The sequence below is a fragment of the Argopecten irradians genome, chromosome 14 (genome assembly GCF_041381155.1).
Source record: "Argopecten irradians isolate NY chromosome 14, Ai_NY, whole genome shotgun sequence".
NCBI classification, from domain to species: domain Eukaryota; kingdom Metazoa; phylum Mollusca; class Bivalvia; order Pectinida; family Pectinidae; genus Argopecten; species Argopecten irradians.
The window spans coordinates 26824572-26879314 of record NC_091147.1 but is presented as its reverse complement, the minus strand read 5'-3'; the positions used below and the strand labels follow the sequence as shown (position 1 = coordinate 26879314).

At 35.5% G+C, this 54743-nt stretch overlaps 2 protein-coding genes across 2 annotated transcripts; both read right to left on the bottom strand.

Moving 5' to 3' along the window:
- Nucleotides 1-2852: 2852 nt before the first annotated feature.
- LOC138306867 (von Willebrand factor A domain-containing protein 8-like) lies at nt 2853-23953 on the bottom strand. The gene is given in 7 exon segments (XM_069247376.1): nt 2853-4083; nt 4957-5015; nt 5018-5173; nt 5502-5831; nt 6136-10506; nt 19293-19542; nt 23798-23953. Coding segments are annotated over 7 exon segments (5628 nt in total). The 5' UTR covers nt 23849-23953; the 3' UTR covers nt 2853-3672.
- A 4877-nt stretch (nt 23954-28830) lies between these two features.
- Nucleotides 28831-43133, bottom strand: LOC138307924 (uncharacterized). The gene is made up of 9 exons (XM_069248849.1): nt 42980-43133; nt 42191-42303; nt 41078-41207; nt 40752-40863; nt 40377-40610; nt 39163-39275; nt 38828-38951; nt 38072-38603; nt 28831-32141 (listed from the first exon to the last, which is right to left on the bottom strand). The coding sequence occupies exons 1-9, from the start codon at nt 43072-43074 to the stop codon at nt 31981-31983; spliced, it is 1614 nt and encodes a 537-aa protein (XP_069104950.1). The 5' UTR covers nt 43075-43133; the 3' UTR covers nt 28831-31980.
- Between the last annotated feature and the right edge of the window lie 11610 nt (nt 43134-54743).

Here is a 54743-nt window from a genome sequence, read left to right as displayed (position 1 = left end):
ATTAACATTGTTTAAAGTGAAATATTGACGTCGTTGCCAACGGCGGAAAAGCAGCACATTAATCACACACTCCTAGAGTAGCGTCCAAGGTGAGACAAAAAAGACATTACAAGTTTTATCAAATAATTGTCAGTGTTTGTCTGTTGAATTTACGAACGTAAAACTGACTCAACATCGTCAAAATACTCCATAGGTGATTAATTAAGCCTTTTGATGATTTAACCGATGAACATCGTTCAATAACCTTCATGCTAAATTGACTATCAGATATTCCGAAGTGGGTCAAGTTTTTTTCCTCAAAACTAGAGACGATCAAAAACTTTTTTTAATGACGATTTTTTTCTGATTTACCTCCTCCGGTCATACAATGTTGCATATCCATTTTAAAGAGCATTTGGTTATTAGGTGGTTTAATTAGATGGTTCTTCATGCCTCAAGTAGCATATTAAGAACCTCATTGGGCAAAACATAGCAAAGTGCGATTTAAAATAAGGCTAATGAGTTTAATACACCTAGCGGCAAATCCCGTATAAGAGACGCTACGACACTTATGTCAAGCTGAGTTATCCAAAGCTAATAAATTTAAGTAAACCATCTGCTCTGTAAAAAGGTGTCTTAATTACGTAATGTTACCGTATCAAATATCCTTTGATTTCCGACGTGCACGAAAGATGAAAATACACGTTTATCTATCTGTGGACTCTTTTCTATTACCAGAAGTCTTTTTTGTACTCAATATTCAAAGCTTCATATGATAACCAACTTTGTTTTGAATCTTCTTTCAACTAAAAAGTTACTTGTTTTCTTTACTATGCCATTATGACCAGCGCTCTAAATCACTAACTACCAAGCACAGGTTTGACCTCTCAAATATACGATGAAGAGAAATCGGAAACTGTCCAAGACACTTCCACCCTTCACGCAACACCAATACTTAAAAAGGTCTGTTATTAATTACATCTTTGTCTATATTTCAATAACTTGCATGACTAGCTGTATAATCAAAAGTATTGCTTGATGCATAACTACGAAAATGGTACCTTGTTTGACCATATCCACGTAATCGAGAACCATTCATACAGTGTATATATATTAAAATAGTGTGTCGTTCGTCAATAAATAATGTTTCTATGTGAAGGAAGTTGTGTCATTGGTTCAATAAAGTTATAATGGAATCGTTTGGACTTAATTTGAACACTTTTGCCAATACCTTGGTACCTTTCTGCATAACAACAGTTGTCATTTTACTAAAAACGTTCAATGAACTATTTGCATTGCAAGTTTTAGACCCACATGGTACTGATCGAATCATAGTGTGAATGTACTGGAGACTCTAAGACCACCAAACCTTAATTCCTTATATGGCTTCAAATAACAGTGACATTTTAACTGATAGTGTGGGCATAGTTAATATTTTCAAAACTTTATATCTATATAAAGACGAAAATTAATCATTTCAAATGCATTTATTCGTTCTAGTAATCAATAAAAACAATTTCACTCTGACAATAATCCATCACACACAATCAAAAAAGGTGTTGTTTAATCATATATATATATATATATAACAAGCATTGCCACATGCAGGGCTTTATTTGATTACTTTCACCTACGCTTGACATTTGATATAAATTATATATCGTAAGAACTTGCATATGAAGCCAAATAATAAATATGTTTGAACCCTAAATCTTCAATAAAGATTTACATCTCCAAAGCAAATTTATTAGTATATACCCCTTACAAGACATGGCAAAAATAGTTACAATACAGTTCAACATAATACCTCGTATAAATATAGCATGTGAAAACATATTAATCTTTATTTCAAATGATTACGGTGCGACTCGAACTCGTCATTTAGGTATTTGTTACACCAGAACACTAATTTCCCCATAAGTGCATGTAATTTCATCTGTAGCAATAGGTTTTAAAAATTTACATTATACTATGTGGTTTAATTGCATCAGTGGATTATTACAATGCTTTACCACAAAAATCACTAAATTCATCATAATATTCTTTTTACAATCGTGTTTATGAAGTACAACATGCCACTGTTTAACTCAAAATGTTAAAATTAAATAATGTGTTTATGCTTAATGTCTTGAGTTTACATAATCATGCTAAAACTTTATCCTTAACTTTAGTTGGTTTAGATTTCAAAAGTAATCACAAAGCGATGAAATTGGTGGCGACGCCGACGCTGTCAACGTAAGAAAACCAATCACTCACCAAGTAATATATGTATAGGCGACATATAAACTAAACGATGTATCAATGGTATAGTGTATCAATACTACATACACCTTCTCGTATTCCAAATCGGATGAAAACATTAAGATGATTTTGTAAAATAGCAATAATACATGGTAGAACTGTACCAAGTAAACGTTGCATATTCATGAGATAATATTGGATACACCGGTACCAAAAATATACTGTAAACAAACCTATTTCCCTGGTGACTTTAATACCGTGCGTTCCATTAGCAGATTCGTACCAGTGGTACTGAAAGTGATACAGCACCTCCTAATGGAACGCGTTTGGATTTTTTCCATGATGGCGGCACCCATATGTAAGTTACGTTTCGAATATAAAAGCCAAGTATTGTCTGTGTGTACAATCATATGGATATAAAAGTAATACCTTAATAGTTTCGACGTACATTGAAATAAATAATACATGTAATTTGATATAAATACTCCATGTCTTGTTTTCAACAAAGAAAGCGTTTCGATGACAAATGAAAAATCTTGAGTCCGCCATCTTGGATCTAAGTGGTACGTTATGAAAACGAATAACTTGTTTCTGCTGTGAAAACGAATAACAGTTTCTTCTAAGGGTGTTCAGTTCTGCTGGTACGGCGCGTTCCAATTGAGATATAGCAAATCCGTATTGATACAACTCGTACGAATTTGTAAATGGAACGCACGGTACATTTTGCAGTTTCTTGCCTTAAGAATATTTTACGGTTTAACCTTATTAAGCTCTACTGCATTTATATTTACGACATTTATTGTTATTCCCGATTCCTTATAACGAAAAAAAGTGCACGTGAAAATAAGTTGGTTTGCAGTATACGAACATCTTGATTCTAGGTATTATAAATGAATGGATTTGGAGAATGCAATTCTTAGTAAACAGCATATTGATTTTGTATCCATCACATGTAATAAATTAGACATAATTTGTTATGATAAAATGAAATTATCTTCACAAAGCGTAAATGTTATCATTCTCAAACCGTTAATACCTTCGTATAATCACATTTTGTATTTCTCCCATTTTCTTACAAGATATCAGCTTTACATAAATTACATACAATTTACTTTCATCACATCGTAGTTCGATTGGACCTATACTGCACTAGATTATGATATGACACAACCGATTTATTAAGAAAAATAAAATCACGGTCGTCGGTAGCGTGGCACACACCAAAAAGGTTATGATCAGTGACTGAATAACAAGATTGTATTAAATAATAAATAGTCTATCAAAGCGTTCATTAAGTAGTATTATCACCCGTACAGCAGTTGCAGAACATGTAATATTTGGTTAATGTATATGCATGCATATAATATAAGTAAGTATATGCAAATCTGATCTCTAGCGGAACTTTCCTAATTTGATCACGTTCATAAATTGGTGCCTACAACTAAACACTAGTTAACTTGATGAGAGCATAGTCGATGTAAAGATCTGCTGTAAGATCTGAGGGAGATCTTTGGTGTCAAGACAGATGAATGCATGTCCCGACGGCAGGTGCTTGATCAGCTGCGCGGCTTGGTCTTCCAATGATCCAATGAATATCGTGTAGGCATTCACCTTATCGTGGGAGCGAAGTATTTCACCGAATCGTCTGGGCGAAATGTTATAACGGTCAAAATTTGCGTCACTTAGAACGATGACAAAATGTTCATCAGCCTCCGCCTCACTAAGATCGTTAATTGCGTGTCGCGTTGCCTCTAGTGTGTTGTCCCCACTTAAACAGAATTGGGAGTGAGCGTGCATGGTCTTCAGAACGACTAAGCGTTCCTTGTTGTTTGCTGGAGCTTTGTCGGCCTTCACTAATTGGACCTGTGAAGAAGAGAATTGATGTAAATAATTATAATGACCCTTTGGTGGATATCGTATAGACAGTAACATACATAAAGTATGAAATATCGGTAAACAAATCATACCTGATAGACAGTAACATACATATAAGAGCAAACCAGCCTAGCTGTTTCAAACTAGAATATAAAATTTGAGACAGATCGCTATAGTACATAAAAAGCAAACAAACATACAAATCCAAGATGACGAATAGCAAATCCTACATATGTAGAAAGATCCTTAAGAATTTGGAATAGCGAACAAACTGGAAAAATCGATGTTTGAAGAAAAATGCAAAATAGGTCTAGGGAACAAAAAATTGATTTCAGCACTTTTGAGAAATAGCGGTAACAACTAACATCAAAATCCAAGATGGCCGCCTGTCGCATCATAACGATCATCCAAATGCAATATGACAAAACAAGGACCCTAATCCTATATAAGAAATTTGAGAAGATCCCTTGTACACATTTGAGAAATACGGTAACAAATTTTAACTATCAAAATCCAGATGTGATCAGAAAAATGCAATATGCACAACAAGGGTCCTAGGGAACCTGTATAAATTGAGAAATCCCTTCTGCACTTTTTGAGAAATGTGTCGCCCCGATTAAAATGCAATATTCCTAGGGAACCTTTAAAAGATCATTAAATAGCGGTAACAAGAATAACGGACGGACGGACGGACGGACGGACGACGGACGGACGGACGACGGACCACGGACAAAAGGCGATTTGACCCACCATTGATGATCTTGATTTTAATGTCATCCACTAGATCATATCAATTTGTCCGAGAATGTGATCGTACATTTGCCCGAACAATTTTTTTAAACATCAAATAAATATATTTACCTTGTGATCTCTCGAATGTCCGAGAATTCGTATTAATTTCTCATCATAACCCTCAATGGGGTTGCCTCCATTTCGCGCTCCAGGCGTCCATCGTAGCCGTTAAACCGGTACATACTGCCGGACACGTCCACAACTAGACGCAAGTGCTTTGGCTTCTCCTGTGGTGTTCCCATCTCTGGATCTTTCTCTCCACGTCGCTTGTAGATTGACTTTTCACCTTCATAAATACAAGTAGAAACTGAATTAACATTGAATAGAAATCTAGGCTAATGGTTAAGAAATACCCCGCTATACCTTATCTAACACCATGACAATAGAAATACCCCGCTATATCTTAGCTAACACCATGAAAATCAATTGGCACGTTTTTGTATATTTTAAAGAAAGGCCAATCGCGATTTACTTTAGTGAAGTTTTGAGCTCAATAATGCTATGCAAATTATTCACTCCAGATTAATTATTTGAAGCACCGTTTCTTCATAACCATCGGCATGCTGTATATAGGATTTTTTTCAGTCATTACAACAAACAGCAAGTAAAGTTACCTGTGATGCCTTCGATAAGTTTGGCATCGTCTAAATCACCATATGCTTGGTTTTTAAGCCATTGTCGCTCCTTGCCCTTCGCCTGAAGACTGTCTAGGATGACTCTTAGAGACTGGATCTGGCCACGCACGTGATCTAGGAAGTTGTTGTAAGTCTCGGCATCGTATTCACTCATGTTGATTTCACGCAGTCTGTCTTTGAATGCTTTTTGAGCCATCTCGCGCGCTGCCTTCCGAACCTCCTCCGGGACTGCATCTTTCTCTGCTTGCGGTACCTGGTATACCTTGTGACCAGCGTCAAGTCTGTAGGGCCCACCAATGCCACCGAGTCCTGAAGAAATAGTTAGAAAAACCGGGATATTTCACTAATTCACCATTGACTCATAATGCTATTTTCTAGTCTTTGATTTAGATGCGTCTAAATGCGTCGTCTTCGGTAAATGAGTAAACTAACAACACAAACTGACTCGATAACATAAGCTTAATATGCATCATGCAGCGTTTTTGCTTTAAAGTGAGCATTCCTCATTAAAGTATGGATTTAACACAGATTGGGTACCAAAGTACATGGATGTTGTACAAAACACAAGATATCTAATTTCACGTTGCATATTAAATGACCATATCTCTCTTACCTGCAGTATTACTACCGCCAGTGCCACCAGCCCAGGTATTCCCACCTACGTGAGGGGCGTTAGCCTTATCAATCTTTCCATGTTTTGGACCATCAGCTTTGCGACCACTCTCCCGATCGTATGTGATCTGAAGTTCCTTTCCGTCTGAAAATCCGATCATATTTTTCCACTCTTGAAGTGATCGTTCTAGATGCAAAACAGATGGCTCCCAGAGACGAACGCATCCAGATACATCTACCGTAACTAAACCATCGTTGCTAGTTGGTGCTATGCGTAATTTGGAATTAGAAGAATGGTATATCCAGGAAGCGTAAGAGGATACTCGTCCCGGAGCAGGGATAGGAATGTACCTCAAAGTCTGATTACCAAGATCAGCTATCTCCAGGAAACCACTGTTGTCACCGGAACGTTTTCCGTCTGGAAACGCAGCCTCTGGAACTTTCGACGCAGGTAGGGCCTGTACAACCATTCCATTCTCCGGGAGATATATTGTTGGATTTCCGTTCGATGTATCTTTCAGTTCACCATAGGGAGCACGCAGACTATTCAGCACACTATCATCTTGAATAGCCTCTCTTGGAGTAGTGTAGACTTCAGAGCTATTCCCTTCTGGAAACCCTACTACCACTGATGCATAGGAATCTGGCGTTACTACGACACGGTTGGGTGCAGTTACGTCCTTCTTTATCACACGTTGAAGAAGCTGTTCGCTAAGCGGTACAGTCGACATCTTATTAACAACTGTTCCTGGACCTTCTTCCTGTACTGGATTCAGTATAAATTCAAAATCGTCCGTACATGTCACCAAATTCTTTTGATGTTTGTCGGTTGACGTAACCAGCCATTGATCATTTCCGACCTGATGGACAGATTCCACTGTAAATGGCAAGGATACAGAATGTGACTTTGAACCCGTAACAGTTACTAATGTGTCGCCTCCAACTTTATAAAACATCAGTGTCCCTTTACCGTCGACAAGTGATGTTCGGCACATACGGAACTCATTTGGGGTTTCTTTTTTCTGTTGAAATGAGGGAAAACGTCTCTTTTCTATCACAGTTTCGGGGAGATAAGGAGATCTTATCCGGCCTACTTCGCCCGACTCAAAATTCACGACGAACAATGCATTGCTAGCTTCCTCGTGAAGAATGACAGTGTTATCAAATGGTGCTGACTTTGGTGCAAGGTTGACCTTAGGCTGATATGCTCCAGATGTTGTCGGGAAAAGGTCGTACATGTCGATATGTCTGACAGTTGAGAACTTCGGATTAAGGGAATACAAGCTGACTGGGTTAGAAGTTGCTATATGTACGATATCGGAGTCTCTCTTTCCGTCGGACCGATTGTTTTTCTTAGTGACAGCAACGTCACTGATGATGTTATTTTCGTGCATCGGAATCGTCCAGTTGGCATCCTGTTCTGTGAAAATGCCGGCTCTAGCCTCTCGTTTCTCCAGCACCGATTCTTGGACATATACTTCTATTGGTCCGCGAAACTGCACTGGTCCAGATTCCACTGGTAGGCTCATCATTGCCGTTTTACGTCGACCTTCACCGCTCTGCATGTCCCATTTTCCAGTAACTCTGAAGGATGGCAGTGGTAACTGCTTTGCCAAACTCACTACGGCCTCAGTCGCTCCAAACGGAATTCCATGTTTATGCATTGTTTGTACGATTGTATCTTTGAGCTCGTTGCTGTATGAATCAAAGTCAAAGACGTTGCGAACTACCGTTGTAAGTCCCTCGTCTGGGAATTTCTGAATGTGTTTGACGATGTTGACCACTTCTCTGGTAGAGTAGGGGTATGATATCAATCCCTGGTCAGCCATATTGCGCAGCTCACTAAAAGCTTGTACCAACTTTTTCAGTGTCGTTTCTGGTACATTTGGACCATACTGCCTGAGCATAGCTAGTTCTGATTCCATATCTGGGTTATCGATGGCATGGCAACTGAAGATATCACCCATAGCTCCAAAGAAATCGTTTCCTAGAAAAGGAAATCCTGGTCGGTTTGCTAAAACAATCATCCTAAAATCGGGATGACATCTTATAATATTTTCTGAAAGAGGAATGTCCAAATCCGGTGCAACTATCCGTCTTCCGTCCGCTAGATGCATTTCTTTTGACTCGACGAGGGTTTTCAGTATACATGTCACATGTGTTGGAGCCTTGTCTGCTTCGTCCACTACAAGGACATTGCCTTGTTTCACTGCGGATACCAGAGGCGAGTCTTCGTACATGATCACACCATCCTTGACGGTTGGTTGCAATGTAAGAGTCTGGACTGTGGTATCTCTGTGAAGTTGTAGATATTCACGAGGACGATTAAGAAGGAATAAGAATCGATCCACAATTTTATTCTTACCTACTCCTTGGTTTCCAACCAACAGCAAATTTTCACCGAGTGTAAAATCTTTAAGCATGTCTTCCATCACACTCAGATGCTGAGGATTGTCGTAGAACAATACATCCGGTACTTTGGTCTTGTTTTCTGGGTTGAATACCGGAACTGTGGTTTGTCCAATTCTCAATTTCCCATTGCTTATCTCACTGGTGATTGACTGGTCGAGAGCGGTGGAATCGGTAGTTGAAGTCTTCGTTGAATGAATGCCAGCAGCTTCCATGGATTGATGAAGACCTGTTTTGGGTAGTTGAGGTAGAAACCTAGCAAGGCATGCCTTCTCGATGATCCCATAGATATCTTTCGATGGAAACTGTGCTATTCTTTTAGCAACGCGAATCAACTGTCTGGTGGACAATGATGAAGCAATTGAGACCATAGCTGGATCAGTTGATGATCGCAATTGGTGTACGAAACTTGTAAGGGCGTTCATATCAGGGCAATCCTTTACGACATTGTTGATGACATGTAACTCCTCTGCCTGAGACAGAGGTCGAAGGTTGTGAAACATAAACATTGTCAGTAGTTCTGGCGTCATCCATTGCTGTTTAGTACTGCCAGCAACAGGGGGCTCTGACAAAGCGATCATTCGGAACGATGGATGGATCGACAATATTCCTTTTTCACTCATTTGCTCATCAGTCAAATTCAAGTCCGTTTTTATCTGCTGATAGCGGTCATGCCTTAGAAGCCGCGATCCATCAAAGAGCTGAAGTTCACGGTCGTGTATAAGTCGATGAAGAACGGCAAATGATCCTTGGTTTATCCTGTGAACACCGTCTAAGACTGCAAGACTTCCTTCCATGGCAGCGTTAATGAGTGGTGACAAGCGCCAAGATGTGTCACCATTTGGAAGCGTGATTCGCTGCTGAAGAAGATCGCGTGACGTCATGTCCTGATAAAGCATAATGGGTTCAACTCGATAGCCTAGAAGTGAGGCCATTTCTCCAACAAGGGCACTTTTCCCACTGCCTTTCGGTCCTACGATACACAGGTCTTTGCACATGTGACTCAACATGAGTTCAGCAAGGAGGGCCTCGTGATATTTCGTTGCCACAAATTTATCATCTCCTACAGATTGAGTTTGCGGTGATGACCCCTTATTGACGGAAAGGGGGAATCGTTCATTGAGAACAACCTGAGAAGAGCCATCATCCTTTGGCTTGATTGATGTGATCCGTAGATGTTTTTGTTTTTTACCGTCCATTAATTCAAACTTTTCCAGGATTCTTTCGACAGCGAGTCTCCCATCTTTGCCAAGCATTGTGTTGTAGGGATACAATAACTGAAGCAATGCTTGCGAGGACATGATTGGTACCGAATCTAAAATCCGTATTACATTGATTAGATTAGAAATCGGAAAATCAGGTAAACCTACTGAAGACGACTCCTGTGTTAGGATTGCTGACGCGAATGACAATATCTGCGACAATCTTTTGGATGATACGTTTTTCATGTCTGCCTGTAAAGTTTCAAGCTGTTCTTTGAACGGTGGTGAGATAATGTCACGTGATTGGAATCTAGATCGAAGTGGTGGATCTAAAGGATTTCCTTTATACCTCGGGACGGGGTGACCTAAGGCGAGTACACGAAAGTTTTCACTAACGCGGACGAGTTTCAACTTATCCAATTCTTCTTGGGTGTGGTCGGTTAGAAGTTTATCATATCTGTCTGCCGCCATGAGGAAACGTCCATCGTCTAGTTGCATTTCACGATTCTCCAGTAAATTGTTGAGGATGGGCAAGACGTTTCTTTCTGCTTTTTCAATGCCTTCTAACACGAGAATACGCCCTTCCAACGCAGCTCGAACAGCACATTGGTCAAGATAGAATGCGGTACCGGACCTGATCTCACGCCTTTGTTTGAGATCACTCTCGGTTGTGTCCCTAGATAGCGATATGTATTCTCCCTCTCGTTTGGTTAATTCCAGGTACATCATTGCAATCTGTCGACGGAGAGGGCCAGGTGGACCTGCAGAAGAAAGATAAGATACAAAATATTATAAACAAATATACAGACATGTTTGCTTTGGCCGATTTCCTATCACTTTTATAGACTATGGCGTATCCCAACCGGAGGACAGAAACTACATGTACATGTAAAGACAGATAAAACATACTTATTACTTCCTGTCAATCAAAGTTATTAATTAGATTAGTTGTCATCTAATCTTTTTCCTTACAAGCCTTACCACTAAATGATTACTATATTCCTATTCTATTTTAATGAATGATTACTATATTCCTATTCTATTTTAATGAATATGAATTTGCACGCTATAAGATTCACCCGAGGGTCAGAGCCTTGAATATCACATGGTATATGTTCTAAATGGCTTTGTAACGGTCTCAGTTGGCGATGATATTTTATGTGGCATCAATCGTTTAATATATCACTGATTCGAATTATTGACGTCACGTCATTGAATAGTAAGTATTAGGTCAGTCTAATACTTGATTACACCACTAATCACCACGTAGTTAGAAAATTATCGAGTTTGACATTCTGAAACCTTTTTTTCGGTTATTCTGACCTGATATTCAAGTTAAAGAGTCACGCCTGATGTGAGAAAGAAATGGATGATAGTGTAAAAATATAAATATACAGCCTGTAAGAATGAATGAAAGAGAAGGGTGTGTAAGAATAGAAAGTCCTCTTTCGAGGACACAATATGTAACCTAATAAATATTATTGATTTAAAGAATAAAAAACCTGTTTGTTTGTTATTTTTTTATGTAAGACATGAGTTTCTACAAATGAAAGTTAAATAAACTTGTTGTTGTTTTAGGTTGTGGAACTTGTCACATACCGCAAGACAATATACAACCCTATGATTAAATTGACTGTTTGAGATCGAAATTCTAATATATAAGAAAATCTTTCAACGTTTATGACTTGGATATCTAAAATTATGTCTATTCTAAATCGGAAAAAAAATTGTCAAACAATATCAGTTCAGCCTAAGCCATAAACAAATAATCAACAACGAGTTTGAATATTTGATAGAGTATAGAGTGGTCGGCAATGTAAGAGACAGACAATAACATTTGTACCCATACATACCTAGAAAACCTATAGAAATGGTTAATTGGTCTGGAGTCGACATAACCAGATAACCACAATGTCAAGTTATCGCCTAGCCATTGATTTCCGCGAGATGGCTTACAACTGTTCTGTGTTAAGATGGGCCAGTAAAAAGGTACAGTGTGAGCCTGATTGATGTTTGGTTTCAGACATTTGTATAAACTATATATAATATATAAAAACAGTTTCGGAACAACAAGTGGAGGATTTGCGATTGCAACGGGAAAGTTGACTGAGTACGAAAAACAACAATAGAGAAATTATCAGATATAATTTTTGAGTCAAGCAACGGACCGATAGGTTGATGATACCGGAGACATTTACGTTAATTACGATTCTATTCAAAGCTAATTCCTATCAGAAAGACGGTTCATTTGTATGGTTTGTATTTCCTCCCAATAATTCCCTAGTCTGGTGTCGACACGAAACGGATCACATCAAGCCAAGATATCGCCGCCCTGAGCAAATTGCCTATACGTACTAGTGTGAGGAGCAGAGTATATTGCTCTATGCGTTAGACAGTATATTGCTCTATGCGTTAGACAGAATTGCTCCTGATGAATTAGAAATGTATATAATATTACAAGACAAATATTTCATATGTTGTATCAGACGAGTTCTGACAAATGATCGCGAAGAAAGATATTGCCCTAGCTGTAAAATGTTACCAGATTCAAACAGAAAATGGACAAGTCTCCCCTTTCCTCCTAAAAGAACTAAATAATTAAAACCTTAAGAATCACTTAGTGAGCTCAAATACGCCTATCATATTTGTTTACCAAGTATGGCAGATGTATCTGTCATACGTTGTTATAAATAATTTGCCAGAACAAGAGCTGAACTTATGTAAAGTTGGCATTAACCAATAACTATCAAAATAAAACGAACAATATCCACGTACAGACTGAAGGCTCATTCGTTGAATGTAGAAACTAGTAGATAATGCAGTATTCCTAAACCACAAAGATAGTGTACTGTTTTTGATAGTTGAGGATGCAGTCCATTTTACTTTATTATGTCAAAGATATTAAGATTTAAGGGTAAAATATTTAAAACCATATATTTTTATCGACAACAATCTGTTTTCAAAATGACTCAGTTGTTTTTTCGTACCAATGTAAATCATTCAAGAAAGTTTGGGACATATTCAATTCAGGCAACTTCTCTAAAACGCTACTATTAAAGATACTCCATCGCCGACAGAGCATAAACGATACTCATCATTTGAACAATAATTGGTGTTTAATCATGTGTATATATATATATAATTAACACAAAAATAATATAAAATAATCTATTTTGCTTTTGGTGCATGAGCTATCAGTACTTCATTCCATACAGGACATAGTGCCATGGATTTTTTTCCGGGATGCAATTAATTATTTTTAATGGTTTTGATTGTGAAGTAAAATTAGAAGCTCAAACTTTTCCATGGTTGTAATGGTGCAAAGTAGGTTACTTTTGCAACCCAAGAAAAATACTTATTCGTCTGCTCCTGTTTTCGATCAAGAAAAAATACCATTCGTCAGCGGTGGAGCATCTTTAAATAATCAAACAGTATTTATCTCATAACTATGCATGTTTCACAATGGAAAACCCATGTGATAAATTTCATAGCAGTTGGTTATCGTTTATGTTTAAAAACTCCACCTAACGGCGCCTCTGATTGGTCAACTCCAAGATCCCTTGATTCCGATTGGCTCTCAATTTCGGGCTCCTTTTCACAGCGCATTTTCTTTTAAATATCATTGTATTTACTGTTTAACATGTAGTTGCTTATTCAAAGTATTAAACAATATAATAATGGCTCTCTATTCGTGAACTATATTTTATGACTACACATTGTATGGTGATAAGTTTCCCTGAATGACAACAAGAAAATGGTCACCACGGTATAAATATAGAGTTAAAGTTATGGGATAAATAAATTCCCCTACGCGTGACTGTTGTTTATCATCTTTATCTAAACTCTCGTTAGTTAATAATTTCAAAATTTTTAAAAGACACTCGCTAAAGTTCGTGTCTTTTCAAAATTTGAAAATTAACTAACTCGAGTTTTCTCATTACATGTACAATTTGTCTACCATTAATTCTTGTGGTTGAAAAACTACGATTGCAACTGTTATTATATGATACATGTTTTTTCTCATTGCAAACTTTTAAATACATTGCTTATTGAAATACTAAGTAGTATTACTTTCACTGTGCTCTCCGCCATCTTGCACATATGTATTATGATAATTGTCATATGTCTCTTAAAAATAATCCTATATGCTATTTACATCATAAAATAAATTGAAAACAATGACACCGCCGCCGATACCTCTGTTGCGGGTGACATAATTCCGGTAAGCGTTTTAAGATTTTTACAATGATATACCGTGGAAAATAAAAACAAATATTTCTGTTTGACATCTTATACAAATATTAAGATCATATCAATTTCTGCTTGTAAAGAACTTAAATCAATCACTGTACTGATAATCCTACAAAGTACGATTAAATTACATGTACGTCAAGTGTTCTTATTTCTTAAGAGTGCATTACTTGCACCAGATAGACGGCAACGGAATCGACACTGGTATGTATCAGCCCGATACATTTCGCACTTTATTTCAGAGATACACATCAGTGAGTATATTTTCACTAGTGATAGTTTGTTTGCTATACGCTGTAGTTGTCCGGTTAATGACTTTCATTCGTTATTCGGGGATTCTGTGATTAAATCTGACTGACAGATCGTATCCAGGAGAAACAGAAATATATTCCTTCCTGGAATGGAAGTGACATTAGAATCAGCGTCAACGGTGTATCGGTGTCTACATAGCTTAGCCGCACCGCGCTAGCTGACGGGGAAGATCAGTGGAATTTCTTCCGTTCTCTTTATTGGTTCATTAACAAGGTTACGGAAGAGTAACTACCGCAGTGATAGAATAATTACCGGCATCTCTGTATTGAACACTTTATCAGCATCTGTAAATATTGCTACCACTGCATGATACATATGCATATATTGTCAATCAGAAAATGTCAGTGTACGTATATGTTGTTGTTCGATATTCAGCTGTTTTGTGGACTGTTTAGTGACTTCAGTTCGCGTTTTCCATATCCAATGACATGTCTATATGACAATTCAATTGATTTCAACCATCTAATTGTTGAGACGATTTTACTTAAAGACTTTTCATGTTGATTTAATGCGTTGTAACAAACTTAAATTTTTGATAACTTCATTTCATTATTTTAAATTAAAAAATCTCTTTATATAGACATTACAGAACTCATACAGGACTTATTTCGTGAACACTCCATTTCGAGTTTTCATGCCTAAAGTTGATTTGCAATATACAGCTGCAGAAATTCTATGTTAGAAAAAGTGTACTGATATCAAAACTAAGAACACCAAATCTATAATGCTGACGACATTTCGTCAAGTTTCAATTCCGAAACAGTCAAGTTTCTCGTCAGTAAACATGGTTCAGAAACAATAACAGAAATGGTATATCCTTATTTATAGCAATATTGGTTATGTTTCGAAACCTGAAGTGTAGTCTTTAATACTTAAGGATAACATTGCTTAAAACCGAAAGATTCAAATTAGCTGGCGAGCAAATTTGTTTGAAAACCAGAAAAGTCACATCCAAATCCTTGTACATGTATCTGCAATGAACTTCGTGAAAGTAAAATGTTTATATTGTTTCAAAAGCCAGAACAGTTTATTGTTTCAAACCTAACAAAAGTACAATGTCTTAAAACCGAGGACACTCATATCCTTAAACAATTACAATATTGTTCACGTTTGTTTCCAAGTCAAGCGCAAGTCATGTCCGCATTGCTAAGACGTTTATTCATGTTTCAAAACCAGAACAGTCCAAAACATTTAAAAAAAACAACAGTAACAACTCATCACAGATACGCCTGCCATTTTATAACACATTCCTCTGCCAACTACATCACAAAACAGACTTGCCAATACCACATTGCAAATAAACTTTGTCCTTTTCTACATTGACTGAGCGACCTCATCTGCATACCATATGTCCTCCGGAATGCAGATTGGAATTTTCCAATTCCAGCAGGTCAAATATTGATTTCAATTTCAGTCCTTTCAGCACTCTGCCTAGGGTATGTATAGAGAGCTGCATGCAAAACACCGAAATACGGTTTGCTAAGCAAAATAGGAGACAGCTAGAGCTTTAACTTTATGTTTTGCAGCAGTATATAGAACTTTCTTCCTTGTGTATATATTGCACATGTACACATCTGTATATATTATTTAGACAAAAAACAAAACGGAGTACTGATGAAAAACTTAGCTTGAAGCAATATTTTCTTATGCAAAGGCAATAAGCGTGGGAGTTAATTTTCTTGAAGAAAAAAAACAACAACATTTTTTATTCTCAAGGATATACAAATGTTTGGAAAGTCTACAAGATGCCTAAGATTCACCTGTTTCCAAAGTCTACTGATAAAACCCAAGTATATATCCTCTTTTTTGCTAACATTAATCTAAATATTTAAGGCTGTGGTAGCTCCTTGGGGAATTTCAAAATAGATTTTCTTATCTTTTATTTATGTCCGCAGGTTCCAAAATCCAGTCGGTAGGGGACAAGTTCATGAGGTAGAGCTGTTTTTGTATTCTTTTACAGCTTAAATCTTATTAGGTTTTTACACATAATGGCTGACGCCAATTTTCACGTTTGGTAAATAAGGTAGTTTGTCCACTCGCTATGTCACATACATCTTTACATTTTATACACCATTAATTGTATGTTTGCTTTTGTAAATAACTTATACCTCCTAAGTTTTATATCGTTTTTTTTTAAACTTGGTCAATTGTTGTAAAATACTTATGCTTCTAGACTATTTTACTTAGTTCACTTGTACAGTGGAAACAAAATAGAGACTTTCAATTTGGCAAAACAGATATTTCCCGATTCAGCTGGATATTGCTCTACAGGAGTTTCAAAGGAAGATTAATGTAATAATTTTTATTTCTAAAACATCAATTATTAGGTAACCAGATAACTTTACACATGTTATTAGTTTTTGAATCAATTTTGTTCAACATTTAAAAATTAATGATTAATGAATTTCTATAACTTGGCACATCATTTGTTTCAATAACGGTTACCATGAAAATATGACAAATGCTTATAAATTGTCAAATATATGCATATACTGTCACTCTACCAGGTTCCCATATCTATTACAAAGATGTTTGCCAAACAGTTTAGCCTATTTAACCCACAAAACTGTCAATGGAAGTTAATACCATTCATTTAAACAAAAATGGAAGCCACTCATCCAAGCATAATAGAGATCCCATAGCAAGACTCTTATAAAATTATAAATGTAATTCTTAAAATTCATCATTGCATAAATCTCTGTAAGATAGCTTAAATTGCATTTTAAAAGTTTTACTGATTTTACTGATTTTGAATGATCAGACACCTGGGGCTTTCTGTTAAAAAGAAGAAATTGTACCAATAGGAATAATAAACACAGTACAATTATCATAGGTTATCATGTAACCCTTCGGGGCAATTGGCCTAAAAAGGTCAAAGTCTTTTATTTGAATAAACTGAATTTTGTAGAATTCATTTTTGAAGTCTTAAAGATGCTCCACCACTGACAAATGGTATTTTTTCACTATCAAAAACAGAATCAGACGATTTGGTATTTTTCTTCAGTTACAAAAGTTACTTACTTTACACCATTACCACCATTGGAAAGTTTGAGCTTCTAATTTTATTTCAAGTTGAAAATATGAAAAATAATTAATTGCATCCCGAAAATATTTTGGCACTACGTTCTATATAGAATTAAGTTCTGACTGCGCATGCACCAAAAGCAAAAGAAATTATTTTATATTATTTGTTGTGTTAATTAGACATATATATACACGATTAAACACCAATTGTTGTTCAAATGATGAGTATCATTTATGGTATGTCGGTGGTGGAGCATCTTTAAGACATCAAGCCCAGCATAAGCATTATACAAAAGGAAAGATTAACGAGTGAAAACTGCCCCATATGGCTGAATTCCTAAACCATACAGTAAAGGACTTGTGGTAGAATATGAGACACACAGCTCTGACCCAATGCCTGAATGTGATATGCAACGTTGTGATAGCAGTGTAAGTAAAGAGAGGTAACTCTTGTTTTGAGGTTAACTTAATCTACAGGAAGATAAAAATAAATCTACAATTGTATCTGAACTGCTTGAACTACAATGCTTTCAGTATTGCGATGCATTAAATGTCCCACCCTTTTCATTAGAATCCATTACAAGAGGCCCACCAGCCTTAACAGTCACCTGAGTTGGTAAAGTGTCACTTTTCGGCCCCATACACCTACATGTAATAGACTATTGATCATATGTCATTAGCCAGGACTTATGTGGGCATGCATACATGTAATTATATTGCATAGCATCAAAAAATTCTGAATATCATAAGATATAAAACTGTTACTTTGTATAACAATTTGGTGCGTATTAATACATATGTACATATGTATGGAAAATAATTAGATATGGTGTCATGGTAGTCATCTTCAATCTGGGATCAACCAGAGATATAACAACACTTTGACAAGATCATATAAGCCGCATTTCATGTTTCAAGTTTCAGTTACATTGCACTGGTAGAACTTGAGAAGAAGTTCAAAATGTGTTTTCAAGATGGCATCTGTGGCAGCCATCTTGGATCATCTGTGGCAGCCATCTTGGATTTTGGATCGACATAAAATATAACAACACTTGGATGGGACCATGTCAGGATCATTTCATGCAGGTTTCAGCTTAATCACACTGGTAGAATTGGAGAAGAAGTTCAAAATTCAAGATTTTAGAATATTTGACTCTCGTGACCTTGAAAGTAGGTCAAGGTCATTCATTTCCACAACTTTTGTAGCCCTTTATCCCAGCATGCTACAGGCCAAATATGAGTACCCTGGACCTTTTGGTTAGTTAGAAGAAGTCGTTTAAAGATTTTAGCCTATTTGACTCCTGTGACCTTGAAAGTAGGTCAAGGTCATTTATTTTCACAACTTTGGTAGCCCTTCATAACCGCAGCATGCTACAGGCCACAATATGAGTATCCTGGACCTTTTGGTTTAGTTAGAAGAAGTCGTTCAAAGATTTTAGCCTATTTGACCCTTTGGGTCAGATGACTTAAAAACACGAGACATATTTATGTTTGGAATATATTATTGTAATTTGACATGAATAAAATAACTGAAATATGAGAACTATTTATGTGACGTCATGGAAAAAAGGGCGGGATCAAGCTGTCACTGTCAGTCAACAGCGCGCTTTTTTGAATGGCTGTTGTGCATGGATAAACATTACATTAGTACAATTTTGACAGTAAATGATTGTGTCTGACGTTTTGGTTGATTTTATTGTTTAAAGAAAATATTGTAAATATAAGGATTAACCTCTAACTTTGTTTAGATTACGCAATTTACCTCGTTCTTCAGTGGGTTTATCATCTAATAAACTAAACAAAGTAAGAGGTTAATCCTTAAATAAAACAAGTATTCAGACATTGCAAACAACAAGAATAGGTCTCAGACTTAAACACCCGCTTTCCTTTTTTCAATTTGACATTACTCATTATGGGGAATACCTGATTTCACAGACTAGTGATTTAGTAGTGAACATACCTATAAGGAAGACGTCTTGTCCGATGGCATCTTTCTGCATGATCCATCGGAGATGCTGCAGCACGGACTGAGGTGGTTTCTCGGACAGATACTTCACGGGGATAAGTTCTGGCGCTTTTCCAGCCCTAAGTGGTATACTGATGTTCCCAATGCTAACGACCCCATCACTAGCTCCCTTTCCTGTACACCAACGGATCGCCAGTACGCTGTCTTTGCTGAAGTTACCATCATGGAGAATGGTCTGAAGCACCTATAGAAAAAACAAAGATTAAACAAGATATTACTACTGGTGTGTTTTGTTTTCATCGAAGGACTAGATATGATAATGGCTCTTTTTGGCCCCTAAATCTACCAAATTTTAAATTAAGTATTTAGAAATTAAGTTGCCACGTTTGAAATATTGAATACACCCCTGATAAAAACTTAATGATGTTTTTGTTGACAGAAAGTATGTTTTTGCTATATAACCATGGTAACTTTGCATAAATTATGCAAATTTGAAAATTTTGTCAATTTTGGCATATATTTTGATAGTTTTTCTTTTAAAAGCAATAGAGCACATTCTAGAACAAACTTTATATTTTAAGAGAATTAGCAGACTCGAAAAATACATCATTTTGAGAAATATAAAGTTTGTTCTAGAATGCGCTCTATGTTAACTAGATGAAAAACTGCATAAAAATGCCAATTTTGATGAAATTTTCACATTTTGCATAATTTATGCATAATAAAATGGTTGCCATGGCAACTAGAACTGCTATATTACCTTATAGCACTATCAAATATGTCCGGTATGTAGTTAATATTTGAAATGCAAGAATAACATCTTAAAATAACAGACTTTGAAAAATAGCGGATTTGGGGGCCATAGATGACCCTTACCATATCTAGTCCTTTCACGTCTACGCTGTCAAGGCTTAAATATTATGTACATTTACCTAAGTTTGGCTTTTAGAATAAATAATTTGATGATTGAAACTATCAGATAAATATTATCACTATAATTGAACTCTTTCACCCCTGAAATTTCACAATGGACTGATCTAGTCTTTGATATGGAAGAGCCAAAATGTGTCTTCAGAGGTGAATGATAAGTTAACCTTGATCTTTGTCTTGGTGTTAAAATTCTCATGAAGATATAATTGACCACGCTGCTTAGATTTTATCATATGTTTTATGTTGAACACTGTCTTCAACAGTTTAAATTTAGCTATTTCCTTATTAATTATGAATTAAAAGATGGAAAAATTGATGAAAAAGATCAGTATTTGACATTTGACCTTTAACTTGTTTTCATGGCTATCAGAGTATCAATTGAACCATGTATATTTTAATAATCCCAAAAAGAAAAATAGAAAAAGAAATAGAAAAATTTGGGGAAAAGCACACAATGTAATTTGAATTAGAACATTTCTTATTTAGTTAGTAACTTAGTTTTAATGATAAATTTAGGTATTGATAACAACCATTTCACAATCACTATATATTCAATAAATTTATACAAACACTTTTCACATCATTTTCAAATAGTAAGCAGTGGAAGTATTAGATTTGACTTATATACTAAATAATAATATTTCACTTGAAATTGATGGAAATTGATTCATTTTCGACATATTATACAGTATATATATATGAAGGTTTACATTAACTGTACGTTGGACATCTGTTTCACTGAAATATTTTATATCACATTAAGGTCAATATCGAGGACATTAAAGTGTGTGCTATATTTTGACCCTAAACAACAGACTTACTGATGCAGGTTCACTGAAATATTTTATATCACACTAGGGTCAATATCGAGGACATTTAAGTGTGTGCTATATTTTGACCCTAAACAACAGCTTACTAATGCAATCTACATGTGTATATGTATAGCTATGTACATGTACATATGCATAATATTTGCATTTTTTTTCATTTTTTTTAAGGAATATATGAACATCACTTGGTTGGGTGTAATACATACTGGTAAGTGAGTTTTATACATACACAGATAATCAAATGATAATCATGTGTAGGTTTTCACTGAATGCAAATTATATATAATTCTGAGTAGGGCACGTAAGGTGTAGCCAAGTGGGATGTCCCAACATTACCACAAGCCCTCCACCTCTTGGTCACAAGTTTGAATTCCATGATGGGCAGTTGCCAGGTACATTAGTAGCCTATAGCTACTGACCGCTGGGTTTTTTCCAGGTACTCAGGGTTTCCCACACATGGTACATTAATGTGCATGTCCTTAAATAACCCTGGTTTTTAACAGGGCATTAAACTAACTAAACCAAAAGAGTTAATGTTACTTTCCTTTTTTTCACTGTGTGTATATAAATACTGACAGAGTGAAACAAAGGGAAGTTACTCTGATGTATCAGAGTGTATCATAACATGAGGTTGATTTAAGAACCAACTATACAGTAGCAGAATTGGACTGGGTCGATCATCACGGGCCTAAATCAAACTATAAAGCAAGCTACATGAAGATCAATTATAGAACATTGATTTGCTAGTGCTCAAAAGATCCCTGGTTCAAACCCTGGTCTGCACGGCCATTATATTTCATCCTCTTCAGTTTTAGAAAAGAGGTGAGCTAGTCTATTTTGCAAAGAGCTACATGCATATGTACATTAATTAGAAAAAGAAATATTACCCACCTGACCCACCCCTACTGGCCCTAGCGCAAAGCTAGAGGGCGACCAATATCACTGTATGTTACATCTGTATACTATGATTTACAACTATGTACAGCCAGCTCCATGAACTTGTTGGTATTGGCTTGTATATGTGCAGACATCGAAAACTTTGCCGGTCCGACTGACATGTCTGGCAAAATTTGACTTGAACTGTCTATTTTAAAATCGGGTTCGGACTGACCGTCCTGCAATTATTGAGTACCAGAAGTCTTAGTCAGTAGAAATGGCGTCTGAAGTTATATACAGGTGCTGAACCTAGCAAAAACATATCCTGCATAAGATAATCATGAAAACAGCTGCCTGGATATTAATAGAAAGAAGTTATGTTACTTCAAAAATTCATATTTATGTTTGGTCTGGCAAAATCTTGTTCCGTCTGCCTTACTTACACTCCTTGCCTGTCAGATTGTCCGGCCATTTTTTTTCAACTTTCACCATATCTGTATGTGTACATGTGCATGAGACATTAGCTGCAATATTGTAGCTCAAAAGACTTTCAGACGAAATGGGATCTTCCAGCTACAATTGGTGCCAATTAGTATTTATTACATGTACTAATGGAGCAAAGTAATGATATACAAATCATTATCTAAAGACTTGTATGCATTTCATAGTACTTGTTTTATATTGCTAATGCTTAACTAAAAGGCAATAAAACTAAACCGAATAAAGTATCAAATTAACAGTGAGACAGTAGATTTTTTAACATTATACACAATAAAGGTCTTTCCGGTAGGAATTTATACGGCAAGTCTACAAATTGTGGACCTAACATCTTATGAGCGGCATGGTAGATATTAACTAGGTTATGTTTGTTGTATAGGAATAAAATACTTGATAATAAAATTAAAATATAGAAAATTGTGCCTGATTGATTTTCGGAGGCCGTGCTCCACAGCACTAAGACATAAAAGTACTTGTAAGGTATTGTAGGCTGGGTACATATATTCGTTCTACATGAGATATTTGCATCAAGCAAAAATAAATAAAGCATAAATCATGACATTGATCGTTGAAACAATTTTTTAACCAATATGCATGGCATATATATATGATATAGACAAATCTGGTCGCATAGACACTAGACAGTATACGTACGTATAAGTGCTAAGTCTCAGGTAGGCCTACATGTATACAGGTTGGGCACAACCCTGCATACTCAAATGGGTAACTGTAACCCATATGGAGGGTTGTGCCCAACCTGGTATATGCAAGTGATTTCGCGATTTTGAGTACATGTAGCCGTCAGATCTGCTGGCAGTATACTTTGACTAACAGAGTGTTACTGCATACAGGTAACGTTAGATGTAGCTACTGTTGTAGCGGAAAAGATATCACCTTCTGACTGGAAAAGTCAGTCAGAAGGTGATATCTTTTCCGCTACAACAGTAGCTACGTTAGATGTTATGTAACAGGAGAGGAGAAAATGTAGCGGCCAGACCGGGATTCGAACCCGGGACCCTCAGAATACTAGCCGAGTGCTCTACCGACTGAGCTACCTGGTCACCGATGATCTACCCAGTCCAATCCCGCTACACTCCTCCCTCCTTTCTCGAAGTCTTCGCCCTCGAAGACACACGAGACCCTTCCAAACACCACCACCGTGGGTTATTTAGTTGGGCGCCAATTTTGTAACAGGAAAGGAGAAAATGTAGCGGCCAGACCGGGATTCGAACCCGGGACCCTCAGAATACTAGCCGAGTGCTCTACCGACTGAGCTACCTGGTCACCGATGATCCACCCAGTCCAATCCCGCTACATGTTATGTAAACAAAAATGCCGTTGCAATCAATTGTCTCCTAGGCCTACCTTCAGTCGGCGTACTGAGCGATCGACGCTCATCCTGACTAAACGGAACATCTGATGTTAATGACTGGATATATATACCACGGTCATTAAATAGCACGATTACAGGTAACTTTGATATCCGTGACCAAAGTCCAACGTGCCAAGGGCGCAGCCATATTGTTTTTCGGAATACCGTGATTACCGTTGGGAACAACTCTTGAGTGATCCATTACAATAATGCAGTGGGTGTAGTAGTATACGGAGCGAGCTAATTAACGCGTTCTGTAAGTAAAAAGATAGCCCTACCTCTTTTCATGGTACGCCTTCAGACAAAAAATATCTACCTAAATGAAACAAAGACTGTTTTCAAAACATCTGAATGTACAATATTGTACATAATTTTATGTAAAATGAAAAGTAGACAATTATCTAGTAGATCTATAATGTAGGAAACAGGTTATTGAGTAACGTTTTAGTTTGTATTCGTTTAGTACTTGTAAAATATACCAATGCGTATATAATTAGTCAAAATTCAATCATTTAAAACCAAAGTCCTGGCGCGCCAAAACATTTTCTGTCCACTGATCAGTTTGATAAAAAATAAATAAATAAATAAATAAATAAATTGCCCTAACTTGCAGTTACATATGATATCGGCATATTTTTTTTACAGTGATTATATGTGCATGTCATTCAAATGAGAAAAGCACTTTCCTTAAATGTCAAACACCGAAACACGCACGCACATCTACATATACATGTATGTATACATGTATATGTATAACTTAGTAACGCAAAGCACATGCATAAAATATTAAAATGTCCACACAGTTCGCTTTTGTGCCAGAATCAAAGTTATATACTCATGGGCGTAGTCAGGGTTGAAGCAATGTGGATGCAATGTTATTCCTTGTCGAATCTCCTCCAAAGCATTTTGTCCTGGAACACCAAAAAACAATCAGGGAACTGAATCAGCTTTTGATATATTTTACAATGAGACAGTGTAAAATTAGGCTGGTTTCCAATAAGTTGAATATTGAAAACACCTTATCAGTTTATTCCACACCCAAGGAAACAATCGTTGGTTGGTACTTCCGATCAACGCACCAACGAAGAAAACAGACAAACGAACATGTTTACACGTGTAGTAAAGTACACTGTACTGTAACACTCTACCTTTGCATCAGGGCAAACATACGGGAAGGCCAATCAGGGTTTAGGGGAGCTTTGATTTGATTACACCTTGGTACATTATGCACTTGCGTTTGAAAGAAGAAAGAAACATTTTAGCATGATTGATTGATTGTTGGGGCTTAACAGTTATAACTGAGCCTAGGACACTAACATTTTAACAGAAGTGAACTTCATTATTTATAGCAACTAAAATAGATCTTTATTTTTAAAACATTTATCTTTGCATCGCTGTCCAAAATTAACGTCTAATCTAACTATTTTACAGAACACATTAAAGTAGGTTTAGAACATTCATAAATTAACTTGGACTGATATCGTCACAAACAAAGAAGAGTTTGATTGGTTTTTAAAAAAAATATTTCTCTGTGAAGGCAATCCCGGTAACTCTGATTTCCTTCTATTGTACATGTACCTGTATACCATTATGATAGTGACTATAGTTATTTCTACTACGTACCCCTGTAATTATCGCCACTGACAGCAGCGATAGTGGATTAAACAGGTCCATGCTAGTTTGGTTTGTTACAATGATGACATTTGATAATAATTTCTTGTACTTATACATGATTTATGAAGAGTTAACTCAAACCTTGATTTTCGTTTATCATAAGTTGTTTCAAGAGGAAAAAGTATCGATGAGATACATACGTACGAATCATTAATCATAAATGTATACACAACAAGTAATGATTGTAATAGAGGACCATTACAGATGTCCCCCCAAACGAACTGTGCAGTAGGAAATAATCTCAAAGATCAGGTTGTGTGATATATGAACAATGTGTAATTGCAGTCACATTTTTGCAGTGGCAATTTTAATTTGGTAATTAAATTCTTGTATCCCAATCTTTATATTCAATAATGATATTGAGAAAATGAGAAAAAACAATCTAAAATTGGCAAAAACATATACTTTCTGTTGAATGTATTTAGGGATTATTCAATGGAGATTAAACTTCTGAATATGATATTAGACATAGGTAAAATGGTGCCATGGTATTAGGAAAAACATTATATTATCATTGTTCACTTACACATGTTTCCTGGGAACAGCCATCAAATCCCATACGGGGAAAAATTACGAAAATTACGCAAGATAATGTGTCGATTGCTGTCAGAGCAAATCTTTTCAAAGATGGCAGCTTGATCTTCCTGATATTCAGCTCAATCTGTAAGCTTTAAAGTTTTGAGCAATCCTACGCATCCATTTCGTTACGATGGTAAAAGAGCTTAGCAACACAGCTATTCAAAAATGATGCCATATTGTTCATCATACCTCATAACCATTGTGTCCAGCTTAATCTAACAAAATCTAAATATCAACCAATCAGATGCCTCCATTAGGTAACCATGACAGCACAGATTTTCAAAAACTGATTCCATGTTTATAAGCATACCTCAAAACCCCCATGCACCAATTTTCAGCTAATTCTGACAACATCTAAATTTCGACCAATCAGAGGCCTTTATTTCGTTACCATGGCAACTGAACTTTTCGAAAACGCTGCCAAGTTATTCGGCATACCCTTTAACACAAGTGTACTAATTTTCAGCTTAATCGGACAAAATGTAAATTTCAACCAATCAGAGGCCTCCATTAGGTAACCATGACAACACAGCTTTTCAAACCTGTTGCCATGTCGATAAGCATACCTCACAATCTCCGTGTATCAATTTTAAGCTGATTCTGAAAATATTTATAAATTTCTGACCAATCAGAGGCTTTTTTTTTCGTTACGATGGCAACTGAGCTTTTCGAAAATGCTGCCATGTTATTCGGTGTCCCAAATAACCCAAATGAACGTGGAGGTGATGGTTAAAGTAAGTGAGCTACACGATGTTTAAATGGAGTTTCTACAGGATATAACACCTCCAAAGGAGATTGTGGGTGAACACCGACCTAGTCTATTTTTCGTAAATTTCCCGATTCATCGATCAAGCCATAACTTGTTCATCAAGCACTCATTGGAAAGATAATTTTTTTTCTCTTCATGATTAGGTATGCGTCACTGGTGTATAGAGTCCGTTTATGCAAAAAAAAAAAAAAAAAAAAAAACGGTTAAAAAAAAAGGTCCATTTTTCTCAACCGAGTTCACACCCATCGCCACAATGTATATATCTATACTGTTGGTTAAAAAAGTTCGTGCCAGGTCCTTGTGTAATATGACATCTTTATTCCCTCATAGGGCTATTTTGAAACAAAATCTACCTTTTCATCTTGAAACAGATCAGAGACGAGACCTATATTTATCATATATTTAAAATACATATTTTGAATAAAAAAGTATCAAACTCGCTCTTTACTGAGGGCAATGGACGATTGCAAAATAGTTATTAATCTGATTGATTAACCATTTATTTATTGTTTATTCATTTATTTTAGTCTACTCTTATTTATCAAGATAAGCGTGAAATATTGTATTATCTTTAAATCAAATTTTGAAATCGATTGGAGGTTGTGATAAATGAGGTATATAGAAGTTTGATTCATGTTATCAACTCTACCCATGATGACAATCCAAATCACATGGATTACACTTACGAAGCTCTGTTTGACGATGTGGGTTAAAGCTGACGTTTTGCTTTGGTCCACTGAATATTTCCGTGAGTGTTTGCCCGCTGGCTGGACGACAATTTCCGTGGTGTATTGGATATATGAAAGGTCAGGCGTGGAAACGTAAAATGTACATTTCGTTACCCACATACATTTATATAATATTAATGTTGCTTAAACTATTGCCAAAAATAAATCTGATATGATAATCCAGACTTTGTGAAGTCAACTTGAAATTTTTAAAATTTCAGATAATTTTCAAAGTATAAACAAAATATTTCGATATGTCGGCATTATTATCCTTAACAGACTTGCCGCTATGTAAAGTCGGTTTAGATTCCTGACGCTACGACGCCATGTGATGACCGATACCTGCCACCATACACCCTTATGCACGTCTCTACTGAAAGTGAAGTACAAAATGTACATTTTCATTATCTATATAATAAATGTATATACACCTTGTTTGACAATCCGATAAGTGATGGATATCGTTCCTGCTAGTTTTTGCTTACATATATATCACGGTGGGGAATCACGGTGGGGAATCACGTGGTCTGTAGTTGGTGTGTTACACGAATTGAAATGGCGGCCACCAACAGTTTTGCCAGAAAAAGGAGGCAAGTCAATGAAAATACTCTTTGTATCGGCATTTTGTAGTGACGGGTAAATATTATGAACTAGAGCACAGTAACCCATGAAATATTTATTTTATTACATAATCATTTAATCACCATTTTTTTCAATTGATTTTTTATGAATACCAAAATCACATATAAAAATCTTCACCATCGTACTGGATGGAAAAGCTCCAAATCATATTAACTAAAGATTAATAGAATTTTACATGGGTCTGTGAAGTGGACAGGGATATCTCAACCCGAGTGAAAGATTTTAGCTGGTCAACCCGAGGCTTGCCGACGGTTGACGGTCAAATCTTTCACGAGGGTTGAGATATCCCTGTCCACTTCACAGACCCATGTTTGATTCTTTTTTCTCCCAGGAGAACGTCGTTATGCGTCAAAATTGATGACGTCATCTACAATGCGCGCCGCAGTTACGCCGCATATATTGATGACGTCACGTTATTGTCTAGCGCGTGTGAGCTGTCTTACACCCCCTGTGTAAGATAGAGATATCTTTTCCCTAGTAACCACGGGATATCCCTACGTATTCTCCCATACTTCACAGGGATATCCCGTGGTTGCTAGAGAAAAGATATATCTATCTTACACAGGGGGGTGTAAGACAGCTCACACGCGCTGGACAATAACGTGACGTCATCAATTTTCTACAAGCCATTCTGCTAATGGATTACTCCTCCGGAACGAAGAAAGGAGAACGAGAGGTCACAACAAAAAGCTTAAAAAACAGCAGTCAAGACTTCGATGCAGGAGTAATTCATTTGCTTTAAGAGTAGTGAACACATGGAATATTTTATCGGACAAAGTGGTTAACTCGGAAAGCATTCATTTATTCAAATCAAACTTAAACAATGAGTGGAAGAACCATCCTTTGAAATTTAACCAAGATTGCTACAGTGAGATCTAACTGCATATACAGTCCAAACCTCATAAATTGTGTACATGTGATTGAGCTGTGCCAGGTGAAGAGAACTTTATTTCACCGGTAGTATATTATTTTGATAAATGTAAAATGGATTGTACATGCTTTTATCAAGTGTTTGCACAATAGTTTTTTTTAGAAAACGGAAACAAGTGCTATTAATGGAAAGCACAGACTTTATATATATATAGGATCGGAAGATCTAAAATTGAGTGAAGGAAATGAACTTGATTACATCGGACATGCGCAACTCGATGAAATCTACATGACAGAAGTCGAAAGTAAAGGTGGTCTAGAAGCCAATGGCTTATCAATAGACCGACGATCAGGGTAAATCAGGTAAAGCTAAAAAACAACGGCGAGGTGTTCCAAAAGCCGTTCAATATAACATCTCGAACCGTGCAATATAATGTTTCCATGAAAGCGTGCAATAAAACTTCGAACAGTGCAATATAACAAGGTTTTATTGAACGGTTGGGATAATTGTTGGAAATATTTTATTTCCTCATGTATAGATTGGTATAAACAAATTACGTAATAAATCTAAATACTGTTGGTTAGAAATGAGTGCCAGGTCCATGTGAATTGAATATAACAGACCAGCACCTGTTATACGTCATGTATTAGTGGGATAAAGATAAGTTTAATAAACATGAACTATTCAACCAAATATTTTATTGTTCCAACAAATGCAAATAAAATTATCTCAAAAGATCAACGATAAAATAAAGTGTATATATAACTGTAGCTCTAAATCCATTTCTATGTTAATATGTAATCGTATTGCACTTAATATTTAAATGTGTCAGGGTTAAAAATCTGTAAATTATCAAGAACATACAATATGTTTATACTGTGCACTGTTACGCTTATATAAACTGTATAATAACCAATATGTAGATACATGAAAATCTATGTCTGTATTGCTTTGATGATTGAGAAATTCAGAAAATATAAAAAGGTAGCAACTGTATGACATATAAAACATGTCACAAGCAATAATACTACAAAAAAGTGTTTATCTGTAGGAAATACCAATTGTACTCTAGGTTTTTCTTAGATCATGTAATTTTGATAACATAAGGCTCCTTTGTAAGAAAATTTGCATAATATAATATGGGTTGTCCCATTGAACACTTTATCAGTTTTAAATAGTCAAATAAACAAAGGAAAAACTAATATTGGTATTCCCTGTGGTGGTACATTCAGGACATATGAAATCTTATCATATCTGCAAGTCAAAACATCTCTTTACTCAACCTGGAGAGGAGAGACATGGGTAACAGTCTGTGTGCATGTCACAGCTTGAAAATGCAGTGAAAACCCATTTATCAACACAGATAAACCTATCAAACAAAACCTTTACACATAATTGTACAACTCTGATAAATGGATATTATTAAATAAACCTATTCCACAAATTATTTTTCAAAAACTGTCTTACATACCAGTCCACAGGGTATAGCAGTGAAAAATCCCTTTATCAGCTCTGATAAAACTATATCAAATTTGATAAACCCACATTACTGAATTTGATAAACCTATTTAACAAATTCAATAGTGCTTGGATTTTTTCAAAAACTGTCTTACATACCAGTCAACAGAGTAAAGCAGTCAAACAAAAGCTTAACAAGTCTGATAAATGTATATTATTACCGTAAATAAACCTATTCCACTAATTAATTTTCAAAAACTGTCTTACATACCAGTCAACTTGGTATAGCAGTGAAAAACCCCTTTATCAACTTTGATAAAACTGTATCATCAAATTTGATAAACTCACATTACTGAATTTGATAAACCTATTTAACAAAGTCAATAATGCTAGGATTTTTTCAAAAACTGTCTTACATACCAGTAAACAAAGTATAGCAGTAAAAAAAAACCTTTATCAACTCTGATAAATAAATGTATATTATTGAATTTGATAAACTCACAATATCGATTTTGATAAATCCATTCGCTTTCACTTACATCCCAGCCTACTTGTTATGGCAGTGAAAAATCACTTTATAAACTCTGATCAATGCTTCTTACATTTCATGAATTCTCAGTACTGAATTGAATAAATCTACGTATTCTTTTCAAAACTATCTTACATACCAGTCAACTTGGTATAGCAGTGAAAAACCCCTTTATCAACTTTGATAAAACTGTATCACCAAATTTGATAAACTCACATTACTGAATTTGAAAAACAAATTTAACAAATTCAATAATGCTAGGATTTTTTCAAAAACTGCCTTACATACCAGTAAACAGGGTATAGCAGTCAAACAAAACCTTTATACCTCTGATAAATGTATATTATTAAATAAACCTATTCCAATCATTAATTTTCAAAAACTGTCTTACATACCAGTCAACTTGGTATAGCAGTGAAAAACCCCTTTATCAACTTTGATAAAACTGTATCACCAAATTTGACAAACTCGCATTACTGACTTTGATAAACCTATTTAACAAATTCAATAATGCTAGGATTTTTTCAAAAACTGTCTTACATACCAGTCAACAGGGTATAGCAGTAAGAACCCCTTTAACAACCCTTTGTGGTTTAGAAATTATGTAAATCACATACTGTAATTAATAATTCAATATAGAAAATACTACCTTCAAAATGGTATCTCTATGTCTTAAATGTACCACCATAATTTTCAAACTGTTCTAAAACAGAATTATTGCAGAAATTATATCCTTAATTTTTTAAATTGTTTATAGTAGAAAAAATATCAATAAAAAAAAACTCACAATGATTCTACATTTGTCAATTTGATTTTTTCCCAACTTCTACTGACCAAAACAAATTTTCTAAATCCCTAGATAACTTGTCATAATTTGCCAACTCCATTGTAGATAACTTCTAAATGTTTGCTCTTTTGTTGTCAATCTAGAATAGGTCCTTGAGAATGTTCTTTGCGGTAGGCTTCCATGTCCTCATCTGTCGGACGCTGAAGTATCCGTACTTGATACCGCCATAGCTATGTTTACGTGTGTGACCATATGTGATGCCTTCCTCATTCTCTTTGTGGGTCTGGACCAGTTTTTGTCCTGCAAGTGATAGTGGAAGAATACACAATGCATCTCAGATCTATATTAAAATGGGATTATTGATATGGAAACATTATTAGATAATTTCATATCAATGGAACATTGAGTTTTGTGACAACTACACTTCATTCCAGAATGTTTCTAAAAGATGTGTATGATAAAAACATAAATATCAACTACAAGAAAACAACATTAAATCTTGTTAAATCAATGTTGTTGTTTTTTTGGTTTTTTTTTCTCAACGATCAATTAATTCTGATTGCAGTTATCAGTTACTTCAACCAGGAAATATAAAATATACAAATGAAGTAACTTTAATATGCCTGTGACAGGAAGAGATATGAGCAGGACAGATATATGGGTAATGTTATATCCCAACCCGTTTCATAACAGGGCCATCATAAAACAAGAGGCCCATGGGCCTTAACGGTCATCCCTGTATGAAATTCAGAATCGGATTCTGATCGGAAAAACAGAAATTCCGATTGGAATCCAATCGGATTCTTAAAAATTTACCAAAAATCCGATCGGACACGGATTCTGTGTGCAATATCTGATCAGATTCTAAGAAGCAAAAATCCCAGTCTGTAATTGTTTGTTTGTTTGTGATTAATTAACGTCCTATTAACAGCTATGGTCATGTAAGGACGGCCTCCCATGTATGCGGTGTGTTGCGTGTAATGTTGTGCGAGGTGCGTGTTTTGGGAGACTGCGGTATATTCATGTTGTGTCTTCTTGTATAGTGGAACTGTTGCCCTTTTTATAGTGCTATATCACTGAAGTATGCCGCCGAAGACACCAAGCAACACACCCCACCCGGTCACATTATACTGACAACGGGCGAACCAGTCGTCCCACTCCCTGTATGCTGAAGGCTAAGCAGGAGCAGAAACTACCACTTTTATAGACTTTGGTGTGTCTCGGCCAGGGGACAGAACCCAGAGCCTTCCTCACAGGGGCGAACGCTCAACTCAAGGCCAAAAGTGAGGCGGTGCCAAGGGAGGCTTTAGGAAAGATAAAGTTATTTAGGAAGAAGAGAAAAGATAAGATCCTAAATTTAGTCGCCTTTTACGATCATGCAATAGGGGCAGCAGGTACAATTCTAACGCCCTACCTGCAGGGCCATCCCAGTCTGTAAAATCCTATTCTATATCCAGTTGGATTTTAGAGAATTGGAAAAATATTCCGACTGTGACACAGATTTCTGAACTTTGTAATATTGACAGAGTCAGATTTTCTGACTTAGAGTTTTCACTGACACAGATTTTCTGACTTAGAGTTTTCACTGACACAGATTTTCTGACTTAGAGTTTTCACTGAAATACAGATTCCAAACTTTAACTTTAAACAGACAAAGATTTTCAAGCTTTGAGTATATATAATCCCACAAATTCACTTAACACTTGAACATATTCATAAAAAACAATTAATTATCTTCTTTTAATTTTAGTTTCATTTTCTAATTCACTAATTTTTTTAAATAAATTGAATGGTTTTTTTTCTGTATTTCAGATAATGTAAAGTCAACAGTTACACCTTGCTACTTAACAAATTAAACTATCAATGAAAGGAAGGATGAGTTGTACCAGGAAAAACTCTTTAATGCGAAGAGGAGCAAGAATATCATGGACAAATAAAACATTGTCTTATTATCTAAAGGACTTATGTGTATATATATAAAGAGGCATTGAAATATTATAGATATATGAGCTAAAAGCCATAATATGGTTAAAGGACTAAATTGACTTTTTTAACCTCTATATTAGATAATTATTGCATAAAAAATCCTGCTTACAAACTTTCGTGTTAGTTTTTTTGTTTCATTTTGTTGACTTCCCTGGTGTACTAATAAATCCGATCAGATATGTGGCTACAGTAAACTATCATGGTTTGCAGAAAATCTGATCAGATTTTTTTTCCAAAATCCAATCGGAATAAAATTCAAAATACGATTGGGTTTTTTAGAAAAATCTGATCAGATTTTTTTTCTGAATTCTGGTCGGAATTTTGAGTCGGATTTTATCTGCTGAGATTTTAATACAACTGGATTTTTTTCTGCACGGATTTTCCATATATGGAAAATCTTACTCTATTCATTTAAATATTACGCCCCTGTTTTCCGATCAGAAAAAAGTTTTCCCGATCGGATTCAGGAAATTATGATCAGATTTTGATATACTGTAAAGAGGAGATATTAATCCGTGCAGATTTTTGAACATTGAAATCCGATCAGATTCCAATTCCAGTCCGACCAGATTATTTCGTACAGGTCTGACTCATGGCACAAAACAACAAAGTCAGGGTATTAAGTAGTGGTTAATAATTAATCAATATAAGCAATACAAGGAACTCCTTTGTTGAATATTTAAGTTTCTGAAATAGGTAAAGGTCATTTGTTGAACAAACTTGGTAGCCATTCATCCATTTATAGTTGTAACCCATTCAAGGATTAAGGCGGAGTAAGATTTTAAAGCCAAATTTCAGCAAAGCTCCCATTTTGGACCCCCATGTTTGCATGCTGTTTGCCATCCCTTGAAACCCCTATAGATCAATTTTCGTTGAGATCAGAGACCGAAACCTGAAAACAGGAAGTGGGCCAGCGGCCATTTTGGAATACCAAAATCTTTACGAATATTGTTTGCATGTTGTTCGCCATCCCTTAAAACCCCTATAGATCAACTTTCGTTGAGATCAGAGACCAAAATCTGAAAACATGAAGTGGGCCAGTGGCCATCTTGGATAACCAAAATCTTTATATAAAATATGATTGTCTTTCCCTAATGATGTTTTACACCAAATATGGAAAAAAAGCCACTCAAGAGTTAAGGAGGAGTAGGATTTGAAAGATAAATTTCATTGAAGTTCCCCCTTCTGAGCCCCACCCCTCTGTCCCCAGGGGTCAGACCTAACTCGTTCATATAAAATATGATTGTCCTTCCCAAATGATGTTTCACACCAAATATAGATGAAATCCATCCAAGGATGAAGGAGGAGTAAGATTTTAAAGCTTAAATTAAGAAAATTTGCCCTTTTGGGGCCCCGCACCTCTGCCCCTGGGGTTGGACCTATCTCATTTACATAACAAGAGGCCCATGGGCCTTAACGGTCATCTGACTCATGGCACTAAACAACAAAGTCACAGTATAAAGTATTGGTTAACGATTAATACAAACAATACAAGGAACTCCTTAGTTGAATATGTAAGTTTCTGAAAAAGGTAAATGTCATTTGTTGAACAAACTTGGTAGCCCTTCATCCAAATATGGTCGAAAACCCATTCAAGGATTAATATAAGGAGGAGTCAGATTTTAAAGCCAAATTTCAGCAAAGCTCCCATTTTGGACCTCGGTCATACTATCCCCATGGGTCTTACCTCGGTCCTTTATAAGATATGATTGTCCTTACCTAAAGTTCCCCTTTCTGAATCAATTAAAACCACTATAGACCAATTTTCATTAAGATCGGAGACTGAAACCTTAAAACAGGAAGTGGGCCAGCGGCCATCTTGGAATACCAAAATCTTTAAGAAATTTTTTGCATGTTGTTCGGCATCAATTAAAACCCCTATAGACCAATTTTCATTGAGATCGGAGACTGAAACCTTAAAACAGGAAGTGGGCCAGCGGCCATCTTGGAATACCAAAATCTTTACGAAAATGTTTGCATGTTGTTCGGCATCAATTAAAACCCCTAAAGACCAATTTTCATTGAGATCGGAGACTGAAACCTTAAAACAGGAAGTGGGACAGCGACCATCTTGGAATACCAAAATCTTTACGAAAATGTTTGCATGTTGTTCGGCATCAATTAAAACCCCTATAGACCAATTTTCATTGAGATCGGAGACTGAAACCTTAAAACAGGAAGTGGGCCAGCGGCCATCTTGGAATACCAAAATCTTTACGAAAATGTTTGCATGTTGTTCGGCATCAATTAAAACCCCTATAGACCAATTTTCATTGAGATCGGAGACTGAAACCTTAAAACAGGAAGTGAGCCAGCTAAAATTAAGAAAATTTGCCCTTTTGGGGCCCCACCCCTCAGTTCCTAGGGTTCAGACCAGACTCATTTATATAAAATATAATTGTGTTTCCCCAATGATGCTTCACACCAAATATGGATAAAATTCATCCAAGGATGGAGGAGGAGTAGGATTTTAAAGCTAAAATTAAGAAAATTTCCCCATTTGGGGCCCCACCCCTCAGCCCCTAGGGGTCGGACCAGGCTCATTTGTAATATGATTGTCCTTCCCCAATGATGTTTCACACCAAATATGGATAAAATTCATCCAAGGATGGAGGAGGAGTAGGATTTTAAAGCTAAAATTAAGAAAATTTCTCCATTTGGGGCCCCACCTCTCAGCCCCTAGTGGTCGGACCAGGCTCATTTATATCAAATATGATTGTCAGTCCCCAATGATGTTTCACATCAAATATGGATGAAATCCATCCAAGGATGAAGGAGGAGTAGGATTTTAAAGCTAAAATTAAGAAAATTTGCCCTTTTGGGGCCCCACCCCTCAGCCCCTAGGGGTTGGACCACGCTCATTTACATCAAATATGATTATCCTTCCCCAATAATGTTTTACACTAAATATAGATGAAATCCATCCAAGGATGAAGGAGGAGTAGGATTTTAAAGCTAAAATTAAGAAAATTTGCCCTTTTGGGGCCCCACCCCTCAGCCCCTAGGGGTCGGACCACGCTCATTTATATAAAATATGATTGTCCTTCCCCAATGATGTTTCACACCAAATATGGATGAAATCCATCCAAGGATGAAGGAGGAGTAGGATTTTAAAGCTAAAAATAAGAAAATTTGCCCTTTTGGGGCCCCACCCCTCAGCCCCTAGGGGTCGGACCACGCTCATTTATATAAAATATGATTATCCTTCCCCAATGATGTTTTACACCAAATATGGATGAAATCCATCCAAGATGAAGGAGGAGTAGGATTTTAAAGCTTAAATTAAGAAAATTTACCCTTTTGGGGGCCCCACCCCTCAGCCCCTAGGGGTCGGACCAGGCTCATTTATATAAAATATGATTGTCCTTCCCAAATGATGTTTCACACCAAATATGGATGAAATCCATCCAAGGATGAAGGAGGAGTAGGATTTTAAAGCTAAAATAAGAAAATTTGCCCTTTTGGGGCCCCACCCCTCAGCCCCTAGGGGTTGGACCAACTCTCATTTATATAAAAATGATTGTCCTTCCCCAATGATGTTTCACACCAAATATGGATGAAATCCATCCAAGGATGAAAGGAGGAGTAGGATTTTAAAGCTAAAAATAAGAAAATTTGCCCTTTTGGGGCCCCACCCCTCAGCCCCTAGGGGTTGGACCAGGCTCATTTCATATACATAAAAAATGATTGTCTTTCCCCAATGATGTTTCATACCAAATATGGATGAAATCCATCCAAGGATGAAGAGGAGTAAGATTTTAAAGCTTAAAATAAGGAAAATTTGCCCTTTTGGGGCCCCACCCTCAGCCCCTAGGGGTTGGACCAGGCTCATTTATATAAAATATGATTGTCCTTCCCCAATGATGTTTCATACCAAATATGGATGAAATCAATCCAAGGATGAAGGAGGAGTAGGATTTTAAAGCTTAAAATAAGAAAATTTGCCCTTTTGGGGCCCCACCCCTCAGCCCCTAGGGGTCGGACCAGGCTCATTTATAATATAAGATATGATTGTCCTTCCCCAATGATGTTTCACACCAAATATGGATGTAATCCACTAAAGAGTTTAGGAGGAGTAGGCTTTTGTATAAATAGTCTTACACAGAAATGCCCGGCGCACGCGACGGACAAAACATGATGACAATAGGTCATCCTGACCTTCGGTCAGATGACCTAAAAAGTAAATTAAACAATATGACAAAAAAAAACCATTCACATTCAGGTCAAATTCTGCTGAAAATTACCCTTCTTGTAGCTGAGGTAGGCATTGTCTTCAGAACTGTGAGCAACCAGAGCTTTGAGAGGCCGAGACTGTTCCAGGGGTTCACCATGTTTAGTGTATTGGGAAGGATCAATGTGCGAAATGTCCTGCTCCTTAACTTTAACTGAGACTTTCTCCTCTGTATTGTTAACCCATCCTTGCATGGTAACACGAGGCGGTGGTGCATCATCATCATCTGAATCCTGTGGAGGACATGGCAGTTTCCTCCTGGGCTTTTTCTCAGATTCAACAGGTTCTGGTGATGTTTTGCCATTAAGTTTCTGCACTGCAGTAAATTCCTCCTCTTGTAAAACAGGCTTCCTTACTTTTCTGGCCTGTTTAGGTTGATCCTGGCTTTCTACAACATCAGGTGTAGGGTACCTGTTTCTGACAACTCTTGAAGATTTCTTGTCGTCACCATCTTTATTTGTATTGTCCTCTGATTCCACAATGTCCCTGTAAACTGGTTCAGGTGCCAAAGTGCTCTGTGAAAATCCCATTTCTTTCAGCTGATACTGAAACCAGTAAATGTGCAGTGTTAAAAAATGACCATTGAAAGATATATTTCATCTTAAAACAAATTTCATTCATTCCCTTTTTCATAAAAAATATATTCATTTTTATATAAAATTTCAATTACAATGTACATGTAATACCTTGTTTCAAATTTCCCATTTCAGCTATATCAAATTGTACTAGATCAATAGAAGACAGCATTTAATATTTTGTTTGAACTTACAGCAATATCTGGAAACTTGTAGATGAAAACATCCTCTTTACTCTTCATTGAGACTTTCCTCGGTTCAATGAATGTTGGAGATAGCACAGACATGATGTCTAGTGTTGACTGCTCCTTGTCATTTCTGTAACCAAAACTCAAAACTTTAAAACACAGCAATATTAAATTATTTATATTTTATACTCATAATTTAAACCTAAACAAAATGTTATTTGCAAAACTTTGAAAATTTAAAGTTAATTTGTATGGTATCAATGTTTAAGGTTCAAGATGCAATCCAAACAAACAATTTTGTCTTAATAAGTAATATTGCAAATACATTGAATATATAGTACCTTAAAAGCTCCTGGTGGTTCAAGATTGATGCAAATTTGGACATAGCAGCATTGCAAACTTTTACTCTTTCTTCTTCAAAGCTTTCAATTTCAGCTGCAATCTTGGTCATACCCTGCCACCAGAACAGAAAAAAATGTATGAGTATGTATTGTATTTAACAAAGAACTTCACTATTAGACCGCAAGTTATATACATCACAAGATTTCTACCGAAGTGGATGTGTCGCCAGCATAGCCGTTTAAAACATTACGAAAAATAGTTAAAACAGTTGAAAATATTTTTAATAATTAAGTGAAGTTATCAAGTCCAGTAACTCTTGCAAATATTGGCAGATTTTGAACAGTATCAACCCATCTGAGATTTCATTGATATAAAGCAATATACATAATTTGGTTGAAATTGGATAATAAATACAAAAGTTATTGTCCAGAGTGGAAACCAAATAATTATCTGTTTTGATGATTTTAAAGTCTCGTAACTCTTGCAAATATTGAAGGATTTTGATCAGTATCAAACCCATTGTAGAATAATAAATATTAAAAGTATCGTAGAATAATAAATATTAAAAGTAATCGCAGGAAACCAAGAAATTGTCTGTTTTGACGATTTTAAAGTCCCGTAACTCTTGTAAATATTAACGGATTTTGACCAGTATCAAACTGAGATCCGAGATCTCATTGATATAAAGCAATATACTAAGTTTGGTTGAAATTGGACAATAAATACTAAAGTTATCAAGCGGACACCGTTTTCCGGATGCCGACAAAGTGATACCTTATATGTGTTGCACTTGTGTTGCAGGCGACACAAAAAATGGGTTTGAATATAGAGATCAAGGAGGTGATTACATTTTTCAATATCTGTGGGGCCAAAACAAGGATACAAGTTTTAATTTTCATAAAATATCCCATAATTTAATGAGAAAGGGCAAACAGAAAGGACAGTTTATATAAAATCCAAAGACGGAAGGTGGTATTTGAATGTCTTGAAGTTCAATGAAAATTGAAATAAGACCAGTATAAATTAATTTACAAGATGATAATTGAACTATAACGAAGTCTATAGAGGGATCAATAATACTGTTCATCATGAATGTATTTTATATATCAGTTCAAATTTAAATTAGATTTAGATATAGTGTCTTTAAGATGTGACATTGAGTACTAACTTTTATGATGAAAATTACATCAGAATCTATGCAAATCAATTTTACCTTTAGAAGGTTTTTTCTACTTTCAGCTTCTTCTCCGACCAATGTCTCGCACTGTTTAAGTGATTTGTTGAGCCGAGTAATCAGATCCTTTTCAACTCCTCGGAGAGTTCTCTGCTCCTTAATATCACGGGCTGATACTTCTACATCCATTCTATTGGTTAACTGTAGAGTAGCTTGGACAGTCTCAAGTTTCTTCTGGCAAGTTGTTAGTTGTTCACGTAACTTTGTCAGTGTCTATATAAGATTAAACATTATAAGATAATTGCATCATCATTTGCATTAATTACATGCAGAAAAATGTAAAATATAAGGTTATCATAAAAGTTTTTTTTTTTTTTAATATGGACATGAGTTTGGTGAAAGCGTTTGATTTACCTTTTTCTCCTTTTTTAGAAGTGTGAGTTTACTGGAATGGTCATCACATAAGAAGGAATATTGCTTTTTCAGGTCATCTGGTCTGGATTTGGTTGTAGGAGAGTCCAACCATCTATCGACAAAGAAAACAGTAGTAGTAGTATTATAGATATTAATTAGAAATTGTCTGTAACATGATCTGCTGTTATTTTTTGCATCATTTAAATGTGTATAGTTACAGTGTAAACATCATGACATACGGCATGCTTACACTGACCATGAGATCAACAAAATCATAGTAAAATAATTTTTATGCAAATGTTAGCTTCAATTTTTCTTGTCCTTACCTTTTAATCATCTCATATGGTCCATCAACTTCACGTAGTTTGGTAACAAAGTCCTGCTGGAGAGTGACAGAGCTTTTCATGTAAGCCTGGTATTTCTCAGTGAAGTCATCAAACATTGGGTAATTGGATGCTGCGAATAATACAAAGATACATTTATGTAGTGAATATGTATGTAGTGATCAAGTGTAAAACATTTTTTATATCAGCATCTTTTCCTCTTTAAACACCCAGTTCAAGAGTCCTGCACAAGTGTTTACTACAGTTGATACTAGATATATTGTATATCATAGGTAATTGGTACTGCTATTGGTACAATACATTGTAGTTTTTCACAGTCTGATAACAGTAAATATGTATGTATTATGACTAATCTTGCATTTCAAAGGGAATTTTTCATAAAACATGTCTTCAAACACTTTTTGAGCTATAATTATTTACCTGCATGTCTTATTTTTGCTTTTTTAGCAATTTTATAAAACACTAGATAAAAATGTAAAAGTAACATAAAAGGTACATGTAGGCAGTACTGTAGAGACTAAAGGGAAGTAACTCTGGATAAATTTGATGAATTCAATTGTGAGAGTTCATGCTCTGTCTGGTAAATTTTTTTTCAGAGTGACTAAATGAATATCAACAATTTAGGTCTATCAAGACTTAATAGAAGGAAACAAAAAAAGTTAGACATTTGGAAATATATAAATTATATATCATACAGTGATACCAGGTATAATCTACCTATCTATTCATAAACTATTTTTAAACACTTTTTAGTCAATCATAATCTAAAAACCAATGTTTCTTTTTTCATCTTTTATTTACATAACACTAAGCAGAATGTAAAAAATGATAAAAGAAGAAGACTGATAATAAAGGGAAGTTACTCTGTATGATTTGAAGAATTGCCAGATGCTTGGCCTGGTAACTATTTTTTTTCAGAAGGAAATACACAATTCACAACTGAGGTCTGAAAAGTAACACATTGCATGTGGACCCAGTAAAGGTCTTAGGAAGACAAAAAATCGATTTTTTTAGAAATACCTCATATAAATTAAGTTTGAAAACAGAATTCTTTTATGGAAACATACATGTTTTAAAGCACAGATGTACACTTACCACCATCATTCAGTGTTTTCAAAGTAGCATTGTTTTGCTTTTCCATAAGTTGCAGTTGGGATGATTCACATGCAAGGCTGTCTTTGATAATGTGCTTTATCTCCACTGCTATCCTGAAATAGTTAAGTGATTAATAAGTTTAACACTAGACCATTATGTTGTCCTTTTCTTACGATCTTTGCTAAAATGTGCATGTATAATGTAGACATGTAAAAGTGCATGTATCGCTACAGAGTATTAGCATCAGAATGATAAAATTAGATTAAAAGTCAACTCTATGTTTTGATTAAGTTTACATCTGTATCTACTAAGGTTACCTTATATGACCATTTTAATCATCTTATCTAACACTGCTTATTTATATTTAGCATTTTGGAATTTGTCGGCCAGTCAATGCCAATGGTCAGAGCATACGTGTATATTAGTCTATATATAGTGGGTCTTTGATTTAACAGCGTGCTAAACACCTATGGTCACAGGTTTGAAATTGGATCCTAAAACCAAAGTCGTCATCTTCAGACAAGATGGTGAATAAATATGATTCTCCTATTTTGTTGAATAAAATCTCGATTGAAACATACCGATTATCTTATGATGAATCCACATTCTTATTGAAAAGCCATGAATAGGCATATAGACTTTAGAACTTGTGACAAAGTCAATTTTATTTTTTTAATTCCTGCAAATCGACGCCGACGCCGGCGACTGGCGCTTAGCCTTTAATTAAAAATAAAATTGATTGTGCGGAAATACATTGAAATAAGTTATTTTGAATAAAGTATTACTTACTCTCGTCCTTTGGCGAGACTGTCAAATATTTCTTTCTTCAATAAACGCATTTTACAGATCATTTTCTTGGAAGGACTTTCAGTCATCGACTCCATGATTGATTCACAAACGGAATATGGCGCCTTAGCAACCCTCGAAAAGTCACGTGAAAACAGCCGCGCCGTCTGGTCCAAGTGACCTTAAGGGAAATAACTCTAAATAACGTCACGCTTTCAAGGCCCACTACCTTTCCGGAGCAAAATTTATAGGTTTCTTAAAAAACATTAGTAACAAAAGAAAATTTATATCGATGGCTTAAGATGAGGTTACAACACCAAACATATGCAAGATTTCCTGTCTAATGTACGATAACAGTGGAGATTCATTTCGCTGTTTTGCCGTCTGGCGCAGTGATAGTCAACTACCGCGCGGCATTTAGGACGACGACGGGAAACATAAAACGACCCGCGTTATGAAAATTAACATTTTATTTATTCTAATTAAACAGTTCTGAAGGTGATGATAAGTGTGCTAGTAATAACTTCTGCGACTCTACAAAATTATTGATCTCGTTTTACATTCCTATTTTAAAAATTAAAAGCCGTTTCGGAAAGGTAGTGGCCCTTTAAAACAATACCAGTACGTAATAGTGTTGCTGTTTTTTGTTAATATCGTTTTTGAATGTTAGTAATTGCAGTTTTTTGTTCCTGGGTCAGGCCATACCCCCATACAACAGCAGCATAGTAATTTATTGGGAGAATATATGCATTGTAATACACTTTTTTGGCATCGGCATTCAAATATCTAAGACATAGATACGCAGTACAATGTAGGCCTACTTAATTAAAACAAAGTATCTGCCGTGGCTAGTTTTGATAAAACTTGTTTTACCTGTTCTACCCAAGTGAGGTTTTATTGATATGTACACCCAAAAGCTTTTGAAATGATGAAGAATGTATTTCCTCATTATCTGCATACAATACCATGGGCATATGATCACCCGACTTTTGTTTACTGAAAATTAAAATAGATTTAGTCTTCCGTTGATAAGTTTTATGTTATTATTTGTACACCATTTTACAATTTGATTCAAGTTTTCTTCGAGTTGACATGTAACACTAGTATAGTCAATAGCCTTTACATGCATAGTACTGTCATCTGCATACATATCTATTTGACAATTTTTCACATATAGTGGCATATCATTTACATAAATAATAAACAATATAGGACCCAGTATTGATCCTTGTGGAACTCCCGCTTTTATAAATCCAGGTGATGAGGAGCTATTTCTATACTGAACGTTTGGTACTCTGCACATAAGTATGAAGCAAACCAACTAATACCTGACGTGTATAGTATTGTTTATTTTTTGTTAATTTCGTAGTTGCTTATCTGTATAGCAGCACTCGATCACTTGCTGTGGCAAATGAAAGAATATAGTGGATATATTGGATATCTTTTGCCAATTGTATTTATTCTATGGGTTTTGTTGTCATCTAAATCGAACCATACTTACGGAATATTGAGGCTGTTCGTCACCGAAGAAATGAGGAACTTGCCGGATATTTTCCTGATCAAGAAATTCGGTCTAGTTTTCAATGCTTTGAACAAGTATACCATCACAAGTTTTTTAACTAATCCAATAATATATAGGCCTAAAAATATAACATCAATATACAATATCGCGTTTTGAAGTTTTCGGATTAATAAGAAAAAACTATATAGTCACTTGCTTTGTTTTAAACGTTAATAGTTGCTTGCTAGGACCGTGTAAAGTCGCTTGATAATTTGAAGGCTGTGAAACTGTAACATAGAAAACAAGTACATGTACATGTAGATGCACATTAAAGTGAACAGTCGGGCAAGGATGGCTAAAGTCGGTAAAAATGGTGTGAATGTATCCAGTATAATTTCTTATGGAATAGAAAAATAAACTTTCTCGTCAAAATCTGTCTGCGTACGTAGAAATTAATTTAAAGTATAGGAATCCTAAAACATCCTCCCGGCTGACTTTGTCCGTGGTTACATTTCCACGCAGCCTCGCTTCAATGCTTCAACTTTTCTTTATTTCAATAGTCGGAACTGGGAAACGTAAGCAGGATTGACCGTCGTATTAATATGTGAGAACTTTTGGAAGGCCAATGACCGCATTTAGACTGGATTTCTTTGCCCGACTATTCACTTTAAACAAAATTATCAAACGTACTATGGACATTTAGATGTAAATTGAGTAAATGCAACACTTGAGCAACGTTGGTACTTAAGGTATAACTAGATATTTCCATTGGACAGTCATTACTTTTAAAAGGTTAGCAAGTACGGAGAAAGAATCCTCATTTCCATGTTTTCGTGTCTAACCTTATTTCACGGCGATTCAATTTGAATTCAATTTTGCGTTTTATTCAATAATCCGCGAAGTACGTGAAATCTACCCGCACATGAAAATAAGTTGGTTGAAAGAACCTTATGGGATAAAAAAGTATTTCCAACAGTATGGACAAACATGGATTGTGCTGAATTTTCAATACACAAAAAAGACAAATAAAATGACATATTAAGGAAGGTCAAACGCAGGCAAAAAGCACAAGTATACTTAGTTAGTAATACATAGCTATCTGCCCTTGTGCGTCTATACAGATTGGTATGTAATAGGTTCATGTTGTGGGCGTAACGCCATTTAAAAAAATGATTTATTTTTTTTTGCGTGCAGAGAGTTTTTTTAAGCATCTATTCTCAATACTATCTTGGGGTCATGAATAGTACAAGACGGAAAACTAGTTATTGCGGTTCGCATAATTATTGCGGTTCACACGCGCAATAATATTGCGTTCACACGCAATACTTTTGCGTTCGCATACTATTGCGTGCGAACGAAATAATTATTGCGTGCGAACGAAATGATTATAGCGTGTGAACGTAATAGTATTGCGTGCTAATACTATTGCGTTCGCACGCAATAATAATTGCGTTCACACGCAATATTATTGCGTTCACACGCATACACGCAATAGTATTGCGTTCGCACGCAATAATTATTGCGTTCACACGCAATAATATTGCGTTCACACGCAAATACTTTTTGCGTTCGCACGCAATACTATTGCGTTCGTACGTACGCAATAATTTCATTTATTTCATGTCCGCTCCCAGCCACCGTAAATAGGTCATGTTGTGGGCGTAACGCCATTTAATGATTTATTTTTTTTCAGAGAGTTTTTTAAGCATCTATTCTCAATATCTCTTGGGGTCATGAATAGTACAAGACGGAAAAACTTATAAAAAATGCGCGGGAATTTGTGGCGTCATCTTTGGTTTCAGGTTTCGTAACGTCAAGTTGCTGGCGGTACAAGAAGCATATCTTTTTAATCAGAACATTCATTGTGTCGTTCTTGTCTGTATATGTAGTTATAAAAAACTATGATAATTTCAAAGCGTATCTCGATGACATGTTTCGATTTTACAGAAAAATTTAAAGCTCGTCGTGCGAATAACGAGAATTAAAACATTGCTGCCTACATGGAGGCGCGAGACTTTTTCTTCAAAGTCCAGAAGCTACTGGGATGTATTGGAGTCTTGTTAAATATAAACATCTGGACTACTTCATAGTAAAACTGAAAGTAATCCAGGAAAAAACAAACTGACCAATTACAAGCCTATGGAGACTACATTTGAAGAATACAGAGACCGCTGCCCAACACTCGGGTCATACACAATGTACAGTATGTCGTAATTAGATTCTTTTATGTACCGAACTTAATTCCTGTCTCATCTGTTGTCGCATATACAGCCTTCAGTTTAAATATGCCATAGTCTAGGGGCGGATATACGACAGTGCTAGTAACTGCCCTGGAAATTTGAGGATGCCTTTTCCCTATAAATCCCTAATCATTGTGAATTGGCGCTAATGACAAATCGCTATACGATGATCAAGATACACATGTAGGTATGCGCAAAGTTTGTGATATAAGCATTGAATTTGTTTTTTTTATTTCAGTATTGTATGGTTATTGTCATCATTGCTCTTATCAAAATGTTATTGATATCTGAAAATACACATTTCTGCCATGCCTATGATATTGCAGGTCCCGTGTATCCACGTCATTTTCATGTTATTTTTCACAAATTATACGGATTACGTTACACAAAAAATCTATGAGAACTAATATTTTTTATCTGAATCGCAAATTTCAAATCAAAGGCAGCCATGAACAATTGTTATGTACCCGTTTATTTATTTTTGACTTAATATTAAGATATACCAAACAGCATAGACTAGATTATTTTAATTAAAGTTGTATGGTCTATAACTTTTTCTCATTTTATCAAAGATAAGCATTTAAAGTGTTCTACATATTTTTTTTAAGTTTTAAACTTTCCATATTTACAGAGTTTGGTAAAGTTCGTATTTGTAAAGTTATCAAATAATTAAATTTAAATATTGATTTTCCGCATACATACGCAATTTAAAATAGATAGGAAATCTCCGAACTGTTCCGGTCTTTTTCTATTTGTACGGGTATTTCCAATATTACCAGAAAATTTGAAACATGGTGTTGACTTTGGCGGTTCTTTCAAAACGTGTGATATTTCATGTGACGTTTACCATTATGTCAATAGTATATTGATGCTTTTCTGGATCTGAACCGTCATATATAAGCATCCATATTTACACATTGTATGTTTTATGACAGTTAATGATGGTGAAAATTACAAGAAATACAACTTTAAACATTAGCGTTACGATATGCTATTGTCTATCCAACCATGCTGAAATAGCTACTTGTAGTACTAATCTACTAGAATGTCAATTAAATTGCCAAGGAATGAAATAGGTTTTTACGTAAATGACACTTACAATACAAAAGTAAGAACATTGTAATATCGTTCTCAGAATACCAGGACATCCATGATATACCGGGGAGATGGTAATGGGGGTCAATACGACTTCATCCATATTGTTTAAACCTTGGTACCTACGCCGCTTATTGGCTGTCTCATGCAGTAGGTGAGTGATCTATTTTTTTTATCTCAATATGCGGACGGCACATTCTTTACCCTAGATGGATTCCAATTGATCTCATAAATAGTCATTAAAATAATTAAATGCCTTAAAATTTACGAATATTTCTGGACTCAAGGTAAACATTGATAAAACACAAGTCATATGGAAATACATGCCTGAACTAAATAGACAATGAAAAATTTAATCTTCTTGGGATGGACATTGATGTGAACTTGCATGCTATGCCTAAAGTTAACTTTGTCAGATTGTTAAGCCGAAAACTCTTATAAAGACATGGAACAGAAGAAATCTTATTCCAATTGAAAATTCATGTTATCAAGTCACTTTAAATCTTTCAGTTTAACCATCTATCTATTTTCAATTCTGCGTAACCTAGATGAAAAGACATTCAATACTATTAATTCCATTTTATTTGAATTGTAATACGTAACTATCAACAAAAATTCAAGTTAAATTCGACTCCGATATTTTTAGTATTTGTAGAAATAGTTGAAATCAAGATATATTAAAGAATATTTATAATGTTTTTTAATAACTTTGGCACAGCAGTTGTTTAAAGTCGATACATGTAAACATGCCTTCATTTTAAACTGGTCGCTATAGAAGTTACGATTATTGCCGAACGGAAGTCGGAAAGTTCATGACCCGTTTTCGGGAGAGTTCGGACAGACGTTACGTAGTTACGGTGGTCACATGACGTTCTCGGCAACGACGTTACAATGTCGGCTAACTTCGGCTTGTTTGACTAAGTGGGACCCACCTAGCGATGTTTAATATTTATTTGATTTTCATCAAAATATTCCGACTTCGGTTAAGTCCTGTCTCTGCATGATTTACAACAGGATTTTTTTTCAACATTCTTCTAAATCATGAAAAATAATAAGAAAGATACGGATATTGGGCCTTTAACAAAATTAAAAGGGTAATTATTGTTAAAGATTTAAGAGCTTTTGCTGACGCACTGAAACTAGGATGGGTCAGAAGACTGTACACCAGGTAAATAGTCTTCAATATTAAGTACAAGTGTTAGCACAGATATTTTACCTATGTTGTTGGGGAGCATATACACAATTGTCTTAACCATTGCAATAATAATTTTTGGAAGAATTTTTTTTGAGTGAGGTATTGTAAATAAATCTAATTGTAAATAAATCAACCATAAAAGAGAGAAGTGAATATTAGAAAGATCTATCGTATTTGGTTTAGCAGGAACATTACTATTGCAGGAAAACCCACAGGGACCTGGCTCGAAATTTTTTAACCAACAGTACATATATATATATATATTATACTTGATATATGTATACTGTTGGTTAAAAGTTTTCGTACCAGGTTCCTGTGGGAAAACCTAAACGGTACATGTTTACTCATCCTTTTACAAAACCAAAGAATTAACAATGAACATGATGTTTTCTGCCAGAAAGGTTAGATGTGCAATTACATTCAGACAATATCACATTTACAGCAAATGTTCCCGTCTAAACACAGAAAACATACGAAAAGTGTATGTTCGTGTATACTACCAATTCTAGTACAAGCCAAATGGCTCCGATTCAAAACTTTGGTCCGAATGTTACAGAAAAATACAGAGCGTTGCAACACAACTAAGGTATCGGTTTGTCTAGAATTATGTATGGCATATGCTCGTCACTATAAAATGCCGATACAAAGAGTATTTTCAGTGACTTACCTCCTTTTCTGGCAAAACTGCATTGGGGAAAAAAACCTTTATGCACAATCCCACACCCTAATGAGTATGTATGTGAAGTTTCGTGATAATCGGCGCAGTAGTTCTGAGAAAAGCTGCGGAAACCCGCGCGGCGGGAGAAAGTGGAAGAAGTAAGAATACAAATTATAATAATTAACTTACATTATATATGACAATAATAATAATAAAAAAAAAACTGTAAGAGGTATCTTCATAATTCTAATTGTTCTGAAATCAGAACGATTATTTAAGTGTTCCAACAAAATTAATGTAGCGTAACTTACTTACTTTTGGAGAAAATCGACTTTTTGTGTCCCTATTTCCCTGATACAAATATCCACTGTTGCCATACTTGGAAGGTCTTTATCATTACGGTGTTCCCGTTGAAAACAAGCGTTCTGACGCCCTTCGCGGGTTAAGTTCATTTTACAAATTTAAAGTCAACAAAAGAAGCGGAACAATATCATGAAACAATGCATTTTCAGCTCTAATATCGACATTATTCGGGCACAAAACTCAATACCGGATAACAAGAAATTCCTGTAATAGTTGCAATAGGAAAATGTTACGATGTCAGTAAATAAATGTTTTATTTCTTTCGTTTGATTCAATTTCTATATTTGATGACTTGATCACGAACATTCCAGTGACGTCACTTTTAGTAGGAGTGAATGAGTCAGTCCCGCCAAACAGTGACGTCACAATCACCGAGATGACGTCGCTTACATATTTCCCACGGTAGTAAAAAGGAGTACACACTCATTCGGTTTAGTGAATGCATATTTTCTTGATCATCAAAGAAGCGTTTCGCTTTGAGCGAAATCGTGTAAATAACAGGCAATTTGCTTCGTTTTGAATACCATCTTCTGTATGTATAATAAAAAAGTTGCAGGATAAACAGAATACATGGTCTCTATCTTACAATACAAGTTTTATTTTGGTGTCGACAGGGGAAACCGAGATGACTCGGCAAAACCTCCTTATCTCATCTCATCGCACAAACGATAGCAGCATCGATATGAATTACAGTAAAATAAGAATTCCAACGTTGGAAATATTGCAAGTACATTCATTATTTACATAAACCAGTAATTAGAATAATCATTTATTTCATCTAGACTAAATAATTTGCAAATTCCATACACCGCCAGCCAAAACACAGGGGCACGCAAATTATGACAGAAATGTTTACTAGAAATTAGATACGTATGTCATTTAAAAGTATTGGAGACCTTTTGATATGCACGTGTATATCGTGACGTTTCAAGTGGCTGCCCGTATTATTTTTTGTGAAAAATGAATTATACATATATGTTATAAAATTAGGTTAGCTTTTTATTGTCATTATTGTTATATACACTGTATGTGATATTTAAACGAGAACACATATTTTACCTAGGCCAATGATATATTTAAAGTAAGTATCGATTAGCTTGTAAGAATAATAATAAGAAGAAACGGAGCAAAAACAATATGTCCCCCAACTTCGTTTGGGGGACATGATAACGCATTATATCTATAAGGTAGGCGGTGACATACATAAAAAATGTATGTAACATTACACAAAAGCCTATATTTAGTGAAATATAAATCAGTGATAGTAAAGATGTAATTAAAAAATACACCAAAGACTCCAATATCCGCCAACAACTGGGATGGTGAATGTGGTTGGTAAAGTCTTGAACGGTTAGCCAGAATCGGTCATGAACGCAGAAACCAGAGTTTGATTGAAATCCTACTGTAAAACCATCTAAAGGGCATTATGTTTAGTAATTACTGACACCTCAATCACATTTATACTAATACTCACAACAAATAATCTGTGGAACATGTCTTATGATATGGACATAGAGGAGGTCAACCTATGTCCCATCCTCGATACTCCAGGGGTTCCGATCACTTACGATCTCTACACCCCTGGACTATCTCATAGTAAAACTGGAGGCAACAGAACAGGTAATTTAGTTGTTTGATGTACATCAAAAGAGCCGTATAACGGTACACTGTGGTTGACTGTGTGGCTTTGATGTTAGGCGTCGATCTCTCTGTAGTCTTCAAAGGAAATCTTTGCTGGCCTGTGATTGGTCAAATGTTTTCCGCTGAGCTGCCTTCAATTTCACTATGAGATAGTCCAGGGATGTAGAGATCGTAAGTTATCGGAACCCCTGGGGTATCGAGGATACCTATGTCCATGACATTTCAATTAATGTACAGTTGGTGCCATAATCGTATACCATATAGCATTCCCTGTCAATTCCCTGCCGAACCCAGGTAACACACTCTTCTACCCTCCACTATAATGCCTATAAGTCAATAAAGGAATCAGCGGGGAATCTGGAACCTGTACCCATCATTAATTTTGAGACATTTTGGTGATCGGCGTATAGCTTTTAGCAGATGCATTGAATTTCTTCTTTATGACTGCCTTTGATTTTATATACAAAGTATGTAAAATGGAGTTGGCTGTTCAACAACTTATTTTATGTTCAATTGCATGAGGTATGAGCGTTGTGAGAGTTACCTCCCTTGTGCCTTACACGTTCGAACTAATCTTTCCAACCGTGGATTGTTATTCAGTTACAAAAAGTGTAGACTTGATTACTTACAAAATTACTTATTATCTTTAATTATCTAGGTTGATTTAATCCACAAAAATAGCTTTTGGAATTAAACATTCAGGACTACAACGTTTCTAAAGCTTCTGGCTGATACAAAATACCAATATACCATTCGTTTCCAAACATGTGTATACAGCTATGTACATGTAATTTAGATAACCATCTAAGCTCACAGTCAAACACATATTACAAATAAAAAATCAACTTTTCTATATATATAATCAACCTGAAAGCAAGTAGACGAAACAGGGGCATTCGAATTCTACAAGATTGGTCGAATACTTGGTCACAAAGATAAAAATATAATTTATTAAAAGAAAGAAAATTCATTAACTTTGAACCATCAGTATACATGTAAGACAGTATTGAATAAGTTAAAGAAGAATCCTTAAATGTTCTTATAAACTTTCTCACTTAAGTATTCCGAAACACCAGAAGTTGACCAATTTGGAAATATGTTTTGTCTCTTATGTAAAGATTCACAACCATTGATCTTGTCAATTTGTTGGCTTTGTCTTTGATCATGATTCTGATTTTTATTGTGCTTTTTTTTACATACTTCTACTAGATTATCGCCATTCCATGTTGTACATTTACCTTACCAAACGCACATGCTTAATGTTTTTAATTGTTTAGTCCTATTTTTCTTAAACTTACTAATTCGATGTTCAGTTCTTCGTTATGAAAGAAAAGTTTTTTTATGAAAGAAATGCTTCGACACAAAATTACTTAGTTGTCTGCATACTTATACGATTGTTATGGTGGTAAATATCGCAGGATATATTTATGTCGGGAAGTTGACTTACATCATGGGGAGTCGACTTATATCCTGGACAATTGACTTACAAATGTGCATTTAAGCGTATTACACCGAGATCAATGATAGTCAGTCGCGATAGCGTAACTCGACTTGACAATATGTTTGGGTCGATAAGTCGTTTAAAACATATTTATCTCGGCAAAGTCGAGTTACTTCAACTCGACCTAAAATGACACGATGGCAGAAATATATGCCACCAACGAGTAGGGAAGACTCTCTGAAATGGTTATCCATGAGTTCTCATCATTATGTATGTTCAAAGTGAAATCTCCTGATATGTACAAGTAAAAATATGGTATGAATGCATTAATTTTAAAGGAATCGCCGATGTATTGATAACAGTATACAAAAAATATGTAATATATTATTTTCCCAAAGATCTACTCGCCACATAACAGTGATTTCTAATTATCCTGAAATCTTGTGTCATCCTGCCACTATTTCCAAAAAACAGAACAACAAACAAATGGGGACAATGACGTTTCATTTGGGTCTACGACAGGGAATTAGTAACTTTAATTGGCTTGTTGGTTAGATGAACACCCTTGGTTATAGTGAATCTTTGTTAGTGAAGCTCCTGTTCTTTTTATAGTGGTGTCTCACTGAAGCATGCTACTACATTTGCATTATACTGACAACGGGCAAACCAGTCGTCCCGCTCATTTCATGCTGACCTCAAACGGGGAGCAATACAGCCACTTTATTGAATATAGTGTGTGCCTCGACAAGGGGACAGAAAACATAGTATTCCTTACAAGCGCGTGGCTGAAATGTGGCTAAAGTGAGGCGGTGTCAAGAAAGACGTTAAAGCGATAAGAGTCAAATTTAGTCGCTCTTTACAATCATGCAATGATGGTAGTAGTTGTAATCCTCACGCCATAGTACATAGACATGCAACAGTGGGCACTCTGGTGAATTTTGATTTGATATATTTATGAATTTTGTTTCTTTAAACAGCTACAATTAAAACACAATAAAACTCCACATATGTGTAACCATGGTAATATTATATAAACTTTAATTACAATGCCAATATTTTTTTGTCACATTAAATTTCATTTCAAAAGATACACATCTGTTCATATCTGTAAATAAATGCTCAATTCACATGTGACAAATTCCTAATTATGACCGTTTCTTCATAGTTTTGACATAAATACATTTTTTTCTAATTTTAAGTATCATATGCAGCTCTGAATACAGTCTGACCACCACTGCATTGCACATCGTTTGTTGATAAAATTGCTAATATTTTTTTTTTCATTTTTGTTGTTTTTTAACACGACAAAATAGGGTTCCATAATCATCAAAACAGATTGTAACTTTAAAACTGCTTGTACTAAACGTTATTTGACGTTGTCTTAGATTATCATTACTACCATAAACTTAATACATAATAAACACAAAATGACATGAACACCAACATACTAATCAAATTCCCTTATTCATATTTCAAAAGAAATTTTTAAACTCTGATTGGTATGCACATATAAGGCAAACCCGCCCTCTTTCAAACGGAATGACAAACTTCACAGTTAACGCATTAAAACGGCTTGAAATTCAATTATATTTTGGCAGGCGTGCTTGTTGTTTACGCATGGAAACTCTCTCTG

Coding starts and splice junctions, on each gene's coding strand:
- LOC138307924 (XM_069248849.1), bottom strand. CDS start 43,074: ATGGAGTCGATGACTGAAAGTCCTTCCAAGAAAATGATCTGTAAAATG. Junction 41,208..42,190: donor GAAAACACTGAATGATGGTG/GTAAGTGTACAT, acceptor TATTATTCGCAG/CATCCAATTACCCAATGTTT. Junction 32,142..38,071: donor CTACCTCAGCTACAAGAAGG/GTAATTTTCAGC, acceptor TATCACTTGCAG/GACAAAAACTGGTCCAGACC.